The sequence below is a fragment of the Momordica charantia genome (genome assembly GCF_013281855.1).
Source record: "Momordica charantia cultivar OHB3-1 chromosome 8 unlocalized genomic scaffold, Mcharantia_2.0 BLBB01000008.1, whole genome shotgun sequence".
Lineage (NCBI taxonomy): Eukaryota > Viridiplantae > Streptophyta > Magnoliopsida > Cucurbitales > Cucurbitaceae > Momordica > Momordica charantia.
In genome coordinates, this window is record NW_028275166.1 from 26640521 (window position 1) to 26692017 (window position 51497).

General features: G+C 30.5%; 6 protein-coding genes and 1 non-coding gene across 8 annotated transcripts; 6 read left to right on the top strand and 1 right to left on the bottom strand.

Annotated features, from left to right (window-relative positions):
* Positions 1-3551: 3551 nt before the first annotated feature.
* Positions 3552-3625, top strand: TRNAR-UCG (transfer RNA arginine (anticodon UCG)). Its single transcript has one exon. It is a non-coding gene; the product is annotated as a tRNA-Arg (tRNA).
* A 283-nt stretch (positions 3626-3908) lies between these two features.
* On the top strand, positions 3909-5684 carry LOC111013301 (MLP-like protein 34). The gene is made up of 2 exons (XM_022287728.2): positions 3909-4112; positions 5274-5684. The coding sequence occupies exons 1-2, from the start codon at positions 3920-3922 to the stop codon at positions 5543-5545; spliced, it is 465 nt and encodes a 154-aa protein (XP_022143420.1). The 5' UTR covers positions 3909-3919; the 3' UTR covers positions 5546-5684.
* Positions 5685-8198: 2514 nt separating this feature from the next.
* On the top strand, positions 8199-10498 carry LOC111013280 (MLP-like protein 31). Its single transcript, XM_022287709.2, has 2 exons — positions 8199-8450; positions 10122-10498. The coding sequence occupies exons 1-2, from the start codon at positions 8264-8266 to the stop codon at positions 10394-10396; spliced, it is 462 nt and encodes a 153-aa protein (XP_022143401.1). The 5' UTR covers positions 8199-8263; the 3' UTR covers positions 10397-10498.
* Positions 10499-20727: 10229 nt separating this feature from the next.
* Positions 20728-21525, top strand: LOC111013180 (putative calcium-binding protein CML23). Its single transcript, XM_022287577.2, has one exon. The coding sequence runs from the start codon at positions 20834-20836 to the stop codon at positions 21320-21322; it is 489 nt and encodes a 162-aa protein (XP_022143269.1). The 5' UTR covers positions 20728-20833; the 3' UTR covers positions 21323-21525.
* Positions 21526-27283: 5758 nt separating this feature from the next.
* Positions 27284-28946, bottom strand: LOC111013183 (protein C2-DOMAIN ABA-RELATED 4). The gene is made up of 3 exons (XM_022287583.2): positions 28643-28946; positions 27899-27994; positions 27284-27787 (listed from the first exon to the last, which is right to left on the bottom strand). The coding sequence occupies exons 1-3, from the start codon at positions 28751-28753 to the stop codon at positions 27497-27499; spliced, it is 498 nt and encodes a 165-aa protein (XP_022143275.1). The 5' UTR covers positions 28754-28946; the 3' UTR covers positions 27284-27496.
* An 8193-nt stretch (positions 28947-37139) lies between these two features.
* LOC111013285 (PROTEIN TARGETING TO STARCH (PTST)) lies at positions 37140-44461 on the top strand. 2 transcript variants are annotated; one of them, XM_022287713.2, is made up of 9 exons: positions 37140-37295; positions 38181-38215; positions 38555-38858; positions 39778-39867; positions 41700-41768; positions 41884-41989; positions 42824-42912; positions 43493-43605; positions 44160-44461. In XM_022287713.2, the coding sequence occupies exons 2-9, from the start codon at positions 38196-38198 to the stop codon at positions 44260-44262; spliced, it is 894 nt and encodes a 297-aa protein (XP_022143405.1). In that variant the 5' UTR covers positions 37140-37295; positions 38181-38195; the 3' UTR covers positions 44263-44461. The 2 variants fall into 2 exon arrangements, with proteins under 2 accessions (XP_022143405.1, XP_087984000.1); XM_088127874.1 differs by having other exon boundaries at positions 37162-37407.
* Positions 44462-46222: 1761 nt separating this feature from the next.
* On the top strand, positions 46223-50517 carry APEM9 (3-phosphoinositide-dependent protein kinase-1). The gene is made up of 6 exons (XM_022287745.2): positions 46223-46478; positions 46594-46743; positions 47192-47269; positions 47827-48106; positions 48435-48787; positions 50140-50517. The coding sequence occupies exons 1-6, from the start codon at positions 46432-46434 to the stop codon at positions 50267-50269; spliced, it is 1038 nt and encodes a 345-aa protein (XP_022143437.1). The 5' UTR covers positions 46223-46431; the 3' UTR covers positions 50270-50517.
* Positions 50518-51497: the final 980 nt, after the last annotated feature.

The window sequence follows — 51497 nt, forward strand, 5'->3', positions numbered from 1 at the left end:
AAGAGACTACAACTTTTAATAATGAGTCAGAGATTGATGTGTATTTGTTGGAAGCTCTTGTTTCGTTAGAGGAACCTAATTTCAACATACTTCACTGGTGGAAAGAGAATGGTCAACGATTTCCAATTCTTAGCCAAATGAGTAGAGATATTTTGGCAATTCCAGTATCGACGGTAGCATCTGAGTCGGCTTTCAGTACTGGAGGACGTGTAATTGATTGCTATCGTTCTTCATTGGCTCCAAGAACTGTGGAGGCTCTTATATGCACTCAAAATTGGCTAAACTCTGACCCAATAGATCTTGAACTTCGGAAGCTCTCGTGATGGAAGAAGTATTGGTTCTACTTTTATTTATTTTATTTGTTTTGAAATATTTTCTTTTAAATCCTAACCATGTCGTCTTCTCTTCTTTGACTATAATTTTATAGGATTCAGAGTGATTATGGATGAGGAAAATAACATTGAAGAACTTGGAGATTTTTCAAAGTTGGTGATTTAATATTTGTGATATAAAAGTTGTTGATTTATTTTCTATGTTTGGATATGGACTTATGTATTAGACTATGATTTTATTTTCTATGTTTGGACATGGACATTGGACTTATGTATTAGACTATGATTTTATTTTCTATGTTTGAATTGACGTATTTTAGATTTAGATGACAACTTGGAAGTAATATATATATTTTTTAATTTGGATCTAATGTCTTTTAAATTTCTATTAGAAGTAAAACTACTAATTATTTTAAATGATTATTTGGAATTTGATGATTCATTTTAATATTGATTAACTAGCAATTCTAGCATAATTAATTGTCTAATTGTTATCAAATATTCAAAATTATGAAAATATTCTCGTAACTTTACGGTTAAAAATTCAACTATTAAAAAAGAACACCCAACCCAAATCATCAACAAAATCAAATTTTAAATATAAAATGAATTAAAAATTATTCAAAAAATGAAAAAATAAATAAATTAAACTGACAAAACCGACAGACCGAACCGACCGTTCGGTCGGTCGGCCGCATAAGCATGTGTCGGCGTGGTCGGTTTTCCATAGACAACACTTTTGGCGTTAGTTTATGTTGTCTTTTGGGACGAATGACATCAACATTTTCGACGATGTTTTTTTATTTCATTTTTCGTGTTTGTACCATTGCTTTTATCTGGAAAAAAAAAATTATTTCATATCTTAATAGTATATCAGAAAACATATTAGAGGTAATATGTTCGAAATAATTGGTAGATATCATAGTTGTATCAAAAGTAAATCAATTTCATATCATATTTATATCAAACATATATCACATATATATCATGAGTATATCTGTCAATCATAGTTATATCAGAAGTAAATCAATAGTATATCAGAAGTCAATCAGTTCTATATCACCTATAGTAGTAGATATCATAGTTATATCAAACATATATCACATATATATCAGTAGTATATCTGTCAATCATAGTTATATCATTAGTAAATCAATAGTATCAGAAGTCAATCAGTCCTATATCACCTATAGTAGTATATATCATAGTTATATTAGAAGTAAATCAATTTTATATCAGATGTATATGAAACATATATCACATATATATCAGGTCTATATCTGTCAATCATAGTTATATCATAAGTAAATCAATAGTATATCAGAAGTCAATCAATTCTATGTCACCTATAGTAGTAGATATCATAGTTATATCATAAGTAAATCAATTTCATACTATATGTATATCAAACATATATCACATATATATAAGGAGTATATCTGTCAATTATTAGTATATTAAAAGTCAATCAGAAGTAATTTATTGTTGGTTCGGACCTGCAGGGTATACTTGTAATTTAGAACGTGGGCCTCCGTTTTTTTGTAAAAAAAAATGTTATATTTGAAAAACTCAAACCTTATTGTTATTTTGCTTATTTTCCTAACTTTTTTTTGCCATATCTCAAGTTGCCCCAAAAAAAACCCCTAACAATTTAGATTGAAAATTTGGTGATCATATATGAAAAACACTAGACATGTTCATTTTAATTTAGGGCTAGTTCTGGTCATTTGATAACTATTTTGGTTTTTTATTTTCTATTTTTCAATTAAAATTTGGTGTATAGAAATAAAGTTTTTGTGGATGCAAAATATCATCGGCAAAAGAATAAAAAATGTTTGGGAAACATCTTTCTCCCTTTCTTTGTTTTGTTATCTCCTTTTTAAAAAGGTTTTAATTTTTCAAAACTATGCAAAGTTTTGGGAAAAAAAATAAAAAATTAATTTTTATTATTGAAATTTGGCCTAAAATTTAAATACAAAGAAGGTAAAAACATACCCAAAGAAAATTGTGAAACAACGAACATAAATTTTAAAAGCAAAATACTAAAAATTAAACTGTCATCAACTGACACTTAATTAAGTTTCACGGTCCTATTTACTTACTCGTAATCGTAATGGAAATCAATCGTAATGAAAATCAATCGTAATGAAATCAATCCGAACGGAAATGTTATTTCATTGATATTGTTTACTTAAACATATATGGAATCGAAATAAAAAACCAATTCATGGTGTTTACTTTCATCTGGAATCGTAATCAGACATATGCTGATTATCAAAATACCCTTATATATTTATAACTAATATAAAATTACATTAATTAAAAAGGATGTTATGAGATTTTTTATATTGAAAAAAATAATTATTTATAATAATTTTTAGATCTACTTATATTATTTTACTTAATAGTAATAAATTATATATTTTGCATTTAAGTCTAAAATTTTTTTACACTTTATTTGATATTATTATTACATTATTTATTATAATAAACATTATTTTGCCAATTCAATCTAAAATTAAATAATTTTATAATACAAACAGGCAAATGAGAAGAGGAAATGCGACAATGGAGCAGTTGAAAAAATAACCCTAAAAGAAAGCAAAAAATCGTGAGTGGGTGTAATGGGATTGCCCATTTTTCGGGGAGTGATTCCAAAATTTGGAGTGGGGCCCACGTTTTATTCTCATTCATTTATTTTGGTAAACATAATCAAACGTAATGAAAATTTTGATTACGATTGCGAGCAAGTAAACGGGATCTAATAGAGAAAGATTAGGTCGGGTGCTTGCATATATGGGATAACAGGCTATTTGATGATGTCTACCCATTATTTCCTATCGTTAATATTTGCAAATATGATGATGTGAATATTACCGCGTATTAAAATTTATTTAAAGATCACATAGAACAATAGAAATCTGGTGTACTCCTGAAAAATAAGTCTCACCTTTGCAGTATAACTACTCCAATAATTTTTCTGCTCTATATTCAGCGAGTAAAGTTTTAAATATCGATGTCGAGGTCGACGAAAGATGTTGAGATCTCAATTTTACAGAAATGTCAATAGAAATATTGATAAAATGTAGATGTCAATGAAAATTTTCGGAAAATCATAAAAATTATAAAAAAAAAGTATTTATATTAATAAATAATCATTTTACACTTTAAAATCAGTTGTAATTTGTAATTATTAGTATTAGGTCCACCTCACAAAATGACCGCATAGCGTAGTGGATTAGCGCGTTTGACTTCGGATCAAAAAGTCATGGGTTTGACTCCCACTGTGGTCGTCTACATATTAACAAAAAAATATTTTTGTAAAATCTCATTTTTTAAATAATCAAATTGGTTTTAAATTATATTATATATATATATATATATATATATATATATATATATATATATATATATATATCTTGAATAAAATGATCGGCATACCTTTAGTTTAAAGCGTCTTATTAAAAATATTTATAATAAAAATTCTTTTAATTCTGCATTTGGTCACATATTTAAAAAAAAATGTTCTACTTTTGGCTATAAAAGGGCTCCTGCTTGGAACATGGATGAGCAGGGATGTCCTGAAAATGGCTCAGATTGCTAAGATCTCAGAGCAGGTGCAGCTCAAGTCTTGTGGCCACAAATTCTATGAGTTTCTAAAGAACAAAATGGACTACTTTCCAAGAATGTTCCCTGGAAACATTGAGAGCTATAAGTTTGCGGAAGGAAATAGTTTCACTCATGGCAGCATCTCCCACTGGAAATATGACATCGGTCTCGGTGAGATATCCTCCCACTTTGATTCCTAAACTTTCAAATATTTTTAATCCTTAAAGGCAGTTCTACTAGCAAGGACATGCAATCTCTAGGTAAGACATCTATTGCAGAGATCGTATATTTGAACCTTAAAAGTTCTTAATGTCTCTCGAGTCGTGTTTTGAGGCAAGCACAGATGCCTGGGATAGGAGGACTGAAGCTCAAATTCTGAATCTCATAAGAAAAAACATGTTTTAATCTACACACCTATTGAAAATATGACATGAGTTAGTTTCGATTGATTAGATACCTCCTTACTTCATCTTAGATTAAAAAAATGATGTAAAAACATTTGAATCTTAAAATTTCCTCCCTAATTTGGTCATCATTCGCTAAATTTTCATAAGTGAAATATTATACATATATTATACTTCACTTATTAAAATTTAGTATTATATATATATATATAAAAAGTACATAGAGAAACTTTATCTTTTCATTTTATTTTTAATCATTTTTTATTATTATTTGGATGAAAATTTTGTCATTCATCTCTCCCATCTCTCTTCAAATTCTTTAAAATTCCACTAATTCTCTCTCTTTCTCTCCACTCCATTCTCTCTCGATTCCCCTCAAATTCCACTTCTCTCCCCCCTTAATTTTCAAATATATTTTCTCTACCTTTACAAATTCCACTTTTCTTAAATCTCTAAAAAAAACTTCATTTATCTCTCACTTAATATTTTCATTTTTTTTCCATCCGCTACTCTTTTTTTCCGCCCATCCAAATACCTTACTCAAATTATCATTTATTAAGTTTATTTAAATTTTGTAAATATTGAAAGATTATTTAGATAAAAATATCGATATTTATATTTTTGAATGACAAAATTGCTCTTAAAATAATAGTAATAAAATGATAAATTTCATGTACATCACACGTGTTGCTCACTAGTATAAATAAATTTATTCTTTCCCTCCATGTGAAAACTTTCGAATGTTTTAATAGTGATTCAGCTATTGATTTTGGTAGGAAAACACTCTCTCTCAGTCCTAAACTTTCAAGCGACGTTTCAACTTTCAAGCAGTTTATTTTCGTTCCTTCTCGCATCGTTAAATACGTATGTCTTTATATCAACTCAAATTATTGGGTTCGATTTTTGGTGGAAACAAACATATATACAGGTAGCTCAATCGAAGTAAAGATGAGGCTAATTGTGGATGAGCCTAACAAAACAATAATTTATGAGTGTCTTGAGGGAGATCTGTTCAAAGATTTTGAAATGTTCCAAGTGAAAATTGAAGTTAGCGATGGTGAAGGCAACAATGGCATAAGCTCAGTTAAATGGTCTTTGGAATTTGTGAAGGCAAACGAAGAAGTTCCTCCACCACATGACTATCTACAACTTGGAGTTAAAGTGTGCAAAAGTGTGGATGCTCTCCTTTGCAACAATTGAACTAAAATGGGGAACATTTGTAGTACTCTCGTAGTACATAATTCCGCTGTTTAGCACTCTGAATTTCTCTTTATAAATAATTCTTGAATGTTGTTGAACCCCACATCATTTAAAATAATAAACGAGATTAATACCCATACTATACTGTGATATCCGACTAGATAGGAGAGGTCCATGGAATGAACCGATACCACATCTGAATTAGAGAGATCCTGAGACCATGTAACCATGGTAAGAAAAGGCTTAAAAAAATTGATAGTTATTACCTATACTAACAAGGTGCACCTTACTTTTCGATTTTTCGGTGGTTCAATCGTAAGAACTCCAAAGTTAAGCGTGCTTGTTTTGATACAACAACATGTGGAGGTGGAGATTCGAAGTCACGATTTTTTGATCAGAGATATATGTCTTGAACTATGTTATCATTAAAATATGACATTTAAAAATTGATGGACTAGAATAAAATATTTTATAGTTTATCACTTTACAGTTTTAGAAGAAAAAAATGAAGTAAGAAAGTTTGGAGGAAAAAAAGTGTTTAGACCTTCGTAAAACTAACAAAGATGTAATTAAGTCATATATCTCACTTATCACATCTTTAAAAAATCATATGTATACTTCTAATTATATCTTTCATTTCACATTTGTTGTAAAAAAAATATGATCCGGATAAAATAGAATTATAGAAGGTAAAACATAATTATGAATTTATATTTATCCAAAGAAAAATAATTATCAATTTATTGAAAAGATGGAATACACATTAATTAGTAATAATTACTATAATTATCTTTGTAACAAAAAACTAATTACTATAATTATAATCAATAATATCTAGGTAGACTATTCCGTCAATCATTGAATCAAAATGTTTTGATAATCTTTGTTAAAGTCAATCAATGTTAAATAATTTTTTTAAAAATTTACAACTATGACAAAATAGCCACATGGATTTGTTGATTATATATATATAGAGGAGAATTCCAACCTTTAATAGGTGATTGTGTCTTACTAACTAAACTATGTTTATGTTTTCGGAATGGAGTTTTTGATTCTCGTAAATGTATTTTTTGCTCTCTAAAAAATGGAAGTATGGAAAGATGAACTCTGATATATCAAATGGTCTCCAATTTTTTTAACCAGTTTTCAATTTGATTCTTAAATTTTTTTTAAAACTCTCAATTTACCCAAAATGTAATAAAATATTTCAACTAAGTAAAATATGATAAAATATGAAGTTATTATTTTCATAAAATACTTGGATACATGGGCATATAGCTTTACATTGATGGCATGATCAGATTTTGTTGGTGCACTAGTTGAATTACACTGAAATAACATTCCTTTAATGTTCGAATTTGTCAATAAAACAATAATTCAATGATACATCAAATTTTACCGAACAAATGTTTACAATTTTTTTATGGGACGATACATTGAGAATTTTTTATACATTGAAATTAAAATTGAGAATTTTAAAATATTAAGTACGTAATTGAAAATTATCTAAATGAATGATTTAGGAACGAGGTCTCGATTGATTTCCCTTCCTTTAGCTACTCAGATGTTTCAGTTCGCTAAGTTTGAAAAGTCCAAAGAGCGCAGACTAGCCACGGAGCTTGGATATGGTTTCCCGATCGGAGATCCATGGATCACAGACGGTATCTCCCCCTGGCCTTTCGCCTCTGAGAGCGTCCATCCTTCTCGATGTCCGGGCATCCATCCAATGCATTCTTTTCGATCTTATACCGACGGTACACGGAACATCTTCATTCGTCATATTCAGCCTAATTAAAAATTATTTTCACGTATCTACAATGTTTCTCATTAATTCTTATCGATGATTTTCATCACTTTCTTCAGTGTGAAGCTTTTGGGATTCTCTTCTATCCTCTTATATTAGAATCTCTCTCCGATGTCAAAATCATTAATGTATTTCTTGTTTTTATTTTCAGTTTTTGAGTAACACATATGTTTACAAATTGTTCTGTTATTTAATTTGTAATTTAAAAAATTTTCTAAAATTGTGTCTAAATTTTGGAAATAACACAGTCAAATTGCTTGTGTTTCTTGTTCGTTTTTTTTCAAAAACAAATAAAAGTATTATTTTATCATTCTTGACTTATAAAATGCATAATAAGTATTAAAAATAAAAATATTGACTATTTAATTTAAAAATATAAATTTTCACATAAAAAGCTAACCTTTTTTTAAATTTTAAATTTTAAAGAACAAGAAACAATAAATTATTGTCAAGTATATTTCTGTTTATTTTTACAAAGAAACAACAAGAAATAAGAAACAATTACTAAACGAAGTTATGTCTTCATTTAAAAAAGAAACGAAAAACAAGTGTTAAGGATCCCACATTGAAAACAGAGTAGACCTAACAATGGTTTATAATAGACATGGGCTACTCATCTCATTGTCAATTGGTTTTGAGATTAAACCCATAAATATTGATATAGTATAGAGCCCGTTCAAACGAGCAATCGACCCAAAAATGGGATCCGGCCAAGAGAGAGGGGACGAGATGCAGAGAATATATAAAGTTTTGGAGTGGTCACAGTATCAAATTGCAACCTATAAAACAGCACAAAGGGTATAATTCTCACAAATATCTGCAGTATAAAAACCCTACTTTGGCTTCTCACAAAACATCATATTATTTTCTTCACTTGTTTCTAATTTTGTTGCTATATATTTTGAGTTTGAGTAATGGCTCAGATTGGAAAACTCAGTGTTGCGGTTCAAATGAAATCCTCTGCTGAGGAATTCTATGGTTTCTTTAGGAAGAAAATGGACCATTTGGTTCAAATGTTCCATGAGAAGGTTAAAAGCTTCAAATTCCTTGAAGGAGATGACTTCACTCCTGGCTGCCTCATGCACTGGTCTTATGACATTGGTAAGCCATATATGAACCCTAACTAGAAAGTTGTGACACTGGTCTTATGACATTGGCTCCAATACTCATGAATTCAAAAATGATGAAACTATATTTTTATTTATGTTTTCGAATAATTAGGAAACGGGAACGAAACAAGAAAGTTGTTATTTATTGTTTCCAAAATTTCTATACAATTTTGAGGATGTTTCTAAAAAATGAGAAAGAAGGAAAATACATATAGTTGTCAAATATCTTTGATTTCTTAATAAAATTAAAAACAATAAACGAGAAACGAGAACGTTACCAAACGAGTCTTAAAAGAACCGTTTCGGGACTAGCAAATTCTATCCCTAAACTGAATTGACTGACTTTTTGTTAATTCGTTTTATATCAAACATGAATTTTGCTTCTTAACCTCATGGACGTAGATAAAGTTTAGTGTGTGAGTCGAATACTCTCTCCTATTTATAGATTTTATCACGACTTTTTCTTAACTCGAGCTTCTTAAACCTAGGGTTATGAAACTTAGATTATTTGCACATGACTTGTGTATTTTGTGTTTGGACCATAAAAAGAAAGAATCCTAAAAACTTGAGCTTGTGAAGCAAACGTTTTGCTTTTATAAGTTTATAATTTACAAATTATTTACTCGAATCGGTAATTTAAGATAATTAATATATAGGATGTGAAGAATGATGAATTTCATAATTGGTAAAGCTAATTAAGTATATGTAACTCTTGTTGATTAGCCAATTAAACTTATATAACTTCAGATATATTATAGACATAAACTTAGAGTTTTATAAACTTCATACTATGCAAACCTAATCGATCTATGAGTCAAATACACTCTGTAAACCTTAATATCTTTTCAAAAAAAAAAAAGAGAAAAAAATACTATATATACACTATATATACATATATACAACTGTTCGTTTTTATAACAAAATTTTTTCCAATTTCGGGGGTCGATAGACTGTCCCAAAAGAGGACTGCAGAGTTCGCATGTACGTTGACTTTCGTGACCTTAACAAAGCGGGTCCCCGAACTACTGTCCTCATCCTTAAAAAGGGTTTTGCTGGAACTCCATCCTTTTGAGATTCCCCAACAGAGAGCCGGATGAGGGGAGACCTTCACATCTGATTCGGAGGCAGTCGATTCGTTCAGTACCCTCCATAAACAGAGTCCAAAGAGAAGTAGAGCCCTCGATCATAGAGTAGTTTGAAACTATATATATATATATATATATATATATATATATATATATATATATATATTCTTTAAATAATTGTATTGAAAAAAGAAACAAAAACATGTTTTGTAATTATTTCTTGTTTTTTTACTCTCTAAAATTTTAAATTAAAAAATAAAATTTTATTTGATAATTAATTTTTTAAATTAAATATTCAAAATTTTTATGTTATATTTATTTTTTAATACTATTATGCATGTATTTATAAGTCAATAATAATAAAATATTACTTTTATTTATGTGTTAAAAAAATATAACGAGAACAAGAAAAAAAGAAAAATTTGACTTTATTATTGTTTCTATAGTTTCTACGTTTCTAAAATATGAGAAATGAGAAACAAAAGATAAGGAATCAAAATGTTATATAAGCCCTCCTAAATAATAATTTCATAGCTCAAAAATCACTGTGTGATTAGAAAGGGTGGCATTGCCTGCAGTTGGTCCAGCAGAAGCGAAGGCAGAAGTGGCAGATTTGGATGAAGAAAACAAGTCAATCACATACCAAGTTGTTGAAGGAGATATACTAAGCCAGTACAGCTTGTTCAAGATAAAGTTCCAAGCCTCCGACGATGTCGTTGGATTGGGCGCCACCGTGAACTGGTCGATCGAGTTCGAGAAGGCGGACGAGAACGTTCCCTCCCCAGAAGTTTACCTGGAATTTCTTTCTAAGATCTCCATGGGAATTGATGCCTATCTTGCTACGACTAATTGAACATGGCCTTTAAGCATTATGAATGTAATTGAACTTGAATAATGGTTGCTTTCCAATCTATATGTTATCTGGATGACGTTGAAAGAATTTGAATTCGAACTATTGCTCCTTAGAAATAAGACTTTTTCGATGCTTCAAAATGTTGGAAAAAGAAGAAAAACATCACAAAAAGATTTTTCCAACGAAATATTTTCATCGGGACAAGGGTTGGGATACACGGTTACAAAACTGGTATTCTATCACAGTCATGTACAGTAAAAAAAATTTTAAGGAAAAAAACTATCACGAACAGTGATGGCGCATTTTTTGTGGGAAAAAATACTATCTATCGAATTTTTAAAATTTTATGATAGTTTTTAACTTGTCACGAAAATTTGAATTTTTTCTTTAATTTAATGACAGTTAAAAATTGTCACAAAATGATAAAGTGCGATTTTGGCAGGAAAAAACGCTAGTTTTCGGATTTTGTATAAATCGTGACAGGTAAAATCTGTCACCAAAACTGGATTTTTATTTTATTAAATGACAGTTAAAAATTGTCAAAGAATGGTAGAGACGCAAGGCGGGAAAAAACGTTACTTTCATATTTTTATAATTTTGTAACAGTTAAAAACTATAAAACTATAAATTTTTCTTTGATGAATGACAGTTATTTTTGTAAATTTATTTTTTTAGGATTTCATTACAACTAAAAAAAATATGATATATAGTCTTGTCATCATTTTCAGAAATAAATAACATTTTTTAACCGTCACAACTTTATTTAACCATTTTTGATCGATTATACAAAAAAAAAATTGTCACAGATAGTTTCGAGCTCGTTTTCCTTTTTGCAAGAATTCAATACTTTCTCTTACCCTCTATTTGGCATCGGAAAAATTGGCCCACTCACGATGAAAATTTGAAAAATGTCAGGAGTAAGCCGTTTCTCCCGACGTTTTATAAAATGTCGGCAAAGCATGCTCACAGCGTTTTTTGTTGGGTAAATATACGTTGTATATGTAAACTGAATAACACTAGCAACAATTTACAACATAACTGGTTACAAACAATTATAGATCTTGACAGCTTTATGAACACAAAAACTTTACAAAATATAGTCGAAGCATGCTACAATAGCGCTGACCTGAAGATAATTATTCACTCTGCACAAGTTGCTAGCAGACTATAGCGATCGTAATACAACGACTAACTCCGGTAGAATTGCAACCTCGAACTACTCGGATCTGGCAGAATTCTTAGGTACTTGCCTCAACACAAACAAGAACAACAACTCAAAAGAAGAGAGAACTCTTGTGGGACGAGGAGAATACCCAATTGTGGTATGCTTCGATATCTCAAAAGAAAGAAATCCACAACTATATATAGTTGTCCAAGCATGTAACCTATCACACAAAATTAAACACATATGTAACATTTTGCATATGTTACATATGTAAATTTAATGTATATAAAGTTACAAATTAACACAATAAAGAAACAACTTTTCCATTTAAATAAATAACTCCAAATTTAATATTAAAAGAAACAAAACCACAAGCATATTCACCACGTATATGTGAATAAATTTCTTGCACTTTCTTTCGCACCTTTAAATCCAACATTTTACACACAAAATCAATTGGGAGTAAGCCTTTCTCCCGACTTTCTTTAACTTTTCGTCCGGAGAAAGAGTTTTCTACTTCTTGGGAGAAATATATTATTTCCTGATGCTTTTTAAAAAACATCGGGAGATACTAACTTCTCCTGATAAATATTTGATAAGCATAAGGAGAAATTGGAAATTTCACGCGAAATTCCAAGAATAATGTTCCCTGGAAAAATTGAGAGCTGTAAGTTTGTGGAAGGAAATAGTTTCACTCATGGCAGCGTCTCCCGTTAGAAATATGACATGGGTTTCAGTGAGATTCGCTTGTTCCTAAATTTTCAAATGTTTTAGCCCTAAGGGTAGTTTTGTTGGTAAGGACATGCAGTCTCTAAGTAACACATATCCAGAGATCACATATGTTCGAGCCTTTGGATGAGATTAATAAAAAAAAAAATTGATATGATCTTTTAGGTCTACGCTTTGGGACGAGTATAGGTGCCCTAGTATAAGAGGGTGAAGCTCCAATTCTCGAGTCTTGTAAAAAAAAAGTGTGTATGTTTTAATTGACACACCGAACTAGAAATATGTGACATGGGTTTCAATGAGATATCCTCCTTGATTCGTGTTAGATTAAAAAAATATATATGTAAAAGCGTTGGAATTTTAAAATTTTCTTTCTAATTTTATCAACCTTCACTAAATTTTCATACCATCTCAGTTAAATGGTCTTTAGAATTTGTGAAGCAAATGAAGAAGTTCCTCCACCACATGACCATGTACAAGTTGGAGTTAAAGTGTGCAAAAGTGTGGATGCTCTCCTTTGCAACAATTGAAATAAAATAGGGAAGATTTGTAGTAATCTCTTACCACGTAATTCCTCTGTTTGGACTATAAATTTCTCTTTATAAATAAATTCTTAAATGTTGTTGGACTCCACATCATTTAAAATAATAAACGAGAATAATACATATATTATGGTAGTAGGCTTTTTTTTCTAATATTGTTTTTTCTTAGATATTTCAAAAAATATATATGCTCTCCACCAAATTATTTCCAAAAATAATATTCAGGAAATAGTTGATTTTCTTTCCAGAGGACAGCCTGATTTTAGCTACGCATTGGAGACGGATTTATAACTATTTTTGTTTTTTAAAATCTTCTTACTCATACGTGGCCACCTATTTACCAGCATGGTAATCTCTTCGACGTGGCGCCACATTTAGTTTAGTGATCGTCTCTTAATTTTACGAGCATAAATAGTTTGGTAGAAAGCATAGTACTCTGGTAGTATAGAAATTTTCGCTCTTAAAAAAAATACTTGGGCTTGGTTGTTGAAATTAATATCTAATTAAAAAATTGTGTTGGGTTCAATATGATAAAAATAGAAATTGAAGGTAAAATAAAATTATGAATTGTTTAAAAAATGGGGTACACATTAATTAGTGATAATTACTATAATTTTCTTTTGAAACAGTAATAATTACTACAATTATCTATTATAAGAAAAATAATTACTATAATTATAATCAATAATATCTGGGTTATTCCATCCAATAAAAATGTTTTGATTATCTTCGTGAAAGTCAATAAATGTTTACCCTTTAAGTAATTGGTATGTAATCCTCCCTTCGAGACAGGAGGTTTAATCCTCCATATTCCCAAATTGTTATTCTAAAAATAACAAAAAAAAATCAATCAATCAATGTTTAAATTTTTTTTTTTAGTTTGCAACTATGACTAAATAGATACGGTTAAGCTTGATTCGTTACTGTTAAAAATTATTAGATCTAATTTACTAATAGAAGATCTAAAATATAACAGTTAACAAATGTAATCTTAAAACAGCCCAACCAAAACAGTGTTCAACAAATCAAAGAATGAGAAAGATAAAAAAAATAGAGGAGTTTAAGGGGAGGGATGGACACACAAATTTAAGGTGGTTCGATCAAAAAGATCTACATCCACTGTTGAAAGTCATCTTATTCACCAATGATCATGAAAACAGCAGTATCACACAAAGAATCAAAGCATCACCCACTGGTAGACCGTGCTTCTCCTCTGCATACACTCCTTTGGAATTTCACTGCTTCTAATCACTAATTTCTGCTATACCACCAGCTTCCTCAAGCTCGAAACAGAGATTTGAAAACCCTAGGGAAGAAGAGAATAAAACTTCAGCCGATTATAAAATGTCCCACAATCTCTCCCGTTCTCACTCACTCTCTCTCACTACCATAATCCAACAAACTAAATAGGAAAAGGTGTAACAAACTGTCCCCGTCTGAGCTGGAGAAATAAAAGGAGCTTAGAATACCACCTGTCCACCTTGGTGTACAACAACAGAAATAGTAAAAACCAATTAGCTGTCAATAAATAACAGTTACTATTGTGTAATTTTTTTTTTAATACAACATGTGGAGATGATCGAATTCACAACTTCGTGCGGTTGAGATATATATCAATTACCATTGAATTATGTTTGCTTTGGCATATATATTTTTTTTATTTGAACAATGATAGGAGAATTCTAATATTTGACCTTTCAAGAGATATATGTAATTGTATCTTGACCGATTGAACTATGTTAATATTGGTAAATAGAATTTTAGTTCTCATAAATTGATTTTTTTTTCTCTCGGAAAAATGTAAATATGGAAAGATAAACTCATAATTTCCAATTTTTTCCTTTTCTTTCTTCAACTTCCAATGGTCTCTCGTGTCATTTAATGCATTCTATATTTCACAATGATAAACTTTTAACAATGACATTTTCTATCCTAGCCAAAGTGTTGAGGATAGCTCAATGATCGAGATACCTTGGTTGTTTGAATCTCAACCCAAAATTTATATCAACAAAATATATATATATATATTTTGCTAAGAAAACATCGATATCCAAAATAAGATTTTCGTGGCTAAAATTACGACGAGTTGTTGGACGGTTAAATATATCGAAATGGTCTAACATTTTAGATATTTCTCAACTTCATTCTTTTTTTTTTTTAATTCTCAATTTTACTTTTAATGTAATAAAAAGATTAATTAAGTCCTTGGGTAGAAAAATATGGTAAAATTAAGTTATTATTTTGTTAAAATAATTAGATATATGGACATAGCTCTATGTTAAGCATCCCGCATTGAAAAGAAAAGGGACCTAAGAATGGTTTATAATAAACATGAGTTACTCCTCTCATTGCTAATTGGTTTTGAGATGGAACCCGATCCCATGAATATTGATATGGTATCAAAGTCCAAAACGCTCACGGATTGATTAGCCAAAAGAGCCACGATCTTTTTGTTGAGAGTGTTTTGGAGTCACACCATAAAGGAAATTAACTGCTCGTTTGGTAAGGTTTCCGTTTCTTGGTTCTGTTTCTTCCGTTTTAATAAAGAAAAATAGAATCACGACAAATAGAAAACGGGAACAAGAAATAAGAAATAAAAAACTTATGGCCGGTTTGATTACGTTACTGTTTCTTTATTTTTAATGAAGAAAAGCTATCAACTCTTGCAGTGTAAAATTTGGATAGGATTAGAAAGAATGATTCATCCAGGAATATCATTAATTAAAGGTTCTAATTGATTAACCATCTTGTGTTTTGTTTCTATTTCTCAAAATTAAGCTTGCAAACATAAATTCCAACTGTTTTTTTATTTTGTTATCTACTTTTCAAAAATAATTTTATAATCTAATGAGAAAATTGTTTTTTATTTTTAAATTTAGCTATGGATTTGAATATATTTTATAATTAAAAATCATGAAAAACATGTTAAATAAATTGTGAAGAATCAAGTGTAATTTTCAATAAAATAAAACTAAAATAAAATGTTATCAAACCAAGTCTGAGTTGTTTTTTGTTTTTTATTTTGAAAAGCTTTTTTTTTCACCTATGTGTTTAAGTCAGTTTTTTAAAACTAAAAAAATAGGGCTTGTTTTATATATATATATATATATATATATATATTATTAGAAGTTAATTAAGCTTATAAATATCACTCTTCTATTTATGGGTTTCTTTGTTTTTATCTACCATTGAAAGATTTTTTTCATAATCTAAGTAAAATTATTCATTTAAATAATTATTTTTATCTTTTAAGTTTGACTAAGAATTCAAATATATTTATAAGAGAGGCGAAAAATATGTCAAAAAAATTATATATATATATATAAAAATGAAGATGTGGACTTTTCAACAAAAGTAATTCTCATTAAAATAATTGTTGGAACAAAGGCGTGTCGTATGGTGATTGGGAGAGGGAGAAGTTTTTTTAAAATAAAATTGCAGAAATTGTCAACCACGGCCACGGGTCCACCACGTCACTAAAACGCAATTAATATCTTCTTTTTTTTTTCTTTGAAAGTAGCTTACAAAAAACTAATGATTAAATTGGGGAAATTGTCAAAGTTTTTTTTTTTTACAATTTTAGGTCGGTTTTTTAAAACTAGTTATTCTGGTCATTTTTAGTTGAACTGTGGACTTGAAATTACCTTTCTGCTTTTTTATGTCTTTTAACTTTTCTCTCAAATTAAATATATATATCTTTCTTTTCTTTTAACCTCTCTCACAAGATTTAGGAATAAAAACAACGAAAGTTTATTGTTCTTGATTCTAGTTTTTTTTTTAACATAAATAACAATTTCTTTTTTAGAAAATAGTAATATTTTTTACATTAACTTATAAAATGAATAATAAATATTAAAAACAATAAATATACCATAAAAACCTTGAATGTTTAATTTAAAAATAGCTACCAAACATGTATATATTTTTCCTTTCTTAAAAAATAAAAAACGAGAAACAAGAACTTACCAAACGAGCTCTAACCGCTTTCATTTTGGTCTCTATATTTTTTTTAGTACAACATGTGGGGTCGGGGATCGAACTTGCAACCTCTTGGTTGGGAATATATGTCAATTACTATTGAGCTATGCTCACTTTGACATTTTGGTTTCTATATTTTCAAAATGTTCATTCTAGTTTTGTACTCAACTTTTGCTTATATACTTTTAAAATGTCAATTTTAGTCGTCTATTTTTTAAAAGTGACATTTTAGTCCCTATTTGAAACTTTTTAACACATTATATTCACAAGAAACCTTAGTTTTGCTACATTTCAGAAAATTTATTGAATATATTATCATGCTGAAATTATAACCAGAAAATGAGATAAAAAGATCTTTAAAAAAGAAAGAAAGGAAGGAAATGAATCGATGAAAACAATTACTTCAGAAAATGAAATAAAAAGATCTTTAAAAAAAAAAGAAAGAAAAGAAGGAAATGAATGGATGAAAACAATTACTTCTTTAAAAATATAGAAATCAAAACAGATATATCAAAAGTACATGGATAAAAATTGACAAAAAACTAAAAGTACGTTTTTTAAGTTTAAAAAACAAAATAAACAAAAGCTTAAATTGGATGTATCAAGATAATATTTAAACCTGTTAATTTTAACCAAACTCGTGAATCAATTTATTTGAACTATAATTTTTTTTCCCACAAAGCTTCATTAGGATTTTTTTAAACACCCCTGGTGGTAGTTTTTTACAAATAAACCCTAGTCATAGTTGATATTAATGAATTATTTGCATTAATCTTTTAAAAAGTCTCAAATAACAATAAATATTATATTAAAAAGTGACTATTTTGGTCTCTATTTACAAAAATTTAATACAAATTACACAATATAGACTCTTTAATATAAATTTATGACTATATTTCAATAAATTTAGTAGAAAGTGTTGGGCTAAAATTATGATCAAAAGAAATAAGATCAAAATGAAAATAATCACTTTTAAAAATACAAATACCAAAATGAACGTTTCATTCGTACCAGAATTAATACAAATAAAAATTAAAAATATAGGGATAAAAAATGATATTTAACCTAAATTTTTTTTTCTTTTTTTTTGACAGAAATATTTAACCTAAATTAAAATAGTTGGAAAAATTCTGAGTCTGCAACCATTAACCAGCATTGGTCTTGCCTTAAACTCAGTCCTCGACGCGCTTTCCCACGACCACACTCGATTATATTTAATAATATTTATTATTATTATTAATTATCATTATCGCAATAATTACTATTAAATATAAATATAAATTAATTGACTTTTTCTGCGGCTATTGAAAGTTGAAACAGTTTTTTGGGAAAAAGGAAAATGCAGAAAAAGTTTCCGGAAACTGAATTTATTAAATTCACGCGGGAAAAGAGTCGCAATCGGGTACGGTCGGGACCACGGGAACTTGCTTTGCCCAGTGGCCTGGCCGGCCCGCCACTTTTTTAATTTGTGGACACTGTCCTTTGGATTTTCACCTACCGATGGTGACGTGGCGATATTTGAATGGTCGTGCATCTCCGGCAAATCTAATCCATTGGTCGGGAAAAATTATTTTCGAGAGTAGATTAGAAAATAGAGAAAAAAAAATATAAATCGGTAAATGAAGATGTAAGTGCTGTTCGTGATTGCAATTCGAATGTATCGGTTGCTTTTTAAGTCGTTTGATATGGGACATGATTTTTGCATTTATATGCATTCCTTACCACTTGAACATGCGAAGTAATTTCTTGAGGTGTTATCGAGATTGAAGACGTTTGATCCTAAACAATCAGAATAAATCTCTAGCTATGACTTTACCTTTTTAATAAGTTCTTTAGTCTTCAATCTCAAGAATGAGTACGCCTTGTTTTCGAAAGACAAAAGAGCAACTAAACTAAACAAGTTATTAAAAGCTAAGGCAACGAAATTGTTCGAAAGCCTCTTGTATTTTAGTATTTTTAGAAAAACTCATAAGGGAAAGAAGTTTCGTCATTATGGCTAACTAAGGAAAGTACTTCCAAGTTAGTTGTCAAACTATAATAGAATAACGATATTGATTTTTTTCTTTCATATAGAGAAAAAAAAAATAACTAGGCTCAATCATACCCTTTCTTGAATTGGTATCAAGATTAAAGATTCCCTTGCAAACTTACAAACTAACCACGTAACCTAGATCATTTCAATGTGTTTTATCTATACCACATATTTTTTTTCGAAAATTTTATAAGACATCACTCAAATTAAAATTGCTATAAAATTAAAACTAAACACACCTAATTATAAAGTTTTAGTGAATATGCTAAAGAAGTATATATATATATATATATATATGCATGTTTGTGTGTGTATCTATATATATCGATTTTTTTACGCATTTTTCTTTATTATACAGTCTCTTGTTTATTTTCAAAATCTAAATCTTTTAAGTTCAATAATATGTGAGGGTGAGAATTCAAATCTCTAAACTTCTTGTTGAGAAAAAATAAGTCTTAATCAGTCAATCAATATTTGTATTGGATTTCAAAATCTCTCTTTACTTTGACATGGAGTCGATTCACTTATGGAATGCCTACATGTAAAAGTCTTTCATGAGTTGGTCCTCGATATAGGATTTCAAAATGTCCAATAATACCCGTAGACTTCTTTAATTTATTCATTTCATTACTACGTACCAAACGTCCTATAACTTTAGGGTAGGTCTCATCTCTATGAATATCTATCCTACATAAATGATGTGACGTCACTTGAAGCCATTAAATTCTAGCTTTTAGAAAGGTTTGGTTGCATTTAATCTCACAATTAATTTTATCAATAAGAATTTCAAATTGGAACGGTCATTTCAATTAAAAGCTTAAATTAGGGTGATCTTGAAATATAATTAATTAAATTCAAATCAAAGACCCGAACATAATTTAACGGTCTCAACATTATGAGTGACGATAATCTACATTTCACATAATACATGACTAGATCAAGAGGGAAAAGCCTACCACAAGTGCACGCCGTCTCTCATTAACTTGAACACTCAAATAATAAGGATTTTAATGTGACGAAGTTGAAATTTTGAAAATTTACGTACGTCTCAAATGGATAATAAAATTATTACCAACTACCATGGATTGATCCACCTAAGATATCAAAGTCGTGTCATCTTATTTAATTAAGGTGTGCGTAAATTAACCTGTCACTTATATATAAAAGAAAAAAATTATTTTTTTTTGGAATGTAACGATACTTGCATGCACACAAAGATCAGACTAATTAGTATAATTTTTTTTATTGGTCAATCTCTATTGTATTTCATAGATAATTATTCCACTAAAATTATTTTTAGTAAATAAAAATACGTCAAAAATTTCTAGGAACTCTTATTAACCAAGGTGTAGGCAACAAAAAATTTCCCCACACATTATCATTAAGGCTAAAAAACACACCCACCCGAGGGTATTAAATTCCATGACATGTCGATATCTCCATCGACATTTTCACATGTCCACAGTTTCAATATCGACATAGAAGGTAATAATGAACATTCTTATAATACCATAAAAAATCAACAAAATATAAATTATATGTACACATAAATATCTTGATCTTTATAATTTTTTCAAAAACATTTAACTTCATTGATGTTGACACTTAACAAATCCATCATCCACATAGATATTTAAAATCTCGACCCACACTTATTTGAGAAAAAAATTAAAAAATTTTATAGAAATTATTTAAACCAACCAACGACATTTTATCCCTTATATCGATATCGAGCTCAACCAGAAATATCATAGAAATTAAATACATGGTCGTAAAATACTAGAACAGTTTACGGTACACTAGCACTCTCCCGATCACCGCCCTAACTACGCCAGATAAACGCGTGGAAACCGCGTGGAAGATTTCGGCTGTGACTATATAATCTTTAGCAAATCAGTTCAGAGAAAAAAAAACAAAGAAAAATATATTTTTCCGATTTCTCTCGTTCAATTCAAATTTCAAAATCCCCCTTTGAATTTTTTTCGGGAAGCTTTATGCCTATGGCGAAGAAGTCGGTTTCGGATCCAAGCTCCACGAATCTCGGAGGAGCCTTGGGCTCCATGGACGAGGTCACCAAGGTGTTCAACAAGTTCGACAAGAACGGCGACGGCAAGATTTCCGTCAACGAGCTCGGCGACGCGCTCGGCGAACTCGGCGGCAAGGTCTCCTCCGACGAGGTCCGCCGCATTATGGCGGAGATCGATAAGGACGGCGACGGATTCATCGATCTCGACGAGTTCGCCGAGTTTCATCAAGACGTGTCGGCGACCGGCGGAGGAAACAAAGATCTGCAGGACGCTTTCGATCTGTACGACATCGACAAGAACGGCCTAATCTCGGCGAAGGAGTTGCATTCCGTGCTGAAGCGGCTCGGCGAGAAATGTAGCCTGAAGGATTGCTGCCGGATGATCAGTTCCGTCGATGTCGACGGCGACGGCCATGTAAATTTCGAGGAGTTCAAGAAGATGATGACGCGCAGTTAGAATCCGCCGGAAGAGGTAGTAGGTCTATCTAGAACTAAAATCAGGTACTCTCAGTCGTTTCTTAGTGTACAGTCTGTGATCCTATTTCTTCATCCTTTAGCAAGAACTTGACCTCCGATTTTAGATCGTAATCGTAGATCTTCTAGTTCGGAAGAAAAAGATTATCATCTCTCTAATTGAATATGCTTTCGAATTGATTCTGACTTCTCCGGCTCGATTCTCTCTCATTTAACCGATTCCAATCTCCGATTCTAGATCTTAATCGGAGATCTTCTAGTTCTTCACTCCACTGAAATGAAGAAGAAAAGATTATCATCTCTCTCTAATTGAATAATATGATTCCGATTTCTCCGGTTCGATTCGGTTTCGTTCCTTACCTAAACGGATGAATTCGAAGTTGTCGCAAAATTAAATTGGCATTAACTCTGTTTTCCTGAATTTGTGGCATCGGAAATCTGATTGGTGATTGATTGAAGCAATTGAATGGTGTTGTTTTTGTGGTGGTTGATTGAGGCCGAAATCGGTGGAGCCATTGAATTGAATTTTCCTTTTTCTTCTCTGGCGATGAATTCGTTTGATTTTGTGAGATCCACGTGGGAGTTTGAGTTGGGTCATAAGGCATATTGTTGGTGGTGTGATAACTGATAATGAATGAGAGACATTGCTTTATCTTTAGGGCGAAGCATATAACCATGTATCTTGCTTCTCACTTTTCAGACCCTACTTTCTCTGCTCCTTTGTTTTTTAATCATATTCATTACCTGCCCCCGGCCCCACCGCTACTCCATCGGCGATATTTCTAGAAAGGTAAAATATCGTAAAAAAATATTTAAATTGGTAAATAATTATTTCAACTTTTCTAAATATATATTAAAAATGATCGATATCAATATTATGTCTGAGATTTTAAAAGCAGCAGAGATCGATAAGAATAGGAGTGATATTTTTATATTTCTCCAATTTGATTTTGAATTATTTTAATGTTTCAATTTCATTTGATTAAAATTTTTAATTTGATCTCCCATTTTGGCCTTTATGCCTTTTAATTTTGCAAAAGAAAATAAAGGGTTCAAAACACTAAAATGAAATGGAACCTTATATTTTGAAAATGTAAGAGACTAAAAAGAAAAAAAAAAAAAAAGAAAAGATAAACCTACATATAAAATAAAAGATTTACTTATTTCAGATAACTTAACGAAAAAAAGAAAATTTATATAAAAATGTTGGTATGCTAACTAATAGTAATGTCACATCATTAAGTATTCTTACAAGTAAGAAGTTGAAATCCCAAAAAGTAATCTCATTGAAGTTATATTTTTTAAATTCATATGTTGTGATTTCTTTAAAACTCAATGCATGATGAATGAAATTAGCACTTTTTAAATATTGGGGCAGACTGAAATAATAAAAATATTTGAGACTGAAATATGTATTTGGGAAAAATAAAACTTTACAAACTCATTTTATCACCGTTTTCAACTTCCATTTTTCTCTAAAAAAAAAAGATATTATATTATATTAACGGTACACCGCCTCAAAGAAGAAAAAATTAAAATAGAATAGGAATATAACTCAATTGGTTAAAAGCATATGTAACATTAATATATTAACTCACTACCTCACGATTAGAGATATATTCCAATTAATGCTGAGCTATGCTCACTTTGGTAGCAGAAAAGAAAAAAAAAACCTCTTAAACTTTACCTTTTGTTCAAAAAATACTACCATCATTTCAAACGTTTCAATATTACGGTTCACGTTTCTTTTTAAAAATACATTTTGACCAAAGGCCTATTAATATTTTGAACAAAAAGTTTTTCACCTTTCTTTTTTAAAAAATACATTTTGCTCAAACATCCATTAATATTTTGAACAAAAAGTTGCATTACAAAATATGGAAAGACTTAGCAATTAACTCCAAAACTTGCGTGGATTAAATCTGAAAAGAGAGGAAATTTGAAAGAAGTTATCGTTTTTTGTTGGGTTTATAAAATGTGCAAACAAAGTCTCACATTGACTAGGGAAGAGAGTGATCTATGATATATAGATGAGGATAATTATCACCATTGATATGAAACTAAAAATAAAGTCGTGAGAGTTATGCTCAAAGTAGACATTCAGTAATATAACATTTATGGTTAAATCTTAAAGGTCTATTACATAGAAGAAACAAAATTGTCTTAAGGAAGCAACACAACTGTTGAGTTCGGATTAATTAATTTTGTGTTTCGTTAATTCCTCTGCACAAAATATACAAGACATTGATATATGCTATTACTTAACAGATAAAACCATTATATTATACATAAAAAGTAGTGCATAGTAGTATTATAAATATTGATTATATACATTTATATACGGTGAATTTTTTAGAGGTCCACGTGTCTCTCGGAAGTGCGAGTTCGTCAAGGAACAAAAGAGCCTACAACTAGAAAACTCGACGTTGGTGCGGTGTCCCGCCTGATGCACTCTGACAAAAATGTGAGTAGTTTGAGTAAAAAGGAATAGGAGTAGACACCAAGAGTTTGACAGATTTTTCACTTACTTGGTAGTGAGGGCATCCTCCCCTTTTATAGGTGCCGAGGGTCAACCAGGTCGAAGGACGGTGGTAACAGGAAATTGAAAATTGAAAGATAGCATATAAGATCAAACCAAGTGAACAAAACCCTTTCCGATCAATCCAAAAGAATCTGTCTTTTAAAAAATAAAGAGGATAAATTATTACTAATAGACAAAATGAAGGACAATGATTTACGAGATAGATAAGATATGTTTGCACGTAGATTTCAGTTTTATCAAAACTACTCTAATAAAGATGGTTTAATAAAGTTTTTCGTCTCTTTTACTCTTACTCTCTCATTTTTTACTTTTCTACTATCAACAAGGCAAAGTGGCAAGGTGAAAACAAAGTGGACTTGCCTCCCGCTAAAGCATTACCATGCTTATGTGATTCAGATCCCTATATCAAAAGTTTAATTTGAAGAAATTGAAAGTTTACGGTGAGATTCTTACCGTTAATTGAAAATTATTTTTTTTTGCCATGACTCCCTAATTTTTTAATCTTTATTATTATTATTATTTTTTTTTTTGAAAAGGACTCCCTAATTATTAATGCAACAATCACGAAATCAAGCGAGTGGGTCAAATTAGCCCATTAACTCATTAAGCCCAGTTTCCAAATCAGCCCATCCTTTTGAGCCCATAAAGCCCAGTTGCCATATGCTTTCTTTTTTCCTTTCTTTTTTCTTTTTTCTTCTTTTGTCTCTGTAATCTTTTGGCAGATTTTAACGTTAACCATTTTACCATTAAATTACTATGTGGCATCAAAATATGAGTTGATTATCTGAACCCAACATAATCATGTAATTCCCTTATTTATAAAAAAAATAATAATAAAAAAAACATATTTATGTTATGTCATATGCTTCTCAAACAAATCAAGAGAGATTTTAATGGAATAAATTTTTTTTAGTTTAACATGTACGGGTGAAGATTCGAATTCATGAGATAGATACCTTGACCAGTTGAATTATGGTCAAATTGGCTTATCCAAATAAATTGATATAATAAAAAGATATTAAAAAATTTATATGAAAAGTTTTTCTAAATGAAGTGGAACTAATGACATGTTTGGGAATGATTTTGAACTAGACATGTTTGGTTTGATAATGATTTAAGTGGTTGTCGTTCTATTAATGGTAAATTAGTTTTTGAAATTTTTATTTTAAAATTTCAAATTTGTCATTCTATTTCTGAGAATTTTTTTTTTCTTTTCTGAAAGTTTTAAATTTGATCCCTTTAGAATTTTTGTAACCTCTTTAAATTTTTAGTCCTCTATCTCTTTTTAAATTCTTTTTGCCTTTCACTGTCTGAAATATTGAGATCATTATTTAGTTACATATGTATCATATTATTTTGGTCGTAATTATTTAATGAAGGGTGTTAAATAATTTTTTAAAATATATGCTATTAATTTAGTGCTTCTAAAATCAATTTTTAAATCAAACATTAATCCTTCAAGATCATTTTAAAAATACGACATTGAACATTAAAATAATTATATAAAATTAACTTTTACAAAATCACTTGTAATCAAGTCATTCATTCTAAAATCATTTTCAATCACGCCCAAAATTAATTTTACAAATTCGATTGTAATTAAATATTTTTTTTCTAAAATCACTCATTCTACCATTACTGTCAAACATGTTTTAAACCTTCGGTAGGAACGAAACAATCCAATAAACAAAAATCACAAAGGGCTCAAATTCTCCACTTTTAATTAACTCGTTGAAGTATTTAGTAGCCCTCTTTTGTAGATCAAAATTCGAAACTCCACCGCACATTTGTAATTATATATTTAAAAAATTTTAGTTTTGTTTAGAAAAAAATAATCACAAATCATCTTTTATTTGTTTATTTATTTATTCATTTTGGCATGGGAATAATATTGAAGCCCACAAACGAGAGAGAGAGAGGTTGTAAACAAGACAAGAAGTAGGAGAAGACAGAAGAAAATATAAATTTTAAACAAACAAGCAAATAAATAAATATATAAATGAAAATAATTTGGTCAAGCCTTTCTATTCCTTCCCCAAGGCAAAGAATTTAGAACATGTCACCCACTCCTACATCTCTCCTAATATAAAATAAAATAATTTATAAATTAAGCTGCACACAATCAAATCCAAATTCTTTTTCTTTTTGTCTTTTTGAATTTGAAGCTTAAATCCAATTGTTAATCATTATCTTTTTTTTTCTTTTCTTTTTTTCTTTTTTTTTTTTGTCTTTCAATGAACCAAACCTAAAATTAGGTATAATCTCATAAAAAATTAGTGGATTAGGTTGTGTGATTGGGTCAACTAGGAGACTTCACAATTTTATACATGTTTTGTTTTTAGGCAATATAAAATAAAAAATAGATTAAAGTTTAATTCTACTATCTAAAACTAAAAACTAATTAACCAATCCCATAGCTTATACATAAAATAAATAAATAATTATACATGAGAGTTTGTTACATTAGGGAATTATTTTATATTTTGATTTTTTTGTATCATTTTAATTACTCAGATTTATTTTGAAGGCAAGTTGTGAAAACAACCCCTAAATTATATTGATCGTTAGAATCGTGAAAATTATTGCACACAAAAGGTTGTGTTTCTAATTTTTATAATGTTGTGATTCAAGAACTAAAGCAATCAATGTCGTCAGTGCACATGACTAGGAAAAGACTTGAAATGCTCAGTTCGGATATAGATGCTATGTCGTGAAATCCAAGAGATGAAGATTATCCTTGTTTGAGTTTGAAGTTACCTTGCGGGCGATTCTTTCGAATCACCGAAAGCGAAACGCTATGTCGGGACAGGGGGATGGGCATCCGGAATTGTCAAATCTATCTTTGGCTCTCGAAAGATAACCCGAATTATATATATATATATATATTCATGAAAATAATTTGGTCAAATATTTCTATTCCTTCCGCGACACCATCTCTCTTGATGTCGAATCTTGATTGAGTGACACTAGGAACCGATTTGAGAATAATTGTAACCATTACGAGTTGTTTATGTAATTTTCCTTACTTCTAACTAAAATACATCTTTTGACCTGCATTAGTATTGGGAAGCTAAAGGCAAAATTAAAAATGAACCTTAAAAGAGTCTAGTTAAACGTCAAAAAGAGAAACCATGATTTAAAATTCGAGAAATTATTTTAAATTCTTTATCTGATTTGGAACGAAATTGTTTTAAAATGAATATAATTAAATTTTCTTTGTGCAATGTTCGTTGGGGGAAAAGGAAATAAAAAAATTTATTAATATAAACTTTTAATCTTAAAATATGACGACATTAAATAAGTAAATTTAATTTAAAATTTAATGAAATCCTGCAAAATTGGACTATACCATTTTCTGTACAAACAAGATTTGAAATCTTGTGTGATAACAAAGAGCGAAACTCATTTGAAATCTTCGACAATCAAATAAACCATAAAAGACATTTGAAGATACATAACCATGTAGATATTCTCCACTAATCCATTGGACATTGGGAGGCCAACTAAAAGTTTGAAAACAAAAACACCAAATTAAAATCCAGAAAAGAAACTTAATTAGTTCATAAAATATGATGTGTTTTAATTTTTTTTTGTTTTTTAGTATCTAATCTAAATTTACAATCCCCTGGAACCAGGAATATCAATCCATTGCAACTGCAGTTCAATTTCACCAGACTCCACATTTCTTAGCCTTAGAAACATCTTCTGAATAACTTGTCCATTTGCCCAAACTATGCAACTTTCTTCAGACAAGCAATTCTCCCTGCTTGGTTGAATCTTTCTTATGATGGTTCCACTTGGGAGGTTGTTCAGCCTCATCTTCACCGCTTCCATGAATGGCCGAACGTCGAACTCTGCATCGCCCATCTTGTCGTCCAACGAGAACAAGTCCTTGTCGTATACCAGCTGTGAGTCAAAACGAGAGCGTCACCAAACGATCATGATATGACAAGTGAGAGTATGCGTTGATATGACAACAAGAGAAAGAAATGAGAATCGTGGAGTTTTCTTTCTTACCACGTAGACGGGGAGATTTGGATCTTGGATCGATAGAGTTAGATCTTCGTTCCACTCCGGATTGATGTTTTGTTTCACCACTCGAGTCTTCAACTTCTGTATTGGGGAAATTTTAGCCAGTTCAAGTAAGAAAAGATGCCACTAGAAGTTTGAGTTGATGGGTTACAGTAACTTTCATAAACCCTTCCCCACTCGTTGGTTTGAAAATTAGCACGATTGGAGAAGAAATGATATAATTGATGCGTCAAGCTAAATTTGATCTTTGTATAATACTTTCAATACTCCCTTTACTTGTGGCTTCGAAAATCAGACAAAACCCAACAAATAGACTACTGATATCGATATTGACAGCGTATGAAATGTAAACTCTACTGCATCGAAATTTAAAAGTTTAAGTTGATAGGTTACTGATCACAAACTCAAAGTCAATGCAGAGTTTCAAAACTCTGCTCAATTAAACAATTACCGCCACCGAACTTTAAAAGTTTAAGCGGATAGATTAGGATCACTAGAAACAGCAGAAACTCAACTCAAGAGACAAACAGGCAAATCTAGCTTTCAGAGGAGCAAATGACACCCAAAATTGCACAAATTTGATCATCCAAACTTCAAACAATCATCAAACAAATGACCAAAACAACAGAAAAACGATCATCACAATTCTCATCTCCCAAACAGCATCAGAAAACCAGAACCAGAGAAGAAGGGGGAAAACAGAGAAATGAAGAAGAAGAAGAAGAAAACCTGTTTGCCCATCTTGAAAATAACGTAAGGATCGCTGCTAACAACGTCTCTTACGGCGAGATTGACCCCTCTGTAGACGTGGATTCTGAGCAGACCCATCAGATTCTCCATTTTTTCTTTCAAACCCCTCAATTGATTTCTCCGAAGCTCTGAAATGAAGATGAAGAGGCCCAATTGCGCTGTGATTTTAACTTCTTCTTCTTCTGTGGGGCTATCGATTGTCTTCTTCTTCCTTCTTTCGGATGCACCACAGGAAGAAGAAACCCAATTTCCTTTTTTCCAATGCAATGTGAAATTGATTGGGGTTTTGGCTCCCTCTCCCCTCTTATTTATAGCTTCAAATATATTTACTTTTTTTCTCTCTTTAAGAATAAAATATAGTGTTTTTAGTTTGACTAGCATGGGTCTTTGAAGTGTTAAAAGAATATATATAAATGATTAAATATATAGGTAGGAATTTTTAACCATTTCGTTTTTCGTTTTTTGTTGTTACGTCCTATGCTAGTTTCCAAGCTTATGCATAAAAGTGTTAAAAAATATGTATACGTTATTAAATTTACTATAGTTTATTAGTTTAAGCTTTTAAATCAAGTGGTAACATAATATTATGAGTAGTAGATCTCGAATTAAAGTCATTTATTTCATGTTTCATATCATGTCCACTTTGTAAAGTTATTGTACTAATCCTCGAATCCAGAAGTGAGGAAAGTGAAGAATATGTGTATACAAAACTCAAATATGGCAAGAAGAGAATATAAATCCAAGAAAACCCAAAAAGCAAAAAGAAAAAAAGGTAGGGAGGAAAGGAACTAACCCACTTGCCATGATCGAAACGATTAAAGAAAGAAAGAGGTTGGTGGCCTTTTTGCCTAGATGCGTCGTCGAAGAACAATGTTGGAGACAGGTAGAGAACCTTCCATTAGTTACGTCCTTGTTGTGTTGGTTCTTCCATATTTCGATATGATCGAGTGGAAGCGCGATGTGTCTGAAAATTCGGGATCGTAAATGAATTCGAGTACCATTGTAATCACATTAATTCATCGACTTGTTTTTGTCACGTCAAGAAAAAAAATGTCACGCAAAATATAAATATGAAAATAAATATTATAAGATGTAGGGACCGATTGGCAATTATGAGGTGTTTTAACCATATTTTATATATTTGGAACGACAGCCTTAATTTACCATATCAATTATGAGATGGGAATCCAACTTTGTCAATCAAAAACAATGAAATTCACAGCTCTCACGCGGCACATAGGAAGAGGAAGGAGCCATTTCAAAGAGTAGTATTGTTTTGAAAAGTGGGAAATTAATCTTTTTAAAGAAACAAAAATCAAGTTTTTTTTTTCTTATTTGGACACACGAGAGTTCGAATCTAGATCTTGGGTGACAAAAATCAAGTTAAATAGGATAATTTGGGTAAATTTTTGTTTCTTGTTTCTCTTTTCTCATTTCATATTTTTTTAAATAAAAGTATAAACATCTTTTATTTTAGAATCATGTTCGAATAATCAATTTTTATATTTTATTCTCTACAATTTTAGATTAAAAAAGTAAAAAAATTTAACTGTTAAATTAAATATTCAAAATTTATATCTCATATATTTTGTAATATTTATTATATATTTTACCTTAATTTATGTTTTGAAAAAAAAAATGGAAACGATAATCACAAACAATAAACTTAATTGCGATGTTTCAAAAATTTCTACATAATTTTAAAAATGTTACTTAAAATAAGAAATGAGAAACAATAATACATAATATTCTAAAATTTTGAAAAATATAAACAAATAATAAAAAATGAGAATGTTATCGAACGAACCATTACTTAACTACATCAAACAAATAATTAACGGGAGGAGTTGTTTTCTTTTATGATTAAAGTAGCTTTGGTTTTTTCACCTATTATATATATAACACACATACATATACATACTTCTTTCTATCATCTAAGGATAGGATAACAAGCTTAAACTTTGCTCATCCTTTGAATTTTTTAATTAATTTACTTCAATTCTTGAATTTTTAAAATATATATTTTAGACATTAAGTTTTTAAATCAATTTTATTTTAGCTCATTTCAATTTTATCCCTCCTGCTACAAAATAAGAAAGCATTGATTGTGAACTTCATTTTCAAAAAAACTTTCATTGGCATACGCAAGACATAGGTCAATTTGACAGCCTTTTGCTACATTTCTCGTGGTGTCAAATTCTGATCGGTAAGAGTTAAGGGAATGGCCCATTCGCCTCTAATTTCCATATGAAGGATACGACGTGTATAAATATCCTCTTTAACTTCTATTCTAATGGAATGATAAAGAAATTTACATGTATCATTATTTTATCTTGAATTATTTAAAAATTAAAAATATAAGTATCAAAATGAGATTTAAACTCATCTAAACTTAACTGAACTAGTTTAAACACCTATCTTCGACCTTGTATTCCAATCTCTACATCGTACACGTGTTGTACTATAAAAACAGAAATAATAAGTAATAATATTTAAATACAATAAAATAAAAAGTCAAGCAAAATAAATTCCTTTTAGAAGTTTGAAAGCGGCAAGTTGCAATTTATGAATGTGATGGACGGAATTGACCCGGGTCCACGTGGCTGGGCTGCGCTTCCCAGCCTTCACTTCTTGTTCTTGGCGCGACTTGTTTGACTTCGACCTCCCGAAATTACATACATACCCTCAGTTACTTTTTTGACCTTTACAAAAAATATATATAGGCCTCTACTTTTAGTCCCTGTGAGACATTTATTTTGTATTAGTCTTCCAATTTTTAAGTATTTTATTTTAATCTCTAAATTTTAGATAAAGAGTTATTTCAGTTCTTGATGTATTAATTTTCTATTTATCAATTAATAAAAATCTAAATTCTTGATAAAGTTTGACATATAACTTATTACATGTTACTTTAAATATCTATTAATCAAGTAAATGAAGGGAAGAATTACTCCATTAAGTAATTCATAAAAAGAATATAATGGTAAGTAAAATAATTCTTTTTTTATAAAAAAGTTAAAAGAGACCAAAATCAAATGTATGAAAATTTAATGAACAAAAATAAAATAGCTATCAAGAAGCTTTAGGCCTAAAATAATATTTAAATCTTGTAAAAATCATTTTTAAAAGGTTGTGTCTACTTGTTTATAGGTTGCTATTTCCAAAGTACCATAAAGTTTTTTTTTTAGAAATATATAATATTTATTGAAAATGTCGATCATTTAATGAAATAGGTAGGTTAAACTGTAAGGTGAGAAGATTCAATCTTACACCATCTTCAACTCCTCGAGATCTCGTGTTTTTAAGAAAATGTCTGTTAGGAAAAGAAAAAGAAATATAGAAGTAGCGTTTTTTGAGATATGTGTTGTTTGGATTCTTTATGGAAATGTCTAAACTTAAATAAACAGCGGATCCAATAATTTTAAAAAAAAATCTAATAAATTAGTGATTGACATCAAATATTTAACTAGTCAATTTGATTGATTTAATAATGTATCAACAATTAACAAAAACCAACCATAATATACATCTCAACTATTGACGGGTTTTGTTGGAGAGTTATTTTCATAATTTGATTGTTGAATTTGTTTTTTTCAATTATGATGCAGATAACGTTTTCTTATGTTGTTTCTGCTTTAGTTATGTTGTTGTCTCTTTTATTCGACATTTTTAACAGGTCTCTTTGTTCTTTTTGTGTCTTATCTCAGATCATCAAATCCATCTTTCTTCTCTTGCAATATACTCAACATTGACAAACGAAAAAAAATTACAATATTAAAACACAGTAAAAATGGCCAAAATTTAAAATCTTAGTACAAAAAATTACCCATTGCAAATTTGCAAAATAAAAATCATTATAAAACCTTACCTTAACATGGAAGTATTATTATTGTTATTATATATGGTCTCTTTGACAAATTCCAACTCCTCTTATCATTAAAAAGAATTTTTTCCTATGGTCCCCTCAAAGGGACCCTAAATGAAAAGGAAGCTTTTTCAAATCTTGTAACTTGTTAGATAAATGCCTATTATTATTATTATTATTATTATTATTATTATTATTGTTTGACCAAGTCAATTCCATCCTCATGCTAAAGTAAATTTTGTATTACTATAATAAGTGAGATTCATACTGTCATTTGTTTAAATTAATTTGTTGACCTTACATCACTTTTAATAATATAGAAAATTTACTTAAATGATAATTAGTTCCACTTGAGTATTTATAAATCATGTGTGTAGATTTATACATACATATTTAACTGATGTTTCTATTTTCTTCCTCGGATTAATAAATTGTTAATTAAAATTTTTCCTTGTATATAGTCGTAAAGATAATGCAACCTATCGTCACTTGTAATAAAGAAAGTAAAATTATCAGTACTATCTAGTGAAGTTTTTTTTGACTTGTAATTAGGTAGAATATATCTCGTAATATTTTTGTGTGTTCACGTATCGATAATAGAAGAGGTCTCCCTAATTGTATTCACATGGAAGTTTGTGGATAGCGGTTGTTTAATTATTTTGAATCGATTATGGATCCAAGTCAAGATAGAAATCTTTTTATAGAGAGATAAATTTTACATTCTAACATTATTATATACATACATATATGTTTGTAAGACGAGCAAAGTGGGACTATTTCCTTCTTCAAACCTCACATTTTGGATTTGCTAGTTGCTTATAAGGGTGGAAAAAAAAAGTCTTATTGACATGCTATTAAAACATATGATAATATCAACTATCAAGGTGCAAAACGAGCATAGCTCAGCAGTAATTGACATATACCTCCAACCATGAGGTTGTGAGTTCGATCTCCCACCCCCACATATTGTACAAAAAAAGAATTCAACTATCGAGGTCATATAAGTTAATTACAATAGTTTGGCCCAACAATTGATAAAGATCGAGTTTATGGTAAAGATTTGACCGAAGACCTAGGCTGAGCACGAATGAGGTAATACCTCCCCCTCCCTTAATTTGTCGTAATTCAAAACGTCTAAATAAAATATTAAAGATGATGTAGTTTCCTTCTAATTTGTCATCCAAATTTCTAGAATATTGAAATATTTTATACAAAAAAAAATTAACATAGAAAATTTTGCTTCTCTAAAATTTTGGTGGTAGAAGTAGGTTTAACTGCTACATCCAAATCTAGTCTTTCAAGTTCTCAAAACCTATTCAAACCTAGATATAGGCTTTTGTAATTTACAAAAAAACAATACTTGGCGGCTTATTCAACAAAAATAACAATTTGATACATTTTATTAAAAAAAGAAACACAAAAAAATCTATTTTTCAGCATTTCTTTATCTTATTTAACAAAAGTTTAACGGTGGTCGGCAAAAAGGAATTGGTATTGACCAACAAGCACCTAACTATTTTTCACCGGTAAATCTTTTGCTCATTCTAATTCGAATCCATTTCATACTCAGTAATTTGGGCATTCAAAATTTAATTTTAATGTATGTTTTTTATTTATTAAAGTCAACTCGTAACGATGTTAAATGTTAACGTTGACTTACAAATGTGAAGGAAGGTCTCACATCGAACGTTTTTTTTTAACCTATTTGGAACACATTTTTATGTTACTCCAAAATTAGATGCGACCCTTGCGGAAAGGTAATAAGATATTTATTTGCAAATGGGAGATATGGACTTAGGACAATGAATGCAAATTAAATGGAGTTATATGAACAACTCTTTGACTTTAAAGATATTAAATCCATGAAAAGAGTAATTGGAAAAGAGAGAGAGAAAAAAAAAAGGTGAAGAGAAAGTTTGAGGGGTTTTGTTTGAATTGGAAGAATAACAAAGTAATTGGAAAATTTTCCACTTTTCACACTTACGTTAGAGGGAGATTTTTTTTCAATGGATTAGAATTTCTGATTTGGACTGAAAATATATGTTTTAATCAATTGAGTTGTGCTCGTGTCCGCCGTATTAAGGAGTAAAGTATTCAATTTTATATTAATAATTTTAATTTTTGAATTGAAATTATCAAATTGAATGAACTAGGAAAAAAAACTTACATTTATCTCAAAAGTTGTTGTAACCCCAATAAATTTTGGATTGGAATGGGTCCTTCCAAACACAATCTATCAAATCTCGTTGTCAAGTGATGAATAAGGAGAGATTAATAGAGTGTTCGGGATGACTTTTGAAAAAGTGATTTTTAAATAAAAAACTATTTTTTTCTACAAGTACTCTAGAAAACTTAAGAATTTTCAAATGATTTTACATGATTAAAAGTGTATTTAAAAAGAAAAAAAAAAGATATTTACTATGTCTAGTAATAAATAGAAAATATTTTTAAAAAATTGAATTGTCCTAAAATCCATTTTTTAAGACAGATTTAATTATGTAAAAGTTATTTTAAAGTGATTCACCATCTTATAATTTAATTAGTTAAAAGTTGATTACTAGTAAAAAAAAGGTGCTTAAATTAAAAGTTATATTAAATTCAGCTTAAAAAACTATTTATTCAAATTCTTCCATATCAAATGGAAGTCGATAACCCTATTTTTTTTTGGATAATTTATTTAGATAGCCTTCAATTAAAAATATATTCTCTACCCGGTGATAAATAATTGATAATGATATGACAAAGGAAATTATGACAACAAATTTCTAAATTTCATATTAGGTTTTTTTTTGTGATAAGAAATGTAATGTGATAATGTGACATCATTGGAAAAAAAGACCATATATATATATATGCCAATTTTAATAAAAGAAAAGGAAAAAGAAAAAAGTAATAATTGTATCAATTAAAAAAAAATTCGAATCAATTCACCCATTCAATTAGGATTTCGTTTAAGAATAATTAATGCATAATTCTCATACCCTTGTTTAAACTTATTTACATACTACTTAGAAATAATGTTTGGTCTCCGTGGAGTTTCATTTTACTCGACTTTTCTGTAGTTTGTTCATAGATTATAACTTTACTTTGAATATCCGATTTCTAGAAAATGAGCAAGATGTCTTTATCGTTGAGCTATTATCATAGTACGTATTGTGTACTTTTTTCCTTGAGCAAAAGATTATGTACTAAAAAAAAATGAGAGTGAAAGTTCAAACTCACGATGTTTTGATAAAAGACCAATTTTTTATATGAGTTATGATTGATTTAGCTATGTAAACTTTTATAACTATTTTTAGTATAACATGGGCGTGAGAATTCAAACTCACAACCTATGTTCATATGAGATATACATCTCATTTTATGTCACATTAAAACGTTACTATTAACATCTAGCCACGTGTGTGAAGCTTTTTTTTCCTTAATTTTAATTTTGTGCGAATATTCTGTTCTCGCCAAAGTAAGCATAGTTCAGTGGTAATTGACATATATCTCCCATCAAGAAGACATGGTGGTAGCAAGAAGATGAAGAGACCAAAAAAAGAAGAAAATAAATTAAAAAAATGTCAACGCACATAACAAAATTATGTAAAAATTAATATTTTTTTACAAATCCTTAAAAAAAAGCAATTTAAAAATGTCCACTCACCTATTAATTACCATGTCATTTTTACGTTAAGTCAACTAATGGTCAAATAATACTTAGGGATCATTTAGAATAAATTTTCAAACTTTAAAGATCAAAAGTATTTATTTTGAAATTTTAGAATCAACTTGTCGCCTACCAAAACCCAGGGATTTTATCTTCAATAGCTCAGCCCATTAAAACCTAACTAATTTAATGCATATATATTGGATACTTTTTAACATTATCGAAAATATATTATTTATTATTTAATATAAAAAATTATAGATAAATAAAATTAAATTTTTGCTCTCTTTATTATTTTTTAAAATTAATTTTAGAGTTAAAATTAAAAGATGAGCTTTGAAGGAGAATATACCATTCACAAGTAAGATTATAATTATTTCTTTCAGTTTTAGTTATTATGATTATTAAATTTATGTTTTAGGTTTTGAATATTTTCTATTAATATTTTTGTAAAAATTGAAATCGGTATGTCGTCATCTCTAAAAAAAACAGTAATACCCATTTTTAGAGTTCTCATGTAGAAGTCCATTTAGAAGAAATACATGTAGATTTTTGGTCCAAGGACTAAAATTTCTTACTATAATTATACTATTCAAAATAAAGTTTCTATAACATATTTACAAAATGGTCAATATCAACTTCAAAATCCTATTTACCTTATTTTTTGTATCGTGCCCTCCTAAATGAAATTCCTATATCTAATATTTGTTTATTTTAGTCAAAACTAACATTTTGAAAATATAAAAATTAAAATTAAAAAAATTAAAAATACCAAGACCCAAATGGACATAGAGTATGGAAAAAATAAATTAAAGTAAAAAATATATAACTTCCATAATTAACATAGTGTGATCCCACGGAAGTTGCACTCAGGGAAAAAAATTTTGCATGTTTGATCCCACGGAGGTTGCACTCAGGGAAAAATTGCAGTCACGTGCCTTCCCCTCACCTATTGGCCATCGCGGGATCTCCACGTGGTGAGTTATTGGCGGTCGAATTCGTTTCGGCTTCGTTGCAGAGTTTCGCTTCGCGGTATCCATTGCCATTGGTTTGGAGCTTCAAAAGCTTCTAAGGGCTCGATTTCGGCACTTCACTCACTGATCTGCAAGCGTTGAGTAAGTTCGATGATTCCATTTTCTCTGCAGATTCAATTGGAACTCAGTGCCTTCCGAACACTACAAATCCTGTCATAATTCTTAGTTATGAAAAAAAAAAAAACGAGAAATAGTGAGTAATTAGTGTGGAACTGGAAAGTTATTTTGCTGCATTAGAATTTGATTTTGTGTGGGTCTTTTTCTTTCTAATAATGTGGTACAATCGTGATTTTGGAGTAGAGGAATCAGAGAAAATGCTGGAACTTTTTTTAATTTGGCGAGTATTGTGCTGATTGTTTGTTTAGGTGTATGCTGATATGTTCCTCTAATTTTTATTTGGTTTCCAAAATTGTGGAATCCATTCGTTAAGTGGAGTAAGTAGTAATGGTGGTGGTCAGATTATTGATCTCTTTACGGGTCATTAAACTTGGTTATTGATCTCTGAACTGGATTCTTTTAAGAATACTGATATGCTGTAACTGGCAGAGATTGGTTGAATTGAATGAAAGAGAACTTTCAGCTCCTTTTCTCCCTCTATTCAAGAATCCACTCTTATGAAGCAAATGAATGTCCTGATCTTAGTGGTAGAGTTAATATCTGTGGACTCTGGGCAAGTCATAATTTATAAACAAATGTTTTCTTTTCACTGTCAAATATTCGTACATTCAAAGACCAAATGGATCCACATAAAAAATATGTTTTGGCCAGAGAGTGAAGAGGGCTAAATATATGTGGCTTTTACCTCTTTCTGATATTCAAATGGTTGTTTTTTTGGAAATCTATGTATTATCTTCTTGGTAATTGTGAAGTAAGTTGTTATTCTAGCTATGGTCGCTAGTGTTATGCTTACATGAGAACTTACATATTTCTTTGATGGTTTATGATCTTTTTGTTATTCCTTGATAGGAGGAGCTTGTAAATATGGAGATTTGTGCTCCAAGGTACACATTCTTTCCTTTCCTCCATAAGAAAATTGTTTGTTACAGATTGATAACTCTAATTTTTTGTGCTCCTTCCACATATGGTTTGGTGACTATCTATATACCTAGGATTTACTCAAAGAAATATGTCAAGAGAGCCGGTTCTGTATTTTTTCCCTCTTTAAATGTTGTTCAAAATGGGTTTAGGTTGGTCTTTTAACGTGGGTGTGATTAATGCAGTTTTCCATGAATTCTATAACGATAAACATATTTGTTAATTCCAAATAATTTGATTTTCGCTACATTAAAGAATTTCTGAGAACCCGATGCCAATATTACTTATCTTATGATCTTGGTTAGGACTTGTCTGGATAAGCAAGTTTCACTGAGTTCCCAGAATGCAATAAAGTTAAAGAGGGAAAACACGAATAGCCTTTCATGCAATATGGCGGCCTGGAGCTTTAGGATGGATTCTTTCAAGTTGGTCCATTTTTATGCACCTTCTGTGATGAGATATCCTCAGAATCGTCGTAGTCACAGAAGATATTCCTTGCCTGTCACTTCGGAAGAATCTTCAATGCAATCAGAGGATCCTGCTACAGATGTAGAAGAGGAGATTGTCAGCACAGAGGAACTTCTGGCTCAACCCCTTAGCAGCGAGCAGGTAAATGTAGACATTAAGTTCATAATGTCCCAAAATCTTTCTTAAAAACTATTAGCCTTCATTTACCAAAACGTACAGTGACCTTTTTTTCATAATTTCTTTTACTCTCAAGTTAATTCTATCCGTAGTGCCGACTTTCCAGCACAGTTTAATGGAGTTTGGAGATTGATGCATCTTTTAGCCCGTTTGTAACATTCAAGCTAGTGGTTCTTGTCGGGCTTGCATGAATTCCATACCGATCTTCAATTGAGCATACTAAAAGTGATCATATGGAAAGGGAGATAACAGAAAACCGACAGGGTTCCCATGGTTTAGGAATATAGAAGCTTCTTTCTTGGGGGAAGGTTTCAAGAATGTTGGTGACTGTGGGTGCAGATTGGGGAAGTAGTTTGAAATCATGGGTTCAAACTTTGGGGCCACCTACCTACATTCTCAGTGTAATATTATAGAGTTAGAAAAAATACTCTTTGAAATTGATTGAGGTTACACCTTTGATTATCCAAAAAAAAAAAAGAAGAAAGAGAAAAGAAAAAAGACATTTGTAAGAGAAGGAAAGGTGAAAAAAATAAGGTGCAGTGAAGAATACGAAGATATACTGATCTTCACAAAATTTTATCGGTATTGTTCTCCACCAACAACAAAATTGTCTCGGTATGAAAAGAGTCTTTAAGAATTTTGGTATGCTCCAAGTAAATATGAGATACGTTGCTGAAAACAAAACATAGCAACTGTTTGTGTCCACGAAAAGTGACAACTTGAATAAACAAATAATGGTCTATATGAAAGCAAACTCAGTTGAACGGGTACTTCTTTAATGCTGAGGCTAGTTTCCTTCCATTCTGAAATGTTTCTTTTCAGAGAGCATGATACCCAGATTTTTTATCTGTCAAAGATCTGAATTAGTCATAATTGACTACAGCTGAATGCTTTACTGGCTGATTCAGAAAGAGAAAAGCTTGTCAAAAAGCTCAGTCATGCCAATCAGCAGAACCGGCTTCTCAAACGACAGGTCTAAAGACACACATGAACTTTTTTGTGTTACAAGTATGTTGGCCAAATATTTTATCTTTAACATGTAGATGCATGTTTATTTTTCTATCATTATTTGTTTTTTGATCATGTTATATGTTTACCTTCAATTTGAGTTCGGGGGAGATTTGGACCTCCGACTTTTTGATCGAGAATATATGTCTTAAATAGTTGAGCTATGATTATGATTAGATTGCCTAGTGTATATTCTGTTTTACTGGTTTTAGATTGATAATGCAATTATGCAATATGATTAATTACAAATATAGTTTCACAGTATTTGTTATCGTCCCTTTTTTCTCTGATATTAATTTGTCTGTCTGTTTCAAGTAGATCATTTATGTTTAATAATCATTTAAGTTAACAATTATATTGCGTGGATAGTTGCTCAGAAAAATAATAATAATAATAATATATTGCGTGGATAGTTCTTTTCCTACATGGCATTATCTGTTAATGATCACATTAGCATTTGTGTTGAGTTATTGACAAAAAGGATCAACCTGAAACAGATTAGTCAAAGAAGAAACTAATCTTCTTCCTTTCTATTGTTAATTTCCTTGAAACGTTTTATTGATTAATGTCTGCAATAAAGTAAGCTTTTTGATCGAGTTCATAATTAATGGCTCATTGTGACAGCTTACTAGTACAACAAAGGAAACAACAACTTTCTATTGATAAAATAAAAAAGGTTAAATTACAAGTTTAGTCTTTGGATTTTCAGATTTATATCTAATAGGTTCTCAACTTCAAATTTTGTGTCTAATAAATCACTGGCCTATTTGATCTTTTTTAAAATTAAAATATACATAAAATTAAATTTTGTATATAATAGAATCTTGAACTTTAATTTTTTTTGTATAATAGGCTCGTGAATTAAAAAAAATGCTGAATATGTCAGAGATTATTAGATACATCATTGAAAGTTAAGAATCTATTAGCCAGTTCTTAACATTTAGAAACTTTTTTTTTCTTTTTTTATAAGAAACAAAGTATTCATTGATCTATCAAAAGAGGAGATAACTTGAGGGCGGAGGGTTGAGAAAACCCTCCACAAAAGTTAGACAATGGTAGCGTTCCAATTCCTATCTATCATTTATAGTCTATAATTACAAAAGAATTTCTTGTGGTATAAAGACCACCACGAAGCAAAATGTTGTACACTATTATAAAAATTCTCATTGATAGGTTTCTTGTTTTCAAAAGCCTCCTATTCCTTTCCTTTCAAATCAACCACAGTGTCACCCTCACAGCACAATTCCACTAAACATAAGCTTTGCCTTTAAGCATGGCTCCCCCAAAATCTTCAAGAAACAGATCGTCTATTCTCCTAGGAAGACAAAACTGGAAATCCAACTCAGACCGAACAAGTGCCCATACCTTGAAAGCAAAAGAGCAGTGAAAAAAAGGTGTTTAAAGTTGAGGAACTTATTATCCTATTCTATTATTCTATTAGATACCTTTTAAAGTTGAGGGACTTATCAAATACAAACTATACAAACTTTTTAAGTTTAGGAACAAAAACTTGTAATTTTTTAAATTAGTTACAAAGAGTTTTCATTAGGAGAATACACACATCCGGACGACAGAAATACCAAAAATTGGACATTTTAAATTTTGATTACTGTAAATTTTGTTTGTTGACCCCTGGGGAGTTGGGGACGGTTGGTGTCTTCTTATTTCCTTGATTCTTATAAAGACATAATGCTGAGGAACATGAAGTTAATTTTTGTAGCCAAAATATTTGGTATATTTTATTTTTCTGCAATCATATTTGGAACAAAAGGTCTGATCATATTTTAATCTTCTCAGCTACACGTAAAGGACGATGATTTAGTTAAGTTGAAAACCGAACTTGCTGCCTTGGAACATGAATTTCAGGTTAGGCTTTTAACAAATTTATATCTTCCAGGTTACTGTTTTATTCATTTTCCCCTACATTTATTCAGACAATAAACGTATAGTTGTGATCTCCTTTCGTGATTGATATGAGAAGGTTTTGATCAAACTAGCAGAAGAAATAGCGCAATCCGGTATTCCAGAAGGTTCGAGAAAGATTAATGGGAAATACATTCAATCTCACCTTCTCACAAAATTAGAAGGTATAATGAGGATTCTAATCTTTGTTTTCAGAAATAGTGGGTTTCTTCCTCTGCACCTGAGTTTTAGCTCACCTTCGTTCTGTATTTGTGTGAAATGATGTGTGCTGTCCATGAAAGTTTTCCATTATTGCTCAAAAACATATTGTGTATTTGTCGGAGATAATCTAGTTTCTTGGAAAAGTAAGAAACAAAAATGTGGTGTCCATTCAAGCACTAAATCAGAATATAGAGTGATGACGCAGTTCGTGTGTGAATTAATGTGGATATGATACCATAATTCTAACCAAATTGTAGTGTGATAATCAAGCAACTCTCCATATTGCATTAATCTAATAGTTTATGAATGGACTAAATACATTGAAGTAGATTGTTTGAGAAAATACAGGAAGGATTAGTGTCTCCAGGTATGTGAAGACTAGAGAGCAGTTAAGAGATATCTTCACGAAAGCATTAAAATAAAGCACGTATTGATTATCTCTCTAACAAGCTAGGCATGATTAACATATATGGTCCAACTTGGGGGAATTGTTATAGTGCTTATATTATTGTAAACATTTTAGCTATTTGTCCTTTGTCGTCCTTATATATTATTTACTTTTGGTCAACCTTGTCCCTTGTCTATATATATCATTTAGTGAATGGAATAGGGTGAATGAAAAGGTCCGACCAACAAGCTGAGGCAAAGGGGCAATTAAAAAGCAAGTGCCAAAGGTCTTCTCCACTGTTCTTGCACAAGACACACCAGCTGGGGGAAAGGCACACACTAGACGTCACCTTCTGAATTCTGTACTTTTGACTTATTAATATTTCTTGAACTCTTTATTTCCTTTGAAGGTGTACATAAAAAGATTGAGGATCAGATAAAAGATGTACACTTGGTGCAGTCGAAGGAAATTTCACTATTTTGGTATGGAATGGCTGAGGTAAGAACAGTAAATTTTATATTTGTTTAATTTTTCTTCCTATCTGAAAGGAAACTGGATATGTATGTTCTAACCATTTTTTTAATAATATAATAAGAAAAAGCATGTAAAAAAATACCAAAAAGAGAGAGAGAAAGCCAACCTCAGCTAAGGAAGGTTACAAGAAAAGCCCTCCAAATAGTCTTCTTGCATGTATATCATCAAAGGTTTAAATACTATTTTAGTTTCTATACTTTGAGTTTTAGTTTATTTCGATCCTTGTACTTCCAAAATGTCTATTTTGATCCTTGGACTTTCAAATTTTGTCCATTTTATTCCATATAACGTTCATTTTTGTTATTATACTTTTCAAACGTGACTATTTTAGTCCCTTCATTTTCATTATTATCTCATTTCTTTCGATGATAATTTTAGCACGACACTTCACTCACTCAATTTCTTGAAATATAGACATAAATTTGTATTAAAAAGTTTCCATGGTGTATCAACTACGATTTTTGTTTGGTTTTCAGAAGTTTTTTATTTTCTTTCTTTTTATTATTGCCATTATTTTTATAATTTTATGGTCATCTTTGAACAGAGTGTGCAAGTTATGGGAAGTTTTGATGGGTGGAGTATAGGGGAGGACTTATCACCTGAGTACTCTGGTGCTTACTCCAAGTTCTCAACTACATTAAAGCTCAGACCTGGGAGGTATAATTCTTCTCCTTTGTCTTTTAGCTTCTTTTTCTAAAATATTTATAAATATGTAATTTGTAAAAAGTAATTACAAATATAAATATAACTTTTTGAAAAAATTATTAATCTTGGTTTAAATACTATTTGGGTCCCTATACTTTTCACTTTCGTTTGGTCTTCATACTTTATCATTTTAGTCATCGTACTTTTAGAACGTTTATTTTGATGATTCTAGTTTTAAAGTGATAAATTTGGTCCTATTTGTCTACTTTAACACAAATTTCATATACAATGGACTTTTGATTCAAATTTATGGTCACATCTCAACAAAATTTAGGGAGTGAAGTGTCGTGTTAAAATTTTGATCGAAAGAAAATGAGATAACAACGAAAATGAAGAGATGGTAATATTCATTTTTTAAAAGTATATGAAACAAAATGGATATTTTGAAACTACCGGAACTAAAATAAACGAAAGTCGAAAGTATAGAGACCAATATAATATTCAAATCTGTAACCTTTATTATATAATATTTTTTTAGCTGTTTGATTTTTTTAATATATTTGAAGGTACGAAATCAAGTTCTTAGTAGATGGAGAGTGGCAACTTTCACCACAATTTCCCACCATTGGCGATGGTTTGATGGAAAACAACCTTCTAGTTGTAGAATAGTTCTGCTTTCTGTCAAAGGCATGTTTCCAAACTTGAATTAGGGTTATAAAGTGTGACTTAGTAGAACTATGATCTTCACATTTATGTAAGATCGTCCTTGTTTACCGACTATTTCATGTTCGAAAATCTATCGACGTTGTCGAACTCGTTTAAAATATTCGAGTATTTTCTAAAATGATTCAAGATTAGTTAGATTCAAGTGTGATGTTGGTACAAACAACTTTCGAGGTTGTTTAGGCTGGTGATTAGGAATATAACATAATCTATATTCTATAATCGTTAATCATATTAGTGTCAAGATGAAGGTAATTATTTTATGAAATTTATGATATCATAAGATAAGGCAATAATTATATATATATATATATATATATATATATATATATCTCGAGATTTAAAAAAATTATTTATTTATTTTTTAATATAAATTTGGCTTATATTTTGAAAATATTTTTAAAATGTATATAACAAAATAAGGGGATACAATTAATAAAAGTAATATTTCTAAGCTTAATAAAATTTTAAAAAATGGTTATATTTCTGATTTTTATTAAGGAAACTATTCATAAATAACATTCTCTAGACTACATGATGTCATACCATCCTTGAAATAAATTTATATGAAAGAGTAAAGGGTTGAGAATCTTATAAGTAAAATAGAATACTAAATTATCAAATTATCCCTTCATTTGTGACACGAATAATTAAATAAAATATTAATTTTAATATAGTTCAATTGGTTAAGAGATATATTTTATTTTATTATCTTTTTTATAATATGATATTTTTATTTGATAAATAGCATAATTTTAATATGAATTTTTAAATATGTCAGAATTATATATATATATATTTTACAGGAATTATAGTGTTCTAATGGATCCTTAATTACCAAGTCATCTTTTATTGGGTAATTATCCAACCATAAATATAAATACCATTATAACTATTTTTTAGAGTTCGATATTTTTTAAAAATTTATTATCTTAATTATGGAATAAAAATTTGGACATTTGACAAAATAATTTGACCATAATTTAGTAAATAAGACAATTATCACCGACGCACCTAATGAAAAAATAAACCTCAAAAAAGAAGCCTCGATCCTCCTTACCTTTTTAAACGGTTTTATTTTCCCAACTCTAACGTGGAATTTGTGATTTAAATTTTAAAAGAAAAGTGTGATATATATATATAGTCTTCAATTTAGTACTTTAGTTAAAAATGATTTAATCCATATATTTTTACAGGATAATAATTTAGTACTTAAAACTTTAATATGCAATAATTTAGTCTATATAATTTGAAATTTGTAGCATAGTATATACCATGAGAAATCTTATCAAAATTAAAATGTTTTTTTAGATCAAAACTAAAATGTTGATTTTTATTATTTAATAATGTTAATTTTTGTAATTTAAATACATTTTGTATTTGTTTGCGAGAATGGATTCCTCGTCAAGTCAATTTTGGGGGTGTAGAAACACTTGTGCGAATTCGGGTAACGGCTACAAGGGAGAAAGATAAAGGAAACTGTACCCGGGATGGACGTAAACTCGTAAGCTACGGAGGGTAGGGATAATCGTCCAGGTCTCTTATTGTGAAACAAAGAAGCCACCCCACCACAGCAGGCGAGTTGGTTCCTCTGTCATCGATGGGGAGCTCTTGGTGAGGAGATCTTAGGATAAGTTGCTAAAACAAACGGGAGGGGATGATGGACCCATTCAGTAGAATTTCGAAGAAAGACGGGCAGGTGGTGGAGACATTTCTTTGACCCTTTTAAGAGGGAATGCGGGCTGGGTGAAACTCGACAGCGCTCTACTTATAACAAACTCTATCAAATCTTAATAACACTTTTCACGGTAGGGCTAAATCGGATTAAATCATTATTTTAGTCGATAAAAAATAAAATAAAAATTAACCAGAGAAAAGGAAAATAAAAATAAAAATTACATTCATCAAGGGAAGGAAAAAAAAAAAGAAAACCACGCCGATTATCGAGGCTTCGTGAGGCGTGGCAAAGGAAACAAAATCACACGCTCGATGGGCAGTTCTTGCTTCTCATCTTCTTTTCTCTAGGCCATCAATCGGTTCCATTTGTCGCCGCGAGGTGATCGATTGCAATTCCATATTCAGTTTCTTAATTCCTGGAAGCAACAAAAATTGGCTATGGATGACGCAAAAGCAATTTGGGAAGAGATCGAGCGCTCTGAGAGGTATCATTTCTGATTTTCTGAATAGAATTTCCCGAATTCTGGTCGTTTACTATGAAAAAATGGTCACATACTAGTTAATCGACTCCTTATGTCAAGTCATCGATGGCTTTTGCAGCTATCTTGTATGCTCCATGTATGAGGAAGCATTATCGCTAGCTTATTCAATTTTGACGCGTATTTCTCAAGATAAAAGTAGCTGGGAAAATGGTGATATGTTGGAAGCCGCTGGTATGGTTTTAGTTCAATCTTTGAAGGAACTTGGAAGGTGGCGTTTTTTTAACTTCTTTCATACTTCAGTTGTATTTTTATCCTTTTTTTATATTTTATTAATACAGAGGTGGAATTAGAATAGATGAACTTTTAGTCGAAAATGGGTGTGTTAAACAGTTTAAGTTAAGCTCACGTGGGCTATTTTTATCCCAATGTTAACCAAAGGAGCGCTGAATTTTAAGGGGCTGCACAGTGAGCCAAACCATAAAGTGATAATTATAGACTGTAATTTTTGTTATGGAGATGGAGCCTTTTGATGGTAATCTTGATGAATATATTGTTAATCGTATTAATCAATTTTTTAAGATATATTTTGGAGGAAGTTGTTTCCTAAGGTGGTGTCAACATGGACAAAGAAATTCAAATTGTTATATCACTTTACTGGTATGTTTAATTATTTGATGGCAGGACAGTTTTTATTCAGTTTACTCGTGTAATTGCAGGACATCGCGTATAGTGGATGAGCTCAAATTATCATTTGCCTCTGTTGCAGCCATCCCTGTTAATGTTCTTTTAACTGGGTAATCTCATCTACTGCCAAACGTAATTCCAAGCTAGTCTTGTTCTTAAAGAACCATTTTCCCCTTTTCGTAACTGACATCATATATCTGTTTCTTTCCATATTTCTCTTTCTTGTTCGAACTTTCCTTTTTTAGGCCCCTGATTTACTTATTGTCCAGTTCACTATATATTTCTTTACAGTTGAACATTGTTCTCTACGTATTTGTGTTGTCTTGTGAAGCTGGGAATTTATGGAGGTAGGACAGGAGTATAATGCAAGGAGTGGTTCCTAATTCCCCAGCTATTTAAACAAAATTGTGAAGAAAATAATCTCAATATGCCTAAGGTATCATGGGTTGGCCCAATGGTGGAAAGAGTAAGGTGTAGACAACTTAGATACCGTTATGCTTGTAGATCATAACTTGGTGGCCTTCTATCTAGAAAATTAGAATTAATACTACAACTTTCCTTACATCAAATGGGTCAAGTAGTTGTCCAATAAAATTTTTAAGTGTGGATAAGTGATATTGTTATGCACAGATTTTAATTGTAACGTTTACCTTGCACTATTCTGCAGTGCATGTCTTCAGATCTCGGAAGGTTTTTCTGATATGCGATACTTTCTGGAAGAGTTCCTTAGCAAGTGGAGATTATTGAATGGAGAAATATATGTTCTTGTGGGCTCAAGAAATATTGATGGCATAGAACATTGTGATGAGCATGCTCAGTTGACTGTTGATGAATATCTCCAAGTTGTTGAAGTCTACCTCCGAACGGTCATAGAGATAGGTTTGAATGATGTGGATCTTGCTGTCTCTTGGGTTGAGAACGCTGCTTTACCTGAGGAAAAGCGTCAGGTATTCATGTTCTACTGTATGTCATTTAACATATATATATATAGGATCAGCATTACGTCATATTTTGCTAAATTCCATATTTGGCAAAAAAAAATCCATATTTAGTGTTATGAGAAGATTTGCATCTTATGTCTATCTGAATACCCTCGTTAGAGCACTTTCCTTTAGTCTTGAATTTAAAGTTCTTTCTCAAAGTTAAGTAGCATCTCCCTCATGTTCATCTCCAGCTATCTTCATGTTCCATTTCCTTAACTGTTGTTCTTTCATGTTCTTGCTACCTAGTATTTTGCCAAAAATTGTCAATTGTTTCCTCTAACTTTTTTACTAGGTACTTTTGAGGAGGCTAGACTACTTGCACTCTCTTAAAGCTGCTAGCTCATCAAAATCATCCCCTTCATCTTTACTTAAAGACGATCAAAAACAACATTTGTCTTCTTCAGAAGAACTTCATGCATCAAAAGCGGCCTTAGACCCTGGATACCATCAAGACAGAGGGAATGCTAACAGAGAAACGGTTCTAAGACTACGTAAGCTTACAAAACCACGTTTTTGGCCATTCCGGTCTATCACTTTGAAGTTTGGAAGTACTCGGCTCGTCATATCCAACAAGAGGATTGTGCTTACCTGTTTGTCAGTGGTAATTTATTATCTATTGCGAAGGAAACTAACCACTATGAAGAGGTATGTTTATTGTCAATTAAGGAAAACATAGTACTGAGCTATCTTTGTTGCTACTAGCTATATCCATGCTTGTTCCTTGCTGCTGCGCTGTATCATACTGCTCAATGCTAAAATAGAGAAGTATTTAGTACAAGTTAGAGATTCAACTTAAAGTTTTTTTTAATTTTATAAGAAATAAATATTTAATTGATGATATGAAAGGTACAAAAGAACCACAAAGGCTGGATTACAAAAAGGTCTTCCAGCTTGTCAAGAGATCATTGAGAATAGATTGTAGTTCGTAACTTTGTAAAGGGGGAATAAATCATTTACACCAGCCAACAGCTAAAACCATGACTGTATCAAAAAATGAATTAAAAGAGAGGGATATATCTGTTGTTCCTTTCTAACCATATACTCCAAAAAGAACAACTAACCCATAGTATTCCACCTTCTTTTTGAAATATTGCTCCACCAACAAATCTTGTAGAAACATAATAGGGCTAGAGTGCAGTGGGATTTGCCAACCAAAAGATGAGAGAATCCTATTCCAGAAACCTGTAGCGAATTTGCAAGATATAGATAAGTGTCCCTGTGTTTCAGCCTCCTTAGAAAAAGGTAACAGCAGTTTGGAGATATGACAATGTGTGGGTGCATCTTTTGCACCAAGCCTTGTGTATTGACAGCATTATGACCGAGTTCCCAGCAGAAAAATTTGACCTTTTTAGGGTATTTGTCCGTCCAAATTCTGTTGTATAAGGGGAGAAGATGTTGCTCTACGTTAGAAGTAAGTTTTGTAAACAAAGATTTCACTGAGAAACCTTTAGATGAATCGTTGGGCCATAACCACCTATCTTTAGTTGGGGGAGCATGGTTTGGGAGAGATTATGAGATAAGATGAGCCAGTCGTCAAATTCGTCCTCCTTTAATGGCCTCTGGAAGCTATATCCCATGATTTGGCGGCTGTGGACCAAATATCCGAGATTCTGGCATATTTGTTAGTGAATATAACATAAAGATTTGGGAAATCTGCTGCCAAGGTGTTGGGTGCGAGCCATTTATCCTACCAAACTGATGTTATTCCTGCTAAAATCACTTTTTCACCTTCCCAAAAGTCATTCAAACTCATTGAACTTCTATATAACCGTCTAAGTGACGTTGGTACTTCATACTAGTTGTAAATGTTGTTATTAGGATAGATTGGCAACGTTGTTCATATGGACTACACTCTTGATAATTGCATCAAAATGATGTTTTCTTATGTTCCTCTATCTTTAATTCTTCACAACTTCAGGGAGAGTACTTATAATTGTAACTGGTGAAGTTATTACAACATCGAAATTTACGTTGAATGTGTTGTTTTTTGATCTCAGGATCGCTCAAAAACAAGCTTCATCGGTAAAGAAAGCATTGTTGGACTTATGGCAGCTTGCATTTTCATACCAAGTTAACCCTTTAGCCATTGCTCAACCCCTTTCTGATGCAGCTCGTGGAGCCTCTTGATTCTTTTAAAACCATAATTGTATTCTGTCATTAGATATAAAGCAGCATTTACTTCCAAGTTGGTTTTCTGGGAATTCTCTTCCCACCAGACCTTACTTGATGGAGGAGAAAATATCAAACAGTAAGCGTACCGTTGGGAAAATAATGTAATGGGATTCATTTGTTTTTGGCAAAAATGTCTGATTAGTGATTACTTTTGGAATTAATAATATATCAACTTTCCAAATGATTAGGAAATTTGGACTTAATAGTGCTTATGCATTCACATGTATTTCACTCTCCAAAATTTTACGAGTGTTTGACACGTGTTTTGTTTAATAAGTTTTCTACGCGAAGTTTGACAAAGACTAGGTTAGTTTTCAATTTGTTCAACTAATTTTGACATGCATCTGTTATGCCTAACAAGTATATCACCTGTGTCTAACAAGTTTAAAAGTGTCGATGTGTACAACATGTGCCAAACACGAAATATTACCTAAATTGAAGCATTTGTGCTTCATAGTCCTATTGCATGACGTTCCTCCAAATGAGGTCCAATACCCTCTTCCATGATTCTATTGACTTTAATCTATTTAGACAATTAGCTAGACAATTAGTAATTGTCCTCTTTTAATAGGAATTTTTACTTTACAATCATATAGATACACCAGAGCAAAAGTCTCTAAAATTGTTGATAAACAATACTTTGAATTCTTCTTTCATTTTATTGATTTATCTCTTACCTATCTTTTGATATTTACCCTATAATATGGGGTCAAAAATTCAAAATAAATTATTTCGGCCATATTGTAAAAATAATTTGATTCTTTGAGTTCCCTCATGTCAAAGTAAGTGTTTTGCATAAGAAAAATAACAAAATATGCTTGGTTCTTATCTGGGCATTTAAAGAAGGGCCAATTAAGGATCACCTATAGAAGATGTTGACATCAATTTGGCCTTTTTGAAGCTTCAAGACAAATATTATACGTGTACTCGAGTGTTTGCTAGTAGAATAATGTAAAACTTTTTCTCTCTTATAATATCAATACAAACTATTTCAAAATGTATCTGACATCAAGATTCTTATCGAATTAATACTTGAAACATGCTTAGATTATTTGCTAATAAACGATGATTTGAATACGTGTTCTAAAATTCGTGAGGTAAAAGTTGGGATAAAGAAACTTAATTGAGAAAGAGTAGGCTTAAATTCTATATATTTGATATTTTATGCATTTTACCTGTTGGG

What these genes read in the sequence shown, in the direction of transcription:
- LOC111013301 (XM_022287728.2), top strand. Translation starts at nt 3,920, where the DNA reads ATGGCTCAGATTGCTAAGATCTCAGAGCAGGTGCAGCTCAAGTCTTGT. An exon ending in GAAATATGACATCGGTCTCG is followed by an intron (nt 4,113 to 5,273) that starts GTGAGATATCCT and finishes ACATATATACAG; the next exon opens with GTAGCTCAATCGAAGTAAAG.
- LOC111013280 (XM_022287709.2), top strand. Translation starts at nt 8,264, where the DNA reads ATGGCTCAGATTGGAAAACTCAGTGTTGCGGTTCAAATGAAATCCTCT. An exon ending in GCACTGGTCTTATGACATTG is followed by an intron (nt 8,451 to 10,121) that starts GTAAGCCATATA and finishes CATTGCCTGCAG; the next exon opens with TTGGTCCAGCAGAAGCGAAG.
- LOC111013180 (XM_022287577.2), top strand. Translation starts at nt 20,834, where the DNA reads ATGCCTATGGCGAAGAAGTCGGTTTCGGATCCAAGCTCCACGAATCTC.
- LOC111013183 (XM_022287583.2), bottom strand. Translation starts at nt 28,753, where the DNA reads ATGGAGAATCTGATGGGTCTGCTCAGAATCCACGTCTACAGAGGGGTC. An exon ending in TTTTCAAGATGGGCAAACAG is followed by an intron (nt 27,995 to 28,642) that starts GTTTTCTTCTTC and finishes TCCCCAATACAG; the next exon opens with AAGTTGAAGACTCGAGTGGT. An exon ending in CAAATCTCCCCGTCTACGTG is followed by an intron (nt 27,788 to 27,898) that starts GTAAGAAAGAAA and finishes TTTGACTCACAG; the next exon opens with CTGGTATACGACAAGGACTT.
- LOC111013285 (XM_022287713.2), top strand. Translation starts at nt 38,196, where the DNA reads ATGGAGATTTGTGCTCCAAG. An exon ending in AACCCCTTAGCAGCGAGCAG is followed by an intron (nt 38,859 to 39,777) that starts GTAAATGTAGAC and finishes AATTGACTACAG; the next exon opens with CTGAATGCTTTACTGGCTGA. An exon ending in CCTTCTCACAAAATTAGAAG is followed by an intron (nt 41,990 to 42,823) that starts GTATAATGAGGA and finishes TTTCCTTTGAAG; the next exon opens with GTGTACATAAAAAGATTGAG.
- APEM9 (XM_022287745.2), top strand. Translation starts at nt 46,432, where the DNA reads ATGGATGACGCAAAAGCAATTTGGGAAGAGATCGAGCGCTCTGAGAG. An exon ending in GTTAATGTTCTTTTAACTGG is followed by an intron (nt 47,270 to 47,826) that starts GTAATCTCATCT and finishes ACTATTCTGCAG; the next exon opens with TGCATGTCTTCAGATCTCGG. An exon ending in AAACTAACCACTATGAAGAG is followed by an intron (nt 48,788 to 50,139) that starts GTATGTTTATTG and finishes TTTTGATCTCAG; the next exon opens with GATCGCTCAAAAACAAGCTT.